The 72,089-nt window shown below is 43.5% G+C and overlaps 1 protein-coding gene across 1 annotated transcript; it reads right to left on the bottom strand.

Moving 5' to 3' along the window:
• Positions 1-25,859: 25,859 nt before the first annotated feature.
• Positions 25,860-70,265, bottom strand: LOC146798613 (transmembrane emp24 domain-containing protein 10-like). Its single transcript, XM_085625921.1, has 5 exons — positions 69,714-70,265; positions 48,102-48,222; positions 32,170-32,243; positions 30,117-30,243; positions 25,860-27,524 (listed from the first exon to the last, which is right to left on the bottom strand). Exons 1-5 carry the CDS (start codon positions 69,885-69,887, stop codon positions 27,403-27,405), a joined length of 618 nt encoding a protein of 205 aa, XP_085482047.1. The 5' UTR covers positions 69,888-70,265; the 3' UTR covers positions 25,860-27,402.
• Between the last annotated feature and the right edge of the window lie 1,824 nt (positions 70,266-72,089).

Raw genomic sequence — 72,089 nt, 5'->3', positions numbered from 1 at the left:
ACATGCATAGTTTTTATTTTTTTAGATAACTCAGTCTAAGTATGTTGTAGGGTGTGGCCTCTACATCCCGGAAGCTGGCAGAAACATTTGGGTCCAGCATGTGCCCCAGCCACCATAAAACAAGAGTAATGAAGAGAGAAGCAGGGGCCTGTAGTAAGAACGCCAACCTCAAGTCATCAGACCTTGTAATATTTGAAGCATGGCATATGCCCAACTTTTTTTTAAAAAACTGCAGACTAAACTATTGTTTTCAGAAAACAGCTGTGTGAAACTTTTCTGTCGGGGTTAAAAAATCTCAAGAAATTATATTGGGATACTCAGAAAACCTTAACGGCATTTTCAAATTTGAGTGAACAACATGCAGAACTGCGGCACATGATCAAGGAGCAGTCCTAGGATGAAGACTTGATGCAGCAGAACTCTTAATCAACTCACTCACTGTTTTACCCTTTTCCCTTATTCAGATATGAGAGCCAGGTGTTGAGGTAGATCCTGCACCCCCCTGGCACCCAAGTTATGGAACTCACTGCCACGCGAATCTAGACTTCTGGGAAAAAAAAGCAGCATTCCGAAAGTTTATTAAAACTTGGTGGTTCAATCAGTATTATTAACCTACCTCTAGCCTGTTTTCAGTATTGGTCTCTTAGCACTGGGAATCCTTCAGGTATATGCACTCTATAAATCACTTAAATAAATAAATCAATAAATAAAATTGTTGTATTCTCTGTTATGCTTCAGCTTACTTACTGTACTTTACTGTAACCTAATGATCTAGAATATTGATGGTTGCTTAGTAATGACATGTTGTGACATTCTTGCTGGAGCTGTTGGCAGAGGCAGTCCTGTCTCTGCTGTCCATGTAGCTAATAAACAGCCAACTTATAACTACCTGCATCTGGTTCCAACAAAATTATGGCGACGATTTAGCTACATGGAAGAACCCACGCAGCCACCTGGACCTTATTTCACTAAGAATAAGATCCTTCAATCAAAACCTTTTCATAAATAATGATGAAGATCTGATGCTGTCTACTTGTGGAAGGTATTTGGTTTGCGCTGCGCTATTGTGACTTGTATTGTCACATTCTCTAAATAATTTTTAATTGACTTTGCTGTTTTGTCTCAGCATTTTTTTTTCAAAACGTTCTCCAGCCCGTTATTTATTTATGTCAATTCATTGTGGCATCCACTAACTGCTCAATTTTATTTGGCCACTACGTTTTTCCTGGTTACTCTACTGCTGCTCTGCTAGAGTCAAGCCAACCCGTTTGGTTGCATGCTGAAGTGCTTACAGACCTACGGACAGTCATGGTGTTCCTGTGGTCATGAGGATTATTTGTTTTTAACATTTTTAAACAAAGAAGCTGCTATATCGACTGCTAATTGCGATATTTCTGTACCGAATCTCTCCGCATTTTATTAACCAATCGACCGCAAACCGACTTTGTTAATTTTTAAACTTGCAGCGCGCTCATCATTTGTCTCGAGCGGCATAATTCTTCAAGCTTCCATGTTCGCGCTCCTCTTCTTGTCGGGAGCAGCGGCGTGTGACGTTGTCACGTACAAGGGTGCATCCTCATTGGCTCTGGGAGAAACCATAGCAACGCGTGTCGGTGACACGCACACCTTTCAGTAATTATCGGCTAAATATCGTTCAACATTGCTTAACCTCGAGAGGCAAATTGCGTGTTTCTCAATCTTGGTGACACGCACACCAATTCTACAAGTAAAACTGTACGTAATTCAATTTCGGTGACGCGCAAACCCTTTTAAAATTAAAGAGACCTTCTTCATCTCCAAAAAGACATTTGCATATTTCTGGATCTCGGTGACTCGCACTCCATTCCCTTCCAGTTTTAGTGCGTTTAGCTTGACCACGGTGATACGCACACCATTAGATTGGAGCATAGTGCATTCATCTTTGTCTCGGTGATATGCACACCATGTAAGAGGAGGAAGAGAGTATACATTTGTGGTGAAATTTTAAAAAAAAATTATCTTGAGCTAACAGAAGTGGATTGTTATAACCAGTGATATATATATATACTTTATCATCTGCAACGTAATTTTTTCTTCTCCTTTCACTGTTCAAAGAAAAATATTTTTACAAGTTACTGGTTAGTTAAACTTATTAGCTATAGCTCAGCACTATATACTTGTTCCACTTCTTTTATTGGAATTCCACCATTGCGCTCTCAATTTTTCCAACCTTGGCAGAATTGTGCACTATGCAATCTGTCAATCCGCCACCCTCATTTCTTGAATCACCGGGTGACACCCCCAGTTAGATGGGAAATCTGGTATGATGCATTCCAAACATATTTAGGCGCTATAGGTGCGTTACGTTTCAGTGCCCAGAGGAGGAAATGTCTTCTTTTGCATTCCTTAGGATTTGAAGGAAGGTCTATTCATAAGCATCTACCACCTCTATCACAAGAAGAACTGCACGGAATCCACGAATATCAAGAGACTGTCATTAAATTAAAGACTAGGTTTGATAAGCAACCAAGTCTCATGGTTTTGAGGCATAAGTTCTTTAAAAGAAAACAATCGGAAGGTGAGGATGTTGATGCTTACGTCTCTGTTTTGCGCAGACTAGCAGCCGAATGCAAGTTTGAAAACTTTACAGATCAATTGATCAGAGATCAGTTTGTGTGTCAGTGCAAGGACAAAAATATTCGCCAAAAATTGCTAACACTAGGTGATCCGTCACTTGATGAGATTATAAAAATTGCAAAAAGTATTGAGATCTCCATGGTTTCTCTTAAGGAATTCGATGACAAACCACAAGATGCAATTAATGTTGTGGACACTAATGGTAACAACAGCACCAAACAGCGTGGCAAGTCCTCACAATCAGGTCATCAAACAACTAAATCCAACTCTGATAGTAATAATATGGTTAAATCTGTTCCAAAAAATATGTGTATAAGATGTGGTAATCCTCCACACACCAAAGGTTCACGTTGTCCTGCTAACAATGTTATCTGTAATTACTGTAAAAAGATGGGTCATTTTGCGAAAGTCTGTTAAAAAAAAAAGTATGTGAGCAAACCAGCGTGGAATCGGAGGGTGAATCAGAATTAGAAGTCATCTCTGTTATAAGATGTGAAAATGAATCAGAGGCTGTCGAATCTATTCTCCCTTCTAAGGTTGTAACTGGAAATCCCTCCTCATGTATTGATCCAATTGTTGATATCATGATTGGGAACCATACTGTTAAACTATTGGTTGACTCTGGAGCGAAGATCACTATGATCACACAAAAATTATTTGAAGAAACTTGGAATGCTTGTCAATCCTTACTTCCCCCTGCTCGTTCTCCGGTATCATATGAAGGACGTAGAATACATCTATTGGGTTATTTTGAAGATGAGTTAGAATTCAAAGGAAAAAGGATTGAAGGACTTAATATATTAGGTTGGTTTCATCAAGGCCTTTTTGGAATGATGCTCAAGCCTGGCCAGAAAGAGCAAGTATTAGTCGTTGGTTGCGAAGACATTAGTTTACAATGGAAAGAGAAGTATCCTGAAGTGTTCAGCAACAAGTTAGGAAAAATTTAAGGGTTCTGACATAAGATAATTGTTAAAGAGGGTGCTCTCCCTATCAAACACAAACTCAGAGGAGTTCCTTTCAGTGTGAGGGAAGATTTGGAAAAGGAGTTGAAAGAGCTGTGTAGCAAATGGAACATTGAACCCACAAACTCTTCCTTATGGCTTTCTCCATTGGTTGTAGCGAGAAAAAGGGGAGGAGATCTTCGCATTTGTGTGGATTTGAGGTCCCTAAATAAGGAGATTTCGGTTGACTCCCATCCGCTACCCAAAATTAGTGACTTATTTTCCTCCACAAAAGGAGCGTGCTATTTCTCTAAATTATATCTGGCGAGTGCGTACCATCAGGTAGAACTTGATGATGAGTCACGGCATCTTACTGCATTCGTTTCACCTCTGGGAACCTTTCACTATTGTCGCATGCCTTTCGGACTTGCGTCTGCGGTGGCTGTTTTCCAGAGGATAATGAGTAGTATATTAAAGGGTGTCAATGGTGTCCTTGTATTCCAAGATGATGTGCTTATTTTTGGAAAGGATATTACTTCCCATGACATTGCTCTAAGAAAAGTCTTGACCATTTTCAAGAAATGTGGTGTGGTCTTAAAGGAAGGAAAATGTAAGTTTTTGTGCACTAAAGTGGAGTATTTGGGACATGTGATATCCAGAGAAGGGGTAAGTCCACGTCCAGGCCTAATTCAAGCTATAGAGGAATCACCAGACCCTATAGATAAAGCGGGAGTTAAGTCTTTGTTGGGGTTGTGTGAGTATTATTCTCAATTCATTCCTAATTTTGCCACAGTTGACCGTCCCATCAGTAATCTACTTAAAAAGGGAGTTAAATTTGATTGGTGTCAGGATTGTGTGGTTGCCATTAAATCAGTGAAGTCTGCTTTATGTGATGGACCTATACTCAAACCGTTTGACCCGAGTTTGCCTTGCTGTGTGACTGTGGACGCAAGTCAGGTAGGAATTGGTGCAACCTTGACGCAAATTGACAACAACAGTGAGAGTACGGTATGTTTTGTCGAGGGTATTGAGAACTCCTGAACTGCAGTATTCCGTCATTGAAAGGGAATTGCTTGCGTGTACGTGGGCTATCGAGAAGTTTAGACCTTATATTTGGGGAAAATGGTTTAAATTGTTGACAGACCATAAGCCCTTAGTAAACATTCTGGGCGGAAGTGTGAGTAAGTGTTGTTCACCTCGGATCATGCGTATGGTTACCAAACTATTACAGTACCAGTTCTCAATCCAGCATATTGCTGGAGGAAAGAATGGGAGAGCAGATTTTTTTATCCCGTTTTCCTGTTAAGTCAGGTGAAATTGATGATGTTAATCTTGAGGAATTTTCAAGTGAGGATTGTGATGATTGTTTAGTGGCAGTGCTTGACATACCCGTTCGAAGTTTGGGTTCTGAGCATGATTGGAAACGAGCTCTGGAGTCTGACTGTGTGTTGTCTAAAGTAGCCCATTTTGTTAAGAGTGGGTGGCCAAGGAAAAAGGTACTCTCTGTTCCTTTGCAACCTTTTTGGAAAGTTGAAAATGAACTTTCCATTGAAGATGGACTGCTCCTTAGGGGAGATAAATTTGCACCACCTGTTCTATTTCGGAAAACTATTATAGAGAGAGCTCATGAAGGTCACGTGGGTACCACGCTCACTAAACGTCGTATCAGAGATGTTTACTGGTGGCCAGGGATGGATTCTGAGATTGATTCCATGGTAGCTGGCTGTTGTGTTTGTGGGGCTTCTGACAAAAGTTTGAAGGTGTCTGTCCCACCTCTGATGCCAATTGAATGTCCTAAAAATCCATGGTCAAAACTCGGGATTGATGAGATGGGTCCATATGAGGTCCTTCCAGGGGGGGGTTATTTTAGTTTTAATGGATTACACATCAAAGTGGCCGGAAATTAAGTTGGTGAAAGATGTCAATACACATGCCCTCATAGACTTTCTCAAGAGTGTGTGGTTGAGAGAGGGTTTTCCAGAAACCTTAATTTCAGATAATGGCAAACAGTTCGTTAGTGCAGAGTTTGAGTCATTCCTAATAGATTCTGGTGTTAAGCACCATAAAAGTTTGCTCTATCACCCACAAAGTAATGGCCTGGTTGAGAGGATGAATAGGGTGGTGGGTGAATGTATTAGGTGGGCAAGAGCTGGTGGTCATGATGTTTGTAAAGCACTAAATGCCATGATATGGTTTTACAGAACTACGCCACATTCGATTACGAAGATTTCACCTTTTGAAATATTGAGAGGGCGTAAACCAAACACCAGTTTCAGACCGGCTTGGATGAGCAGATGGGTAAGATCTGAGTCTGATGTTGCACACTTGCTATCCCTGGTTAGTGGGAATGTGTCTGAATCACAATCCAAACCAAAAATGTGGTTTGATGCTCGTAAAGGTGTTAAAATGATCCAACTAGAAGTGGGTGACACTGTTAAGATTAAAAGTGGTGTACACTCTAAGAAAGGTGACAGCAAATTTAGTCATCAACATTTTGGGAAATGCTGTTATGGTTGATGGGGGGCATTGGTGGAACCTCAACAGAATAGTTAAAGTTTGGGATTGTACCACTGCTTCTCTTTCAAGAAGGAGTTCATCTCCTTGTGTTAATCATCTTCCTTCAATAAAAAGCTCTAGAAACATTGTTAAACCTGCCAGGTACAGGTCATAAGTTGTTTGTGTTTTTTAAAGGAAGTGATTTTTTATTTTTTTATTTTTTGTGAGAAGATGTGTTGTATTCTCTGTTATGCTTCAGCTTACTTACTGTGCTTTACTGTAACCTAATGATCTAGAATGTTGATGGTTGCTTAGTAATGACATGTTGTGACATTCTTGCTGGAGCTGTTGGCAGAGGCAGTCCTGTCTCTGCTGTCCATGTAGCTAATAAACCCCCAACTTCTAACTACCTGCATCTGGTTCCTTACTACAAAAATAAATACGACAGCAGCTCGAACAAGCGATAACTTGAGCCCTGCGAAGTGGCTGTAAGGTGAGGTCTGCTCCTCTGAAAAGAAATAACTGAAAGATGCCCCGAGCAGGGCTCCAGTTTCTGGTGTTGATGAAGAGGACAACAGTGGAGCCAAATTCATGCTTCTATACAGATATTCACATAGCGTTGGATGGGCAGGCACTGGACAGGAAGTTGGCACACGTCATTTCCAGGCCTAAGGGATCACTGACAAAGAAATGCTAAAGAGTTGTACTGTCGTTGCAATTATATAGAACTTCACAAGGCTGCTGAGGCAAAGATGCGACCTGGCAGAAAGCTACGATGCAGACTGTGCGTGCTTTGAAGGGGTGGGTGTGTACTGTGACGTATTTGGGGAGTGTTTGTTTCATGGCTGATGATCAATTGTGCTCTTGTTATGTTACAGGTCGATGCACCTTGCTGTGCAGTGGAGCATGAAGAGAGAGAATGTTTGAGATTACAAGGCGTTGGTTGGTAAGGGTCGGGGAGAGAGAATGCAAGTTGGGCCTTGTGGGGAGTATTGTGGTGCTGTGTGTGATTGACAGTGGTTGCTCCTAGCAAGTTGCTTCAAGCGCTGAATTGTACTTATGCATGGCACAGTGCAAAGAAGAGTGAGAGGTAGTTGGTTATTTGGTCGTGCCTACCCTCCTGGTGTGAGATTTGGTTCCTGTTGCAATGTGGGTAGGGTTCCAAAACATCTGGAATCCACACCCTTATTGTGACCCATTATGGTCTGTCTCTTGATTGGTTCGATGGCATTCTACAAAAACGTTAAATAGAGAAGCGCGATAACGCCTCATCATGGGTAGTAAGCGCTATACATCTACAATATAATATGCCAACGTTTTAGAAGAACGTGGGAGATTTAAAAAAAAATCAACAACAAAAAAATCGTGAGAATATATTTCCCCCACTGACTTCTATTGAAGCAAGGGAAATTGCAGGCGGGAGAACGCTAAAATAAAGCCGCAAGCCCCCCACGGCCACCTTTCAAAAATCGGAAGTCTCCCGTCCGAATAGTGTCTATTAGCATGAATGATTTGCAGTTTTACTGGCATGTAGGTTGGGGTCCGTAGAGTTCACTCTTGTTATAAGGGTGCGCTAAGACTTAAGTCACCAGATGGCGCTGCAGGGCAGAAAAAAACATGGAAGCAATGGAAACATACATTACCTTCTCACAAAGAACCTACCCTGAAGGAACCATATACCTCAGGCCATAGCTTGGAATCTTCAACTCGGAAAGGCAAATGCAGTACATTTCTAGTGGTCACATTTGACGAACCAAAACCGCACATGAAAATGTATTAGAGACTACTCTGAAAACACATATACACAAAACGTTGATTAGATCATGTGATGCTGCCTGCATATCTACAAATACATTCACTAAAAAAACTAAAGGTTACAGGGATGTTATAGTTAGGAAATATAATTTTTTTAAACCTTAGAAATTCACTTAAAAAAACCAAAGGTTGCAGGGACATTATAGTTAGTCTCAGATTTTACACACAGAAAACCATAGAAATTCAGCAGTTATAGTTACCTGAGCTAACTATAACTTACGTCCCTGAAATGCACTGCTTATGACCTCACATATTACATCACTCATGACATGGCCAGTGACATCGCTGATAACATCATCCAGGGAGTGTTTTCTAAAAGTTTCTGAGACACAGATCTACACTAAGCTACTGCATAAGTTAAATTATTATTTTTTCTGTACTACTAATAAGGGATAGTAACATGTCATCTGAGTGGCTGTATGACTGTCAATATCAGTGTGTGAGTGGCTGTGTGAGTAGGTATGTGAGTGCCTGTATGGATGTGCCAATGGGTGTGTGAGTGGCTGATTAGGTATCTCAGTGGGTGTGTGAGTGGCACTATGAGTCTGTGAATGGGTATGTGAGTGATTTTCCGGGTCTATGAGTGGCTGCGTGAGTAGTTCTATGGGTGTGTGACTGCCTCTAAGAGTCTCTGAGTGGCTGTATGGGTGTATGAGTGGCTGTATGGGTTTGTGAGTGGTTTCTGGATCTTTCTCACTGTGTTCAAGTGTCTGCATGGGTCTGTGAGTGGGTGTGAGTGACTGTATGGGTTTATGAGATGGTGTGTGAGGGATTTTGTGGGTGTGTGACTGCCTGTATAGGTCTGTGAGTAGTTGTATGGGTGTGTGAGTGGGTATCCTAGTGGTGGTGTAGGTCTGTAAATGGGTGTGTTAGTGGTTCTATGGGTGTGTGAGTGGTTGTATGGATCTGCAAGTGGGTGTGTGAGTGGTACTGTGGGTGTGTGAGTGGTTATATGGTTGTGAGAGTGGTTCGGTGAATGATGTCATGAGGGAGGTCATCAGTGACGTCATTTGAAATGTCATGAGTGATGTCATGAGTGATGTAATATGTGAGGTCATAAGCAGTGCATTATGGAGGCGTAAGTTATAGTTAGCTCAGGTAACTATAACTGCTGAATTTCATTGGCTTTGTGTGTCGAAAATCTGAGAAACTATAACGTCCATGTAACCTTTGTTTTTTAGTGAATTTCTAAGGTTTAAAAAAAAAATTAAAAAATTCCTCACTGTAACATATTTTATTATACTAGGTCTGGCTTTTGGTAGACTATGTAGGACTTCCTAAAGATTTTTGAAGCGATATAGCCATTCTAAGATGGCCGCCATCCTTTGTCCTACCGTATAGCAGACAATGGTGGGACGTCAGATGAATAGATTTACTTCATTCTTGGTAATCCATTCTAAAATGTGTTTAGCATTAGAATGTGATTAGTGCCCAATATTAAATAAAACTCTTTTGAAAGTTAAAAATACACTATGGATATGTCCCGTAATTAGTGCCCACCCCTCTATTAACAAATTGCGGGTGGGACCTATAAAAGAGACATCATAGAGAATGACCGCGTACTCCACAGAGACCTAGGCGTTGACATGTTGGACGACCATCTCCGCAAACTCAACCGGACATTCTACAACGGATTGGATCAAAAAGATAACCCACTGATCAGGAAACTTGCAGACATTTCTACAAACCCATTTGACCGCTACTCGAGGCCCATCGAAGCGCTAACCTTGTGAAACTGAAACAGCAACACAGCATCCAAAAACTCATCACTGCCTGAGGGCAAATCGCCCCGGCAGGTACCAAAAACTCATCACTGTCAGAAGGCAACCGCCGCGGCAGCAATCAAAAGCTCATCACCGCCAGAAGACATTTGGCAGACGAATACAAGACTCTGCGATAAAACTTGCTGACACTTCTGCAAACCAAATTGACCGCAACCTGCGGCCTATCACAGCGCTGACCTTGTGATCAAACCTCAACTGTGACAAAGCGTCACACATCAATAAGACAACCTAAACAGCGACTAAAAAACTCAAAGTGATTGTGGAGTAATGAGGCTATCGCCTCGGTATCCAAAAACTCACCACTGTCAGATGGAATCTGACAGACGAAAACAAGACACGCGGATGACCGCGTACAACCTGACCTGGAAGAAGTTCTCGATAGAGCAGGGAGGCTGTCCGTTTCTTTCAAGGTGAGCACATTGCCCCATACCTAAGCATACTATTTGAAAATGCTGGGTTAGATTAAAAGGCAGAGGTTATTTCTGCGGTTTTATATCGTGGTTCAGTATTTAGATAGTGGCTCTTAGCCATGCTGGACCCCATGTAGAGCTGATTTTAAAGTGATTTTAAAATAATTTCTGTAATCGTTTTTGAGAATATCAGCCCCGTAAGTCTATCAATACCAAACACTACACCCGGTGTAAACCCTTGTAAGTGTTGTCTCAAAATATCGAGAACACTCAGGGGAATCTATGTAGACCCCTCGGTTTTACTATAGCTAAAACGCATATAGTTTTTATTTCAGATAATTTTTCTTACAAAACCGGATAGACCAGAAACACAACGCAATGCCCATATGCTGAGGAATAAGAAGGTAAAAATAGAGACAAGATTTGGCCTACAACTTTTAAATAGAATGGCCTTGGGTGACATGTTTAACGCTACCCCCTTCTTCTTCACAGTGCCGACAACGATTTAAAAATGTCGCCATCTTGCAAATATGCTGATGTTAAACAGCGCAGCTACCCATATATATGATTTATAAAGGGTAAGCTCTTATGTAGTATATAAAGTCTATGAAAACGTAAACATTAGGAATATGATAATTATGCAGTTTTATTTTTGAATTTAGCCCTTATCTACAAAGGCCCCTTCATAATTTTAAGCATTGGTGGCTCTATCAGAATTTTCTAGAAGCATCATAGCATTATCCAGGTATGCTTTCCCCTATTAGGTTGCTTTTTAATTCATTCTTTGCTTACATTCTAAAATTATGTAATTCTATTTTTTTTATTTATAAGCTTCAAAACAATGTTGGATGAGTTTTTTGCCCTCTGAGTACAAGCTATTGAAAGATTTTTGAGACAACTAGAACTTTGGGTCTCTTATTTACGAAACTAGGTAGGTTGATTTAAATACCCTTTCTTGATTTATGCGATGGATTGTGTTAGCATATTTTTGTGAATAAATATTAACTTTTTCTCAAAATGATTTCTCTAAAATGTATGTTTAATTAAATTCAAATTCAACGAAAAGCTTTACAGTATTGATGTATTTTTCTGCTTTAAAACAACAGAAGTGTCTTAATAGATGTCTTTCGTTATTTAGATGAAAAGAAATTTGTCCTGAAGAAGGTAAAGAAAGTACTGTTTACGGAAACGCCGTCCAAATTTCTCTATGAGAACATGTTTTTAATGTATTGAGAAATGTATTTTTCTCTTATTGGGATTCTTTTTATCAAAACAAATAAATATATCTTCACCAATACATTGACAACACTTTTCTGTTTGTTTCTAATGTATTTTTAATAGATTGTGGCATTATAGTTTGTTGTATGTTTGTATTTATACATAGCACATGATCCATACTGAGGCTAGCTTTTATATACGGAGATTTTTTAGCCCAATAGATAAGTTCCTCGAAAAGGGATTTTTTGTTTTGTTCTATAGTGTTCACCCCGTCCCTTTTCTCAGCATCAGGGTAGCTCCCTTTATTTCGAAACGACTTTCTAAAGAGTCCATCACCAACATATTTTTTCCTCTGAATGCAACACTCTTCGTAGACTATGGTGCAATAAAAAAACACAAAAATCAATGGCGCCACAAACATCCACTGCACGCTGTCACTAACCCAGGTTTCCAAGCAGACAAGTAACCAGTCTCTATCTGCACTGGTCTGCCTGCATCAGTGGGTACTCAGGGCCATACCGCCAAACTATTACCAGCCAAAGCCCACTCTAGCATATGGTGAGCTGCCCGCTTCCTGTTCCCCCAGTACCGCTAATACACTTCACTTGCAACCTAGCCTTCAGGATCTCAGAGGATGCCCAGTGATGCCCCTCAGAATCATACCCATCCTCTCTCTCACCCAACAGGGGAAGGCACTGTAGAGACCAGCCCAAGTCTAGCAGAGGCCCTGCAGCACACAGTCAGCTCTCTCACAAGTTGCAGGAAATCAGAACCAGTATTTGCATCATTTGCCCTCCGTTTAATGAGAAACATGGGCAGGATTTCGTTTTTAAACAGTGGTGTGTTTTTTTTCTTTTGCATTGCACTTGTATTCACCCCAGTGGAAAGGTAGAACATAAAATGAGGACACCACAGCAAAGCATGCAATGAAAAAGTGTAGGATCCAGTGAGCCTTGCTCATCACCTATGGAACTGCTGTCAAAAAGCACTTCTAGAGGTTGTCTTAAATAGGAAATAAAAGTAACTAACAGTCATATCTGATAGGTCATCAAATGTTTAACAAAAATCCTTGTGGCAAAGTTGAGTGAAGCACAAAAAAGTAACAAGCATTGGCAAAGTCAACTGGTTTGGCTTTAATATGCTAATGCAGGCAAACTGCATTTATGCACGCTTGTGTTTCCGTGCGTTACAATGCTTGTTTTGTTTTAGGCAGATGGATTGGGTTCTCTTTCGCAGGTGTCCGTGAGTAGACATATGTAAATGTGTGTTGCTCACATGGGTACTGGCTAAAACTGTAAAAAAGACTGCTACAGTGACTAAAGATGCCAATTGAATGTCCTAAAAATCCATGGTCAAAACTCGGGATTGATGTGATGGGTCCATATGAGGTCCTTCCAGGGGGGGGTTATTTTAGTTTTAATGGATTACACATCAAAGTGGCCGGAAATTAAGTTGGTGAAAGATGTCAATACACATGCCCTCATAGACTTTCTCAAGAGTGTGTGGTTGAGAGAGGGTTTTCCAGAAACCTTAATTTCAGATAATGGCAAACAGTTCGTTAGTGCAGAGTTTGAGTCATTCCTAATAGATTCTGGTGTTAACGCTACCCCCTTCTTCTTCACAGTGCCGACAACGATTTAAAAATGTCGCCATCTTGCAAATATGCTGATGTTAAACAGCGCAGCTACCCATATATATGATTTATAAAGGGTAAGCTCTTATGTAGTATATAAAGTCTATGAAAACGTAAACATTAGGAATATGATAATTATGCAGTTTTATTTTTGAATTTAGCCCTTATCTACAAAGGCCCCTTCATAATTTTAAGCATTGGTGGCTCTATCAGAATTTTCTAGAAGCCTCATAGCATTATCCAGGTATGCTTTCCCCTATTAGGTTGCTTTTTAATTCATTCTTTGCTTACATTCTAAAATTATGTAATTCTATTTTTTTTATTTATAAGCTTCAAAACAATGTTGGATGAGTTTTTTGCCCTCTGACTACAAGCTATTGAAAGATTTTTGAGACAACTAGAACTTTGGGTCTCTTATTTACGAAACTAGGTAGGTTGATTTAAATACCCTTTCTTGATTTATGCGATGGATCGTGTTAGCATATTTTTGTGGATAAATATTAACTTTTTCTCAAAATGATTTCTCTAAAATGTATGTTTAATTAAATTCAAATTCAACGAAAAGCTTTACAGTATTGATGTATTTTTCTGCTTTAAAACAACAGAAGTGTCTTAATAGATGTCTTTCGTTATTTAGATGAAAAGAAATTTGTCCTGAAGAAGGTAAAGAAAGTACTGTTTACGGAAACGCCGTCCAAATTTCTCTATGAGAACATGTTTTTAATGTATTGAGAAATGTATTTTTCTCTTATTGGGATTCTTTTTATCAAAACAAATAAATATATCTTCACCAATACATTGACAACACTTTTCTGTCTGTTTCTAATGTATTTTTAATAGATTGTGGCATTATAGTTTGTTTGTATTTATACATAGCACATGATCCATACTGAGGCTAGCTTTTATATACGGAGATTTTTTAGCCCAATAGATAAGTTCCTCGAAAAGGGATTTTTTGTTTTGTTCTATAGTGTTCACCCCGTCCCTTTTCTCAGCATCAGGGTAGCTCCCTTTATTTCGAAACGACTTTCTAAAGAGTCCATCACCAACATATTTTTTCCTCTGAATGCAACACTCTTCGTAGACTATGGTGCAATAAAAAAACACAAAAATCAATGGCGCCACAAACATCCACTGCACGCTGTCACTAACCCAGGTTTCCAAGCAGACAAGTAACCAGTCTCTATCTGCACTGGTCTGCCTGCATCAGTGGGTACTCAGGGCCATACCGCCAAACTATTACCAGCCAAAGCCCACTCTAGCATATGGTGAGCTGCCCGCTTCCTGTTCCTCCAGTACCGCTAATACACTTCACTTGCAACCTAGCCTTCAGGATCTCAGAGGATGCCCAGTGATGCCCCTCAGAATCATACCCATCCTCTCTCTCACCCAACAGGGGAAGGCACTGTAGAGACCAGCCCAAGTCTAGCAGAGGCCCTGCAGCACACAGTCAGCTCTCTCACAAGTTGCAGGAAATCAGAACCAGTATTTGCATCATTTGCCCTCCGTTTAATGAGAAACATGGGCAGGATTTCGTTTTTAAACAGTGGTGTGTTTTTTTCTTTTGCATTGCACTTGTATTCACCCCAGTGGAAAGGTAGATCATAAAATGAGGACACCACAGCAAAGCATGCAATGAAAAAGTGTAGGATCCAGTGAGCCTTGCTCATCACCTATGGAACTGCTGTCAAAAAGCACTTCTAGAGGTTGTCTTAAATAGGAAATAAAAGTAACTAACAGTCATATCTGATAGGTCATCAAATGTTTAACAAAAATCCTTGTGGCAAAGTTGAGTGAAGCACAAAAAAGTAACAAGCATTGGCAAAGTCAACTGGTTTGGCTTTAATATGCTAATGCAGGCAAACTGCATTTATGCACGCTTGTGTTTCCGTGCGTTACAATGCTTGTTTTGTTTTAGGCAGATGGATTGGGTTCTCTTTCGCAGGTGTCCGTGAGTAGACATATGTAAATGTGTGTTGCTCACATGGGTACTGGCTAAAACTGTAAAAAAGTCTGCTACAGTGACTAAAGAAAACAGATTAATTTTGGGATTAATCTGTCTCGATAGGTGCTCATGCCCATCCCTTGGAAACCCCAGAAAGAATTTTCAGGCTGTACTCAATCAGGATTTATAAAGCGCTGCAAATCACCCGTGAGGATCTCAAGAAGCTGCAGTTGCTAGCTGCTTCGTGGTGCTCGGTTTGTTAGAACAGCCAGGTCTTGAGACCTTTCTTGAATTCCCGGAGTGATGAGGCAATCCTGAGGTGCAGGGGAAGGTTGTTCCAAACTTTGGCTGCCAGGTGTGAGAAGGAGCATCCTCTGCTGTTGCCTCGGCCAATCCGGGGTGTGTGCAAGGAATAGGGAGGCAGATCGTAGGTGTCTTGTCAGTTGGTGGAAGGGCATGCGTTTGTTGATGTATGCTGGTCCTTTGTTGTGCGGGGCTTTGTATGCGGGGCTTAACATCTTGAAATTGCATCTCTTCTGAATCAGGAGCCAGTGAAGCTTCTTGAAGTGTGGTGTGTTGAAGGTCAGTCTGGGGAGGTCGAGGATGAGTCTTGTTGCCGAGTTCTGTATTTTCTTTAGACTCTTCAGGAGACATGCGGTGATGACTACGTAGAGTCTTTTCCCATAGTCCAGGCTGCTGGTGATAAGGGCCTGAATTACAGTCCTTCTTGTGTTGACTGGGAGCCACCTGAAGATCTTGCGGAGCAAGTGAAGGGTGTTGGCGCAGGCAGATGAGACTGCGTTTACCTGTTTCTTCACATATGGCTTGCTGTCCAAGATGATGCAAAGGTTGAGGGCATGGTCTGTCCAGGTGGGGGAAGGGCCGACTTCAGCAGGTCACCATGCATCATTCCATGGCGAGGTGCTGTTCCCAAAGATGAGGACCTCCGTCTTGTCTGAAGGGAGCTTGAGACAGTTGTCCTTCATCCTGCTGGTGATGGACATCATACATCTGTAGAGGTTGGCTCTGGGGGTGGAGGGGTCTTCTGACAGCAGGAGAACGAGCTGTGTGTCGGTGTAGGAGATGATGTTGACTCTGTGTGATCTGACTGTGTTGGCCAGAGGGGTCATTTATGTGTTGAAGAGTGTGAGGCTGAGAGACAAGCCTAGGGGCAAGCTGCAGATGATCTTCCTGCGTTCCAAGGTGAGTGGTGTGAGATGGTTTCTCTGGGTTCTTCCGGTGAGGTATGAGGCAATCCATTTGAGGGTGTCTCCCTGTATTTCAATGTAGTGTAGTCTATTGATCAAGATGTGATGGGAGATGGTATTGAAGGCAGCTGACAGGTCCAGGAGGATGCGGGCTGCTGTTACTGCGCAGTTCAGGAGGGCCCTGATGTCGTTGATAGCTGCGATCAGGACAGTCTCGGTGCTGTGGTTGGCTCGGAATCCGGATTGAGAGGGGTCCAGGAGGATGTTGTGTTACAGGCGTTAGGTGAGTTGTTGGTTGATTGCCTTGTCGAGAACCTTCACAGGAAAGGGGAACAGGGAGGTTAGCTGGTAGTTCTTTGGTTCTGCTGGGTCAGCGGATGGTTTCTTTAGGAGGAGCATCACTTCAGCATGTTTCCATTCCTCAGGGAAAGAGGCCGAGGTGTTGGAGGTATTCATAACTTTCATGAGCTTGTTGGCAATTTTCTTGCTCCCGAGGTTAAAGATGTAGTGGGGACAGGGGACTGTGGGTGCACCAGAGTGCATGGAGTTCATGATGGAGATTGTGGCTTGAGGTGCGAGAAGGTTCTAATGGCTGAGCAGGTGTTCGGGGTTTGTGTTTGTGGGTGTGAGCAGGCTGATGCTGTCGGAAGCAGGGGATTGAAGTTGTCGTAGATGACTGAGATCTTGTCATGGAAGATGTCTGTCAGGGTGGCACGCAGTTCTTGGAGGGGGTGAGGTCATTCTCTGTGGCTGCGGGGTTGGTAATCTTCTTCATGATGGTGAAGAGCTCCTTTCTGCGGTTTGTGCTGGTTTCTATGCAGTCTGCTAGAGCGTTCTTTGTTTCCTTCAGGAGGCGGTGGTGCTGGCTGAGTGCAGTCTTGAGGGTGGTATGGCCTCCTGTCGCTTTGCTCGTTTACAACTACCTTTCTAGTTGCCAGTAGTTGCATTTGGTGAAATTCAGCTCTTCGTTGAACCAGCTGGCTCTTCTGACAGGTCCTTTAGATTTGGCTGGCTTGGCGGGGGCAACTGTGTTGGCGCATTGTGATCCACTGGGAGACGTTCTTTGCTGCCTGCTCTGGATTGGATGCTGTATCTGGGAGGTGGGTGTTGACAGCATTGTTCCACCGGTCTTTATGATATATTTTTCCAGTTTCTGCATATGGAGCTGGGGGGCATGGTGCCAGTGTTGGTAGGTCGTGAGATGGTGAAGTGGAAGCTGTAGGGCCCGGTCTAGGTGACCTGTGGGACGTGGCTGTACTTGGCATCGAGCATGTGTCCTACAATGTGGGTAGGGCCGGTGACGAGTTGCTTTCCAGTAGTCGACTGAGTTGGTGTCACTCAGGTCACTGAGGTGGAAGTGATTACCTAGGAAGATGTAGTGCTCGGAGTCAATGGCGATTGGGGTGATGGGGAAGGGGATGGTATTGCAGAAGCTGGGGCATTGTCCTGGTGGTCTGTAGGTGAGGGTGACTGATGGTGCTTTTTCTGTCTGCGTGAAGTTGGAAGTTGACATGCTCCATTATCGGGGTCGAATCATTTGAGGAGGTCGTGCAGTAGATGGTGTACATGTAGATGATAGCAATTCCACCTCAGTGTTTGTTGGTTCAGCCGTGGTGAGTTATCTTGTAGCCTTCAGGGGGTGGCAATTGCAATATCCGGCGCAGAGGCAGGGTTCAGCCAGGTCTCTGTGATGAAGATAACGTCCGGGGCGAGATTGTGTCCCAGACCTCCGTGGCGTGTTTGGCAAGCACTCACGCAGTCAGTAGAATACACTGGAGTTGTGCCGTGGAGGTCTTGCTCGGTGTGTAGACGTACCGGGCACTTGAGCCTAGACTTGGTTCATTTATAACAATTTTGATAATACACCAAATACGAAGTTACACGTTTTTTAAAAATGTATTAATACACGTATACGCAAGGCCACTGTTAGGGGGCATCAAGTGTATGTATGTTTAGCAGTTGATTTTAACGCTAGACTGACCCAGTATCTTAAATCACACAAGGATAATATTTCAGAGGGTGTTGATCACAGAGGCAAGGAAATAGAGGCTTATATTTCAACCCATGACCTGAAAATTAATATGGATGTGGGTGCTATCAGTAAACAAGGGCTGCCTACCTGTAGAGGCAGCATATCAGCAATTGATTATATTTTTATTTCCAGCAGTTTAACTAATCTATTACATCATGCAGCTACTATTCCCTCAAATTGTGGTGATCACAACCCCATTGAAGCAGCATTGCCTGTACCACTGAGGATCAAACACAACATTGATGATGGGATTAGTAAATTGCAATCATCCTCAGACAGTTTTTGATTGATATACAAACTCCATAACCTTGTCTCATTCCTGGAAACTATAGTAAGAGATCATCAGGGGCTGACTATGCGTTGAGTCAATAGTTTGTTCTTTCGTTGCCCTTTGTGCCTGCATTAAAAAGCTTTTAGACCCACACATACAGTATTTAGGGGGTTCAATCAAGATTGCTTGGTAGCCAGTCGACTGCTGCGCAGGGTCCTTACTGTTAACCCTACTGACCCACTCGCAGTAGTTGCTCCATGTAAGCAGTACAAATCAGTCACTACAAAGAGACGACTGAGGCCATCACTCAGAACTGGAACACATTTCCTCAAGCAGCATCTATGAAGGACTGCAAGTTCTTCTGGTCTGCTGTAACTGGTATGAGAACTATAAACCATACTGCAACTCCAAATAGTGGTCACATTTCCAGTGAAGCGTGGGAGGCTCACTTTTCTAAAATATATTTTTTCACAGCAATGACCAGCCAGGTATGATTGGTGGCAGGTATCAAGGCATACGGGTTACTTTATCTTACGTTGTTGACTCTATTCAACCGAGCGTTAGTGGAAAGGCACCAGAGCCGGACAGAGCCCCCACAGATCGGATAAAGTGCAACCCTGAGCCCCGCTATTGACTAACGTCTTCAACAACCTTGCATACACCCCGGTACAGAGTACATGGACTACCTTAACCACTGTCCCAATATTTATGGTCTCACCCAAGTTGCTATCGCCCCAATCTCACTCATAGATATACATGTCAAATTACTAGATAGAGTTATATATAATAGGATTTAGGAATGGGCATCAGAAAATGCAATTTTACATAGCTGTCAGTATAGATTAACAAAATTGATCAATGTCTGAATTTAAATTTAATTATCGGCAAGTTCAGAATAGCTAAACAAACTCCACTGTAACTTGCCTTTACGGACTTAACTTCGGCATTTGATTGTTTGAACCACTCGAAGCTTTGTAGACTTCTCCTCTCTATGGGGATGGACAAAGCACTTGTCCATTTTTTTATAGCCTCTCTTCATGAGAACATGAGAGTCAAAATATGGTTTGGGCCTATTGGTGAAGTCTCCGATGAGATTAAAATCTTCTGAGGGGAGAGGCAAGGCTGTGTTTTGGCACCCTTACTTTTTATACTCTATATTAACAAGACCATCCTTTATTTAACTACCTTTACCCCTGATGTCCCTAAGGTGAATGGTGCCTCACTGCCTACCTTGCTATTTGCGGATGGCTCGCATTTCAAAAGCTCTGCCTTCAGCTGGTGTCCTTATTCACCCAATTCATGGCTGATCTCAATCTTCAACCAAACTTTTCGAAGTGATATATTGAGGCTTGCGGCCCTTTCCACCCTTGCAGTTGGTGTCAACTGCTTAGAAAGAACTAGCACCTTTTCTTATCTTGTGGTCATCTTTGATTCAGCTGAATCTTGGGTGCCTACCATCACACACCGCAGGCTGAAGTTTTCTAGGGCAGTTGGCTCCATTTTTACTCTAACTCTACCCCCTGGGTAGAGGCACTCTCACCACTTTTGCAGATTTATGCGACCCAGTGAATTCTTGTCGCAATGTATGAGGCTGAGATATGGGGTATAGCTAATTGCAAAGCCATTCAGGTGGAGGACAATCACTTTTGTAGAAAGGTCCTTCCAGCCCCTTTATCCTCCTCCCATTTTATTTGCCACGAGGAGCTGGGCATGACCTATATGGTCAACTTCATCAGAGATTGCCCCCTACTCCTGTGGCCATCTATCTGGAGAACTGAGGAGGCGGCCCTCAATAGGGACATTATTAAGGATGGTTTAGCATGCATTAAGGGTCTTAGCATACCATAGCTAGTGTATGTAACGAAAGCATTCCAGAAGATTGGGGTGTCTCATGCCTTTACGCAGCCTTTCTCCAGCGGGAGTTTAAATAAAAAAAGGATTGTGAAAACGCTAATACTTAATCATGCTCTATCACAAAGACTTTCTGTGGAAATGCTAATGCCCTCTGTCGCAGGCTATTTGCACTTGAGCCTTGACAGTGCGCAGACTCAATATTTGATTAGTGCACGTAGGTTTAGGGAAAGAGATCTATTATTTTATTTTAGGGCAGACAATGTTAAGTACTTACTCTGTTTTCTACTGGGTAATTAGAAAAAAAACTTGGTATTCGCCCAGGTCCTTGTGATGGCAGATCCGGGGAAACAATGTTACATTTTCTTTTTTTCTGTTAATTTTACAAAAAATATAGCAAGCAATTTTTTATTCCATTTATGAGGTCTCAGAAATTAAGGCAGTGTAGTTCAGCCCTTCACTTCCTACAGCAACTGACATTCCAGGTTCTATGTTGACTCTTTTCTGATATCCACTGTGCAGTCGCGAAGAATGATGCACTTTGAGTAACTTATTAATTTATTTATGGCTTGATATGTTTTTATTTGCACTTGATACATTGCATCATACTGTGTTTTCATTTTATATGATTTAATATTTTATAGTATTTTAAATTGTATCTCAACGTGCATTTTCTTATATCTCGTTTTCAACCTGAATTGTGCACTTTCATGGAAGCATCTTGCACCTGAATAAAGTATTTTCTGATTCTGACAAAATAAAACAAATAGGATTTATTTCTGTATAAAATGTAAATGTGAGATGAAGAATAAAATGTGCGAGGATTGTGTGTACGTATGTGTTATAAAATAGCCCATGTGCTTTTTTCGATGATAACATTCCATCTGAGGCGAAAAAGCCAGTAGCATGACACAAGAGAGAAATACTCCTCTGGGCAGAGCCAAAGCATGCAGTGCATATTTAAAACAATTTCTAACAGTTTTAAGAAAAAGTACCAACGCAAAAAGATAGCAATGATAGCAAAAGAAAACTCTCAAACTATATTCACCCTCCCCAATTCCCTGAAATGCGACTAACTTGCATTTTCCCTCCCTTCCTCTAAATGGGAGGCAATGGACCACGAGCAGGCCTGTCCCAAGCCAACAAAGCCTCCCTCCCATCCTCTGGACAAAAGAAAAACTTATTTGGCCCAGATATAGATGTGCTCAGCATTACACAACATGTAACCAAGAAGGACAACTTTGATAACAGTGACTGGTAGAAAATGATCATGAACAGTGTTGATAACAATTGAGAATGAATTGAAATTGAATTGAAATTATATATATATAAAGCGCAGCTCATGCCCGGAGGCGTGTTGGCGCTATAAACGATCTAAGAACAGTAGAACCACTAGTACAGATAGCAATCAGGTTAGTTCATTCAGATGGTTTGTGTGGACGGCCAAGTTTTCAAACCTTTCCTGAAACTATTCGATGAGGGTCAGTTTTTAAAGTAATGGGTAATGTATTCCACAGCATTGCTGCTGATCAGAAAAGGCTCCTGCCTCCCCGGGTGGCCTTCTTGAAGGGGGTGGTTGCCGAGAGCAGAGTGTTCAAATCCTGCGCTGGGTGAATCATCACATTGGAGTTTGAATCTGCCAAGTGATGCGCCAGAATGAGCTACTCCTATGTTCTTCTTTCGGAATAGGCTCCGTGATAGTAGGATATAGGACAAATCAAAACAGAGGAAAAAGGGAGAAAATTAAAAGATGTATCATCCATTAACTGTTCATCACAATAAGTGCATGGACACAGCAAGCAATCAACTTAGATAAGCTACAACACTGACACAATTGGCCTGGGGAGAGACTGTATATTCTGCAATAATACAGTAGAGATAAAATTTACCTATGTGTGAAGGCAAACAAACCAGAAGGACCATCTTGATTGATTTGTTCATGTGCCAGGTCTGAGGGGGTCGAAGAGTCCAGGAATGATAGCAGGTGTACTGGATCATTGACGATAATTGTTTTCTTCTTTACGATGCTGCAAAACATTGTGGGGCTGCAAAGGGAATAGAGAGTTCTCTCAACGATTAGCGGAGTGCTGAAAAGCCTTTCCTAATGGATACTGTTTCCTTGGAGTAGTCCTGAGCGATGTTTATCCTGGAGTCATTCAGTTGTATGTGTTGGACATTCCTCATGTGTGAGAGGATCAATTCAATATGACAATGAAGTAGAAGTCTGACTATCATTGCCCTGGGTTGTTAGCGCGGTCAGCAGGTTTTTGTGGTTTGCCCATTGGAACTCTAGGAGCCCACTTTATTTCAAAGTCCCTCTCAAATTAAATCCCAAGGGTCCGTGGTATCCAGGATTCCAGGAATTCAGCACATGAGTTTGCGTCCCCTTCTACATTTTCAGGGAATCCAAAGATCCGCAGGATGCCTCTGCAATTGCAGCCCTAAAGTTCAGATCTCTTGTGAACATCTTTACCTTGTTAATTGTCGCATCTGCCCATTTCTCTCCCGAGGTAGATAAGTCTTCAAAAAAACAAAAGATTCTGGATTTCGCTTCAGGTATTCTGCCCGCTAAGCCCTTAAGATCGCTGCTCAGAGCTTGCATGTCCTGGTGCATGGCATCAGTGTTTGCTTTTTTGTCTTGAACTAGATCACACAGGGCTCCGAGTCTCTCTCGGATAATGTCCAAGCTTGCGCTGGAGTCATTTTTACCAGAGTCTGTTAAAGGTGATTCTGCTTTGGCCCTTTTTAGGTTAGCCTTAGAGTCCTTGGCATACCTGTTGACCTTGGAGTCCTTACCCCTGTGGTCTGCCATTTTAGGAACACGGAGGGTTGTGTATATATATTTCAGTAGACAAGACTTTAAAAGGGTGCACCAGGTGTGGGCTGCAGCATAACGGCCCAAGCACTATTCATCCAGTGGACTTGGGGTGCAGGGGGGACTGTCTCAACAGAAGAGTAGCAGTATGTAGTATGTGTCGATGAGCGTACTGTACTGATAAGGATGGATCAGAATCCTACTGTATAGTAGCAGGCGACTAAAGCAGGAGAGCAAAGATACGAATGATAGCAGTCCCCCAGGGCCTATTTGTCCTTAATAGAAGAGCCTTCGTGTACCAAAGCAGCTGGGCGAATGGAGTGGATCCCTATGGCAAATGCTGGTAAGCGCAAGTCTCTAATGCGCCGTCGCACCGCGACGTTAGTGCTGTAGCGGCAGTACAGAGTACTGATGAAATACGGACTGGGTTCGGCAACGGCAGCTCGTGTAGCAGGAGTGGTGGCGTAGGTGTGCTGAGATAGTGTAATGGTCCCCCACAGAGTAGGTATTTCAAGGTAGGGGCCCGACAAGTCCCTACCGCTGTTCAAGCCGTTGCGCCTTCCCAGCGATCGCACTGCGTACTGCGTTGCCTATGCTGCCCCCCATTTTTAAGTCCCTCACAGCGTTGCTGATGTCCGAAAAATCCGGTGAAATCCTTGGAGCTCTGGGGGCATTTCAGGTTATAAGAGCATAGTTGTGAAGTGCTTACTCTCTCCGAGCACAGAGTGTGCTTGTTGGTTGGTAAAGGTGCACTAGACCTGCAATTATGAGAATCAGATGCAGAGCAGTTGGATCAGAATGCCATCACGCTCAGACCACCCCACCCTGTTGTTGAGTGACCACAGAGGAGGGGACTGCTCGTTACCCTAGCTACACCTCTGGGTGAGCACCAGGGCTCTGCACAAGGCAAGAACAGTTTCCTCATATCGTATTTTGGGAATAAGGTGCACTGTGGGTTCGTTTGCAGTAGGGCAAACATTAACTGCTGCCAAAGTGGGTAGCGTTGCCCCTGGGAAATTTTACCCCATTGGTCAGGGAAGAGCCAGGAGTCACCCCCACCCACTAGCTGGTACCAGGCATAAATGTGGCACTGCAAGGCACCATTCTTAGAACACTCTCTGGAAGAACAAAGGTCTGCTGTTTGAGACCTGAGAGGGGGCTGAATGGCTGACCTGCTTCCACTTGTACCCAGGACAAAGAATTTGACTCAAACGCTCAGTTGACCACCTGTGTGGCTAGAGTAACACAACAAGCTGCAAGAGGCCTTTTTTTTCCTCAAGTGCTCAGCTGGCCAGTGGTAGCTGGACTGGATCCTGCTGCTGGCCTCTGCCCGACACCCTCAGAGTCAACAAGAGCCTTCCCTGAAGCTTTTGAAGTAAGTGTATTCCTATGGTCTCTTGGGCACCAGAATAAAGTCAAGAAACTTTTGAAAACCTTTTCCCCAGAGCTCCAGCAGGACCAGCTGGAAAAGTATTCAACAAGCAGTTCCACAACTGGCAGCCCCTGCAGGGAGGGTATTTTTTCTCAAAAATCACATTTTGTATTGTGTATGTCTTTCACCTTTTAACTGCTATGGTACTTCTTAACGTTTACACATTTTCTTTCATTTTAGCCTTTCTGCTGTGTGCCGTAGCTGTCAGGGGTTGAGCTCAGGTTTAAATCATTGAAACTTTTGACTGCACCTACCAAGTATGTAACTTTTTTTTCTTTAGTTTTATATGGCGCAAACTAGACCCAAAGGTATCATAGAACTTTACATAGGCACCAGTTGAGTTACAGATGGACATATTCATTTTTGTTGGTTAGGAACAGGGAGATTAAGTGATTTGCTCAGGATCACAAGATGTTGAGCGTCCCTGCGGAAACTCGAACCCGGTTCCCAAGCTCCCAGGTCCACCACTCTAGCCGTTACGCTAAACTACCATCCACCCCAACTAATAATTCACTGTCTTACAGTGGCCAATATCTTGGGGCATCCCTTTGCACAGTTTAGAAACTTCAGAGACTCCATGAGGCCACTGGACAACAGTCACTTAACCTAATATCTGGAGTCCCAGTTCTCCTGCACTTCTAGATTTAAAATGTTGTCCTGAGGTTAGATGTACCACTTTAATAGCAATGTACATTGGCATTGAGCCATTTATGGCTCTGGACCACTATTCCTTTAGAAAAGTCCGAAGGCCCACAACCATACCATAGCTCTTTAATTTCGCACTGGCTAAAACTCCCCAGTCCAAACATCTAAAGTACGGAACTCAATTCCTGTTGGAATATAAATAATCCACAAACATCTGGATTTTCAGTGAACAATAATCTGAATGCAGAATTAGGTCTCTTCACATTTTTCAACGACACCTCATGCTTACATGAAGCGACAATGGTACACCATGTTCAGAGCATGTATCCAACCTTCACCCAATATCTTGTCTAAATTCAATCAACACTGTGATAAGATATGTACTCCATGGCACCAAGGAATCATAGAATGTGGTGTACTTACAGGACCTCATCACAGGTTTGAAACGTTTTACAAAAAATACAGTACAGTTTAAAGATGGATGGAAATTATGTGTTTAGGAGGACAGTGTAAAATTATTTTCTTAAGAGAACTGGCTCATTGACATAAGTGGTGGGGATCTCCCATAAATGTGGAGATGTTCAGTGTTTGCAAGTAATAACTGTGAAAATTAGTGGTAATATATTCGTCGGGTAATTTTCTTAACTATACTAGTTATCAAACTTCTGCGTTGTGCATCTTCCAAAGTGCCCAGCCCACCACAGACACCGCCAAATTAGCGGTAACAGATCCAGGCAGCCCACAAACTTTTTATTAAAAAGACTGCTTTATTAACTGTAACACAGCAAAATCAAACATGTAACCACTGCCAAAGTGAAGGTATTATCTAGTTTATGTTGAAGGCAATACCACAGTGTATCCAATCCCAAATTTTCTTCAAACTTTACATCATATCCCAAGCACTCATCCCTTACAAAAAACACCTGCCCACCCTCTAGCTCTCAGCTACCCCCCACACCTCAGCGAGTTTGTCAATCTGCTTACTCGGGTCTCCTATTTTCCACCACTTACCTTCACTCCCATACCAGAACTTGTCAATCATCTCAAATAGAAAGCAATTACTCCCTCTTGCCCGGGTACGATAAATATTTAAGGAGGTGTGGATCTTAATTTGAAAATGAAAACCTGTGTTGCTTTTCTCTCTGATGGGATATCCTTGCACACTTTCCAGTGATGCCTTTCAAAAACATTTGAGGCTACAACTGCACAATAAAAGCGTTTCCAGCAAATACAAGAACTGCTACAGGCTACAAACAGTACCAGTATGTTTTCCATGTCTTTGTGACAAGTAACAGTTGTCATCAGCAGTAAGGCAAGTGCTCCAGAAACTAAAACTCCTCTTGTAATGGAAGTTCAGTGAGTTTTCAATTAATCAAAAAGTAGATGGTCTTTAAAAATCAGTTCTGAACGTAGATTTTGCACCTCTGTCCTGAACACGGTTTAATACAATTTAAAAAAGCTTTATAATAAAAATAAAAATAAAAAATCAATCAATGGTCAATTTCCATTGCAGTTTCCTTAAAAGTTTCATGATTTAAGCACTTAAAAGGCATCTGGTTTCGGAGTACCTTTCCAGCCTGATAAGCAAGCTACTATAAAACAGTCATGGCAACCTGCAGAACTGTTTGTTTGGTTGGCTAATTAGTGAACAATGCTCGCCAACGCCCACTATTCATGAGAAAACCTTGGAAGCGTTTCAAAATTGAATCATGCCTGCTACTACTAATCATAATTTTCTTATCCCTCTCGGAAGGCGTGTTAAAAAAGTATTCCATACGGGTTAAGATGTACTATGAAACAGAGAAGACGAAACAAAGAAATTCAGACTGGCAAAAGATAAGAAGAGGTCTAGGCATATACCGTGCTCTTTTTTTGGGAAACACCACCTTTTAGAGTAGTCCAAGAGAAATTGTTGTATTCCATTTAACAAGATAAGCTGTAACTGGTGCTCAATGTTGAGCAAAGGGCTGGTGCTGATAGAGGTCGTCTTCATGCTAGTAAGATGTTTTCCCATTTGTAACACCGGAATAGACCATTGTTTGTTTTTATTCTACCTCCACCAATGAACACAAGTCCCCCACATTCATACCCTAATGCCCACAGTATGATTATTAAAATATAAATATGCCCCAAAAAGAAGCAGAAGCAGCTGATGGAAAGTAGTAGTTGCGGACCCACATGTTCAATAAGTTGCCCAGAATAGTCTTCTTGCTTTTGAAGTTGACCAGACTTTGGAGTGTGAAAGCAGACAAGAGACTCCAGTGTAGAGGGCTCCAAACTCCTTTGTACTTTACTCAATTAGTTTCTTGGCCTTGAAGAAGAGGCGGAGGTAGAAGACTTGCCATGTGGCCAGGCCCACAAGACACAGCATGGAGAACACACTGAAGTAGAGGACACGGAGACTTGTGGAGTCTGCAATGAGGGAACAGGAGCAAAACTGAGTTCCAAAAGGAAAAGTGAGAACATCAGACAACAGCAATGCTTAAATGGCATGTTAATGCATTATATTGGGCACCAGCAACTGAGGTATTACAGCAGTGCAACTACTCCTAGCAGTGTTTATGTAGTCAAAGCTTCAGACCTAACAGATGTTCCTTGACAATGCTAGACCACCATCAGGAGGACAAAATTCTGCTATTTGTTGACACAGAACCACAACAGTGTAAGCTAATTCACAGCTGATCTCAGTCAGCTCTATAGGTCAAAGCAGTTATGCATGGTCACTGCTATAAAACAATATCAGCATTTGATTAATTGAGTAGTGACCGCTCAGAAAAAGGAAGGCGGCGGTGTCAGCCATGTTCTTTTGAGACATCAACATCCTTTTGAGAGAGCTTCTTCCAACAATAACCGCGAAGGCTCCACCAGAGTGACGGTTGTCTTAGCCTTTTCAATGCAAGATGAACCAGCAGCACCTTGTCTGTGCCAAAGAGCTAAGCAGCACCTGGTTCCTTTGGAAGCAACAGGACCCAGCAGCATTATCTTCTGGCCAACTGTGCCATCAGAGCTTTAAAGTTCTAAGAGCCCATCCTCAGTGGCTGAGGTTGAGCTACAAAATAAAAAACTTGTAGGAGCGTTGGATAGCAGTATAGGGAACTGGCCGTGGATGGTTTATCCCAGCAATGCCATCCAAGTGCTTTAGACCCTAACAGTGTAGGTTTCCTTTAGAAGTGTGCAGGGATACAGAACACCTGGAGGTTCAGCTGACTCAGCAGCAAACTGCTCAAGCACTGTGTGCTTCCTCCTAGCGCTAGAAAATATTAACTGTGAGCTTCCACTACCCTGCGGCCACCTAGGGTTACAAAACTGAGAGACTTTTCTACCAGCACTTTCATCATATATATACAGTTTGAGCAGGGCTAGCTTTGTCAACAGTGTCTTATCAGCGTTATGGGGCCCCAGAAGTGTGAGCTTCCTTATAACTGATCAATCACAGAGCTGGGAATGCCAGCAGGGCAAGCTTCCCCTAGCAATGCACGTTTCAGCTACCTCCTTTATTAGGGCCATTAGTGCTAATCAATCAATCATAGCATTTGTAGAGCGCGCTACTTACCCGTGAGGGTCTCAAGGCGCTGGGGGGTGGTGGATGCTGCTACTGCTCGAGGTCTTGAGGAGTCGTCTGAAGGACAGCAGGTCTTGGGTCTGCCGTAGGTGGATGGGGAGGGTGTTCCAGGTCTTGGCGGCGAGGTGGGAGAACGATCTGCCACCGGAGGTCGCTCTTTGGATGCGGGGGACTGTGGCCAGGGCGAGGTCGGCAGAGCGGAGCTGGCGGGTGGGGGTGTAGAAGCTGAGTCGACTGTTGAGGTACGCTGGTCCAGTGTTGTGGAGTGCCTTGTGTGCGTGGGTGAGGAGCTTGAAGGTTATCCTCTTGTTGACAGGGAGCCAGTGCAGGTCTCTAAGGTGGTGTGTGATGGGGCTGCGGTGAGGGATGTCGAGGATCAGGTGTGCAGAGGCGTTCTGGATAGGTGCAGAGGCGTTCTGGATGCGTTGAAGCCGTTTCAGGAATTTGGCCGAGGCTCCTGCGTAGAGAGTGTTTCCGTAGTCCAGCTTGCTGCTGACGAGGGCCTGGGTGACCGTTCTTGTTTCGGTGGGGATCAACCTGTAGATAATCCCCCGTCAGTGCTATAGGATCACAGTGTAATCTTTCTCCAAGCAGTGCCTTTCTTGTGCTACAGGAGCCAGACATGAAAATTTCCTCTGGCAATGCCTAATCTAACCATGCACAAAATGGGTTACAAAGCTCCAGCTGCAAACGCATTAGTGGCATATCAGAAATCTAGGACTTTAGGCAAATTAGGGCAAGGCCTGAGCGAAAACGTAATCAAGCCGAAGTAATTGGGATGTTTTTGGTAATTTCACGTAACAGAATTTATGCGAAATTACTGAGATTATGCCACATCACATAATAGAGGGAGAAATTTAAACACGCAATGTAACGTTCACTTAATTTTTTAATGCAATTAGTGTTTCAGGTAGATAATTTACTAAAGCGGACTGTTCAGGTATTTTGTGAGTGCAAAACTACAAATTTAAATGCACGCGGAGAGTTTTCAAAGTGAGCAACCAGAAGTAAACTCGAAATTAGATTTTTGAGTTTAACTTTTACCACAACTGACCATGTCACTTTCTGAGCAAGAGATGCATTTCGCGTAATTTTGTAATAATATTGCATAATAACGCTGCACGAAATTGGGCGAGTTACGCCCATCTCTAATTAGGGCTGTCTTATTTATTAATTAAGCCTAAAACAATGCGTTTTTCTCTAACAGCATGCAGCCACCCCATAGCAAATGGGATGTAGGAAGAAAAAACTGAGGTAGTTAGATGCAACTAATCAAAGCCAGGGAAAGACATTCCACGTGTATACAAGAAAACTGCACACAACTCCCTTCCGCCCATTTTCATACTGCCATCCATGGAACCACTCCTGCCTCATGAAAGTAAAGTCTGTCACATAGAACCCACTCCGCATCTTGCAATGAAGAAACAGTGATTGGCACTTACCATTGGTATCTCTCATCTCCTCTTCACGCTGCTTCATGTAAACAAAATCCTTCACAATGGATTCCGACATGTCCTCCAGGCGCCTCAGCTCCACCTCAAGGGGCTTCAGTTTTTCTGCCTTCGCTAACTGCAAAGGAGGAAAACAGAGGTAGTCAAGTTGAGGGAGTGTAGCCGTTAGTATTAATAGATATATCGAACAAGCTCAGTTATTAATGACCCTGCGGTCTCCCTCAATTCGTACAGCATTGCTCTTCCAAACTTATAAGCCACATCCACCCTTTATTACTATGGTTATTGGATGTATTCTTGTAGTGGTGCCAAAGACGAGGCCAGTAGCCACAGAGAGTGTGGCCTCTTCTGAAAGAAAACGGCTGCAAGGGTTGCATAAAGGGTAGTTTCATTTCAAATAAAACCATTATAAAAATACCAGCCCAAGACAGACGTGAGGAATTTCCCAAATTGTTGGATTTCGATATGCCTGCTCTAAAATACAATTACATTACTTAATCACAGGGCATCCTTTTTTCAGAAGACAGTCTTTTATGTTATAATTAAGGCTCCCTGTTTTCCATTTCTAATGATTTTTACAGATAAATACAGACAGAAAACATTCATGTTCTTGTCTGTATTTATTTTTTAAATGTCGATAAAAACGGAAATTGGGTTGCTTTTTGAGTAATTCTAAATACTGTCTGCCATGACTGCCAGGCCAATAGCTGTGTGAATTGATAGGTAAGGGGATTAAGAAAAGAGAGGATTTTTTGTAAAGATCCTTTAACACCAGTAGATATGCACATGGTTGATACTGAAATTTGCATATTTTGATAAAAGTGCATTGATTCATCTTCTGCGGGTGTTTACAGTATTGAAACATGGCAGGGATTCAAGAATGAGTGCATATTTATTGGTTAAATAAATGTGGTAATATACTAATTTCTGCTTAATTATTCGTCAAAACCCAAAATAAATATGGATAAATAAAGATAAAATAAACAAAAAATAAATATGGATGATTACAGGCGGAAATGTCAAAAGAATAAATATCCTAAAACCATGAGCCCTAGTTATGCATGAAAAATTTGACAAATATCAAAGAACATCGATTGTCTGAAAAACATATATCCATATTTCAAAACATTGTGCCTCAAAGTTCCAGGTTAATTTTAGGAAAGCCTTTGTAATTTGCTCCATATATTCTGAAGACACGACCACTTGCAAATGGAGATCCATAATTATTCTGTTTGACCCTCCAAATTAATTTTCATACAGTTGACACATAAGTTGAATAGCGCAGTGGTACACATTTATTTCCTCTGCCTCTCCTAAAGAGCAATTTTAATCACTGCTTTTTGTCAGTTTACCAGGTGACTAACTTTCATGAAGTCTCTTGGGATTAGGCTGCACCGTCCATGCGTTTCAATGCGTGCTGGTCTTTTATGAGCCTCGCAACATCAAACTAACCAGATATAATAGGGCAGTCTTGAAATCAGAGTTTTGAATCAAGTGGCGATGATAAACCAAAGCCTTTTTGTTTTTTAGGATGGACGTTTAGAACCCGACTCCAACAGGACAAAGAGAGAGGACCACCTCCTTTAAGTGAAAAGTGCTCATTGTGCCACCGTTCTGCAGCCACTGTCCTGGTGGGTCTAAGGTGATGGTCAGAATTTAGAATTGGTCCAAGGATTGGACCGGTCTCTTTTAACTCCTTGCTCGCATCTACCAACGCTTTCCCCAGAAGCAACTGGAAACAGATATCACACTAGGAATCCCCTTCATTAGACAGTGGTAAGCCTTGTATCTAAGGCATTGAGGCTTGTCTAGTTCAATACACTGCCAAGCCTCAAAATAAAGCCCTTGTGCAACGAGAAGTGCCATTAAAAGATCGAAGTTATGTGACAGAGAATAATAGCAATAGAGTGCATCAGAGCTTCTTGAAGTCTCATCTACCCAACTACATGGCAGCCCAAAGGCCAAGGATGTGAATTTCAACTTCGGCACATTCATGACAAGCATGCACCCACCTATCCCCATATGACATGACACCTTTGTGTACCTCAATATAGTTCTTTGCCTCCACCCCATGCTTGATGTCCAGCGTGATCAACTGGTCAGAGAGATGCAGCTGTCCTGGAATTCAGAAGACAAGAATTAAATATTTAAGCAAGTGCAGCAGCAAAACAGTGTCCAACAGTATTGATTGATTACTATGCTTTATTCGGTTTGTACAAGTACAACCATATAACAACATACATCAATACAGTTAGAAATCATATTTAAGTAAGCTAAATAATGAAACGTTTAAAATTACATCACTATCCATGCCGATATTGTTAAATCAATAAGGTATATCACTTTTGGGTACAGAGTTAAATTTGGTCACTGTATACATTTTAGCAGTAATTGTTAAGGAGGAAGTTAGTTCACTTTAGACATTTTAGCAGCAATTTGTTTGTGATAAGGGTTTGTGCAAACGCCAGTGCAAAAATAAATACACATACAAACAATATAACTCAACAGTAAATCACGAATAGTCATAGAATGTAACGGCCAACGGGTGAACGGGGATAACGAAGGGAAGAAATCATATAATTATTGATTTCCTGTGCCAAATACATTTTAGAATGTAGGTGGCCACACGATAGCACACATTCGGGGAAGCCAAATCAAACAACAATTGTATTGCGGCTCTTGTATTGTACATATTATGTTCTAAAAACAGTTGCTTCAAATAAAACTTTCTAAAACCAGTATAAAAATTACAAAAAAGTAAAAAGTGGCAGATGCTCTGTTTAGATTTCCCATCGCATGGGCACAGACATAACCCGGGTTTTTTTACGGTAGGGAAAGCCACCAAATGGTGGACTATTCCCAGCCTCAGGCGTGCTAGAACAAAGCGATGAGAATTAATGCTAACGAATGTAAGATAGGATGGGAGTCTTGTGCTAAGGTTGTACTCCAAGTATAATTTGAACGTACTTTGCATTGCATACTCCTTCATTCTGGTCCCTTTTGCATGATCCAAATAGGTGGTTTTGAGGTCACGCTTTGTTAAAACCGATTCTGTTAAAATATCTTTAAAAATATCCTGACTGTGAGAAAGTGGCTCTGTATATACTGTTCCCTAATGGGTACAGGGTGTACAGAGTCCACAGTCCCCCAGAGGCTGATAGAGGTCAAAGTTAGGTATGACCTTACTCTCAAAAGTGGTAGCTTGGTCGAGCAGTAAGGCAGTACCAGAGGACAGTGTAAAGCATTTATTGTACACACTCAGTCAGCAAATGGTTTCACACACTCAATAACTGAACTCTAGGCCAATGATTTGTATATATAAAATATATGCTTGTTTTATTTTTAGAACCACAAAGGGGGTAAAAATATACTTTCTCAGAATGAGAGGTTGAATATAAATACTTTTGTTTCAAGCAATAAATTTGTGTAAACAGTCACAGTTGGTTGCAATAAACAATCCTATTTCCTAAACATAACAATGCATTGAGCTCAATGGTAAATTCAGGTTATTTGTAATAAATTACTTTTCAGATTACTTTTGGAATTCCAGGTCTGGATCCTAGAACCAGCCTGGGGTCAGTATTCAGAATCAAGTGATGAAAGTCGACTTACTAACTGTAATGATTTTTAAATAATATTTAGCTATTTCAAAAGTTAGCACTTAGAAAATATTTCACAGAAAACATTCAATGGATCTCTATGGCAAGAAATTCAAATTGCAGGTAGAGTACTTTATCGTTACTTTAGTAATCCAGGACTGGGTGCCTAGACCCAGGACTGGGGTCCTTATCAAAAACAGGTAAGTAATTTCGTTTGCAGAAATGGTACGATTTTAAAAGAATATTTCAAATTTGCAAAAATAGACACTTAGAAGAAATTTCACAGAAAAGCAGACAATGGTTTCCTATGGGAGAAAAATGAGTTAGAGGTAAGTATAGTTGTGAGTACTTTTCAGGATCAGGGCTGGGCACCAAGATCCAGCACTGGGAGCTCACCCAGGAACAGGTGAGTAAATTCGTTTTTGTCACTTGGCTGATTTTTGGTGAATTTTTACAGTTTTGAAAAGTTCACACTTAGAAGATTTTTGAAGAAAAAGCCAGTCAATGTTACCCTATGAGGAAAATGAAGTTAGCGGTTTAAGGGTAAGTACTCGACTGGCAGAGTTGAAATTCCGGGCATAGACTCAGGGGTCCCCCAGTGTCAGGTAGGTACAGTTGGTTCACCCTCAGCGGTTTCAGGACGGCCGGGTGCAGAGTGAGTTAGGCCCAATGTTATCCTATGAGGGATAGGGGGGCCTTAGTTGGTGGCTGCTGTCTGGCAAGCCACGCGTCTGTGGGAGCTGGGCTCCTGGTCACTTACTCAGGGCAAGTGGGGAAGTAAGTTAGTGTAGAGAGTGCACTGCCAGGGCCACTCGGGCGGCTGGGTGCAGGGTGCTTTTGAGCCTTCGGGCGCTCAATGGAAATCAATGGGAATGTTCCGGTTTGGAAAAAGGCTGCAGGCTCGGGGACGAGGATGTTTCCGGTGCCACCACCACTTCGAGGGGTAAGTTGGGTAGTTGTAGGTTAGGTGGGTACCCCGGGATTGGGCACAGGGGGCCGCAGGGCGCCGGGTGCAGGGGTGCCTTTTGACGTCGGGAATCTTACCCTCTGGTTGATCGCGGCTGGGGTGGCACTCGGTTCTGAGGCTGCAGGCTTCGTCCAGGATGTCGAGGGGGGTCCTTGGGTGCCGGACTCGGGGTCACAGTCGCCGTGGGGTCGTCCTCAGGGTCTTTGTCCACTCCGGCACTGGCCAGGCTTGGCTGGTGCAGAGTGTGTTGGGTCCGCGGTTCCGGGCTGCTGCCAGGAGTTAGGAATAGGTTTCTCGAGTAGAGCCTCTACTCATGGGAGTCCCAGGGAATCAGAGGTCAAAGGTAGCCAGGTCCTCCGGGGTTTTTGAGGTTGCTGGCCACAAGAGATGCCGCGCTGGAGCAGGAGCAGGTTCGAGGGTCGACAGGCCGGTAGGGCTGGGGCCAAAGCAGTTGGTGTCTTCCTCTTTTTAGCAGCTGCAGGGCAGGTTTTTTTTCTTCTTGCTCTTCTTGTAGGTTTCTATCTGGAATCTGGGGAAGGAAGGTTCAGGGGGCCCCTAAATACTAGATTTAGGGGCGTTACAGGTAGGTGAAGGCCAGGGACCAATGGGTCCTTGTCCTGGGGTGGGTACACCCCCTATCCTGCCTCTCTCCTGTGGGAGGAGGGCAGTAGCCTAATCCTGATAGGGTAGGGCCTCCCATCTTCAAGATGGCGAGAGCCCGGAGATGTGCTTCACCTCGCCTCCCCCACCTGAGGGGTGGGGTGGGCAGGCTGGCACATCCCCTGTCCTTGTATGGGGTTTCCGGCCAAGCTTCCTGCCAGAGTGGGGGGTTGCAGTGGCCTGGGGAAACTCCAACTGGCGGCATGCCTTTGAAGCTTCCCTTTGCTCATCCTGGGGGAGGAGATTTCTCACCTCACCCAGGATGTGCATTGTTGCAGGCCCGGGAGAGCAGGGGCTCTCCCACCCAGGGGTCCAGCAACGTGTCTGCTGTGTGGCAGCCTGGGCAGCCTCAGAGCAGACGTGGATTGTAGGTTAGCTGTAAGGGGGCATCTCTAAGATGCCCTCTGGGGTGCTTAGTACATTAAATCCCACACTGGCATCAGTGTGGGTTTAATGTGCTGAGAAGTTTGATACCAAACTTCCCAGTCTTCAGTGTTGCCATTATGGTGCTGTGGAGTTCGTGTTTGACGAGCTCTCAGCACCATGTACTTGTAAAAGGCAGCACTGTACTTACAGTGCCCAGGAATGGACCTGGGTACTGTAGGGGCACAGGGCTCCTGCTCCTGTGCCCACACCATAGGCATAAGGCACCCAGCCAGAGGGGTGGCTGACATATGCCTTGGCAGTATAGGTAATGGGCATGGCACACAGAGATGTGTGCCATGTCGACTCTTTGTTTTGTCCTGCACCCAGACACTCAGCCTGCAAAGGCAGTGTGTGTGTGTAAGGGTACAGGGCCTCTAAGGGTGGCACAAGGAGTGCTGCAGCCCTTAGAGGCCTTCCCTGGTCACAAGGCCCTGGGTACCTAGGGTACCATTTACCAGGGGCTGACATGTGGCCAGGGTTTGCCAATTGGGAGTTTGTGTGTTTTAAGGAAGGAACATAGGCCCTGGGCACCTGATTGGCAGGAGCCCAGGGCACAACAAGGAAAAGTGCATCAGCTATTAGGCAAAAAAAAGGGGGGGTTACTGCAACAGAAACCCACTTTCTCACACAAGCCCCCCCCAGCCCAAAGGCCAGGAGACTGCTGCCAAAGCTGGGAGAGTCTACCTAGTCTTTCAGGCGAGGAAGAGTTGGGGAAGTGGTTTGAAAGTTGCAGGGCCTACTCTGCCTTACATCCTTCTGCCTAGGTCAATCCCTTTGGGGAGCTGGCCTGTCTTATTAGTTTCAGGACCTAACTCCCAAGGCTCCTCTCCTTGTCTTTTACTGTCCTGGTCCCATCTTTCTATTTTGGGTTTAGAGGTGTATACCTCGGTAGTTTCTAACTTAGCCAGGGCTAGGCCCAGCTTACCCACAGAGGCTACCCACAGCTTGAGCAACCCCACCATGACCAATAAGGTCAGGGGGCCTGACTTGCTATTTGGCAGGGGGTTAGGCCACCATGCCAAGGATAGGGCTGCCATGAAGGCTAACACCCAGCAGAGGCTGCTGACAGCTGTCAGTGCCCAGTACCATACCTTTAGCTCCTGACTGGCAAGTGAGGGGGCTATTTTATAGTTCTCTTTGGGTCCTGGCTGTTGGTCTGTTTGAGGATAGGGGGTCCCTACTCTTGGTAGGGAACACCCCTCCTCTACCCCTTGTTCTGCCACCTGAGGAGCCACTAATTCAGGCTGGACAGTTGCCTGACTAGTCAGGTCTTGCTGTTGGCTAGGGGGGGCTTTACCAGTGCCATTGTGGGAGTTTTCCCTTACTGGGATAGCATCTCCCTGGCTCTCTGGAACTGTGGCTAACAGTTGCCCACCTTTCCTACCCTGTTTCTTCTCATTCTTTTGGGACTCAGCTGCACTGACTGCAGGTTGAGCCCCCACAGGTTCTTTGGGCGAGGCCTGGCATTGGGCCAGCACCTCTCTTTGGCTCAGTTCCACATCTAAGTGATCATTCCCCAAGAGACAATCAAGGGGGAGGTTTTTACTGACTATCACTTTCCTCCATCTAAGGGACCCAGCTGTGGCTAGGGGCACTATAGCCACAGGCCTAACAGTGACTCCCCCTGGGACAGTTCTTACCCTTCTTGTTTCCCCTGAGACATATTGGTGTGGGAATACCAACCTGTCATGTACCACAGTGTGACTGGCACAGGTATCTCTCAGGGCAGTGGCTGGGATTCCATTCACCAGTAGGTGGTGGAAGTGTCTACTTCCTTCTGGGATCTCCAGCTTGCTTCTTGGGCCCATTCCCCAGTTGAAAGCTAGGAGGACTTCCTCATCTGAGGACCCTCCCTCCCAAGCTACACTGGCAACCCCTGGGGCTACACTAGTCACCCCTGGAGCTGTACTAGGAACCTTATTTTTAGGACAGCTAGAGTCCTGGGTGTGGTGTCCAGCCTTCTGACAGTTGAAGCACCATATTCTGTTGGGATCCCAATTCTTACCTTGGTACCCTGGTTTAGTTTGTGAGGTGTCTTTGGGCCCACCCTCCTGGTCAGGTTTTTGGGGGGCTACCTGGGACTCCTTTCTTTTATCCACAAGGGGTTCACTCTCTTTCTTCTGGGGAGGTTTTGGGACCCCTTGGTTCTGGTCCCTCCCAGTGAACGTCCTAGTCACCCTAGTCTTGACCCAGTGGTCTGCTCTTTTTCCCAATTCTTGGGGGGATTTTAGACCTAGGTCTACCAAATGCTGATGCAACTTTTCATTTGTGCAGTTACTCAAAATATGTTCCTTCATGAATAAATTGTACAATCCAGTAAAATCCTGCACACCATGTCCAGCTAACCAACCATCCAGCGTCTTCACTGAGAAATCTACAAAATCAATCCAGGACTGGGTCTGGGTTTTGTGAGCCCCCCTGAATCTAATTCTATACTCCTCAGTGGTGAATCCAAATCCCTCAATCAGAGCTTTCTTCATGAGGTCATAGGATCCTGCTTCTGGCCCAGAGAGAGTCAGAAGCCTGTCCCTGCAGTTACCAGAGAACAGTTCCCACAGGAGTGCCCCCCAGAGAGGTTTCTTTACTTTCCTGATATCACAAGCCCTCTCAAAGGCTGTGAACCATTTGGTGATATCATCACCTTCCTCAAATTTAGGGACAATCCCTTTGGGGATTTTAAGGTCAGAAGTTTCCTCCCTATCCTTGTTTTTATTATTGCTGCCACCATTGATGGGTGCTAAACCCATCTCTCTCCTTTCCTTTTCTAGAGCCAGGAGCCTGGACTCTAGATCTATTCTTTTGGCCAGCCTCATAAGGCTGTCCTCTTCACTGGGGGGACCCCCAGTGTTGTCTCTGGGACCAGAGCCACCTGTGTGGTCTCTAGGTGCCCAGATGCTATGTCTTGAGTTGGAGGGTATGGGTGCCATCTCCTCCCTAGGGAATAGTATGGGGAGGTTGCTGTCCTCCTCTCCTGTTTCCCTTTCCTCATCTGACTGGCCATCACCATGTTCAGATGGGTGGTCTTTAGCATACTCAGCCAGGAGCTCCTGGAGCCCTTGTTTGGTTGGATGCTGACCCATTTGTAAATTTTTGAGTTTACATAAGGACCTCAATTCCTTGAAAGACAAGTGTAAGTAAGGTGTGAGGTCGAGCTCCTCCACCAGGTCCATGTTATTATTATCACTAATAGCTGGGTTTGTTTGAGACATTCTAACCTGACAGTTCTAACCCTCTACCCTGACTATAGTGACTTTTATTTTTCTAAAATTCTAATGGGACTTAAGCAAGGCCCTAGCAAGACTTTTAGTAATTTTGGAAAAACCAATCAGAATTCTAAAGGCAATTTTTAAGAGTTCTGTCGTGTGATCAGATGGTAACCAAGTAGTCCAACAAATGCAAGTTTGTATCCCACCGCTGATCCACCAATGTGAGAAAGTGGCTCTGTATATACTGTTCCCTAATGGGTACAGGGTGTACAGAGTCCACAGTCCCCCAGAGGCTGATAGAGGTCAAAGTTAGGTATGACCTTACTCTCAAAAGTGGTAGCTTGGTCGAGCAGTAAGGCAGTACCAGAGGACAGTGTAAAGCATTTATTGTACACACTCAGTCAGCAAATGGTTTCACACACTCAATAACTGAACTCTAGGCCAATGATTTGTATATATAAAATATATGCTTGTTTTATTTTTAGAACCACAAAGGGGGTAAAAATATACTTTCTCAGAATGAGAGGTTGAATATAAATACTTTTGTTTCAAGCAATAAATTTGTGTAAACAGTCACAGTTGGTTGCAATAAACAATCCTATTTCCTAAACATAACAATGCATTGAGCTCAATGGTAAATTCAGGTTATTTGTAATAAATTACTTTTCAGATTACTTTTGGAATTCCAGGTCTGGATCCTAGAACCAGCCTGGGGTCAGTATTCAGAATCAAGTGATGAAAGTCGACTTACTAACTGTAATGATTTTTAAATAATATTTAGCTATTTCAAAAGTTAGCACTTAGAAAATATTTCACAGAAAACATTCAATGGATCTCTATGGCAAGAAATTCAAATTGCAGGTAGAGTACTTTATCGTTACTTTAGTAATCCAGGACTGGGTGCCTAGACCCAGGACTGGGGTCCTTATCAAAAACAGGTAAGTAATTTCGTTTGCAGAAATGGTACGATTTTAAAAGAATATTTCAAATTTGCAAAAATAGACACTTAGAAGAAATTTCACAGAAAAGCAGACAATGGTTTCCTATGGGAGAAAAATGAGTTAGAGGTAAGTATAGTTGTGAGTACTTTTCAGGATCAGGGCTGGGCACCAAGATCCAGCACTGGGAGCTCACCCAGGAACAGGTGAGTAAATTCGTTTTTGTCACTTGGCTGATTTTTGGTGAATTTTTACAGTTTTGAAAAGTTCACACTTAGAAGATTTTTGAAGAAAAAGCCAGTCAATGTTACCCTATGAGGAAAATGAAGTTAGCGGTTTAAGGGTAAGTACTCGACTGGCAGAGTTGAAATTCCGGGCATAGACTCAGGGGTCCCCCAGTGTCAGGTAGGTACAGTTGGTTCACCCTCAGCGGTTTCAGGACGGCCGGGTGCAGAGTGAGTTAGGCCCAATGTTATCCTATGAGGGATAGGGGGGCCTTAGTTGGTGGCTGCTGTCTGGCAAGCCACGCGTCTGTGGGAGCTGGGCTCCTGGTCACTTACTCAGGGCAAGTGGGGAAGTAAGTTAGTGTAGAGAGTGCACTGCCAGGGCCACTCGGGCGGCTGGGTGCAGGGTGCTTTTGAGCCTTCGGGCGCTCAATGGAAATCAATGGGAATGTTCCGGTTTGGAAAAAGGCTGCAGGCTCGGGGACGAGGATGTTTCCGGTGCCACCACCACTTCGAGGGGTAAGTTGGGTAGTTGTAGGTTAGGTGGGTACCCCGGGATTGGGCACAGGGGGCCGCAGGGCGCCGGGTGCAGGGGTGCCTTTTGACGTCGGGAATCTTACCCTCTGGTTGATCGCGGCTGGGGTGGCACTCGGTTCTGAGGCTGCAGGCTTCGTCCAGGATGTCGAGGGGGGTCCTTGGGTGCCGGACTCGGGGTCACAGTCGCCGTGGGGTCGTCCTCAGGGTCTTTGTCCACTCCGGCACTGGCCAGGCTTGGCTGGTGCAGAGTGTGTTGGGTCCGCGGTTCCGGGCTGCTGCCAGGAGTTAGGAATAGGTTTCTCGAGTAGAGCCTCTACTCATGGGAGTCCCAGGGAATCAGAGGTCAAAGGTAGCCAGGTCCTCCGGGGTTTTTGAGGTTGCTGGCCACAAGAGATGCCGCGCTGGAGCAGGAGCAGGTTCGAGGGTCGACAGGCCGGTAGGGCTGGGGCCAAAGCAGTTGGTGTCTTCCTCTTTTTAGCAGCTGCAGGGCAGGTTTTTTTTCTTCTTGCTCTTCTTGTAGGTTTCTATCTGGAATCTGGGGAAGGAAGGTTCAGGGGGCCCCTAAATACTAGATTTAGGGGCGTTACAGGTAGGTGAAGGCCAGGGACCAATGGGTCCTTGTCCTGGGGTGGGTACACCCCCTATCCTGCCTCTCTCCTGTGGGAGGAGGGCAGTAGCCTAATCCTGATAGGGTAGGGCCTCCCATCTTCAAGATGGCGAGAGCCCGGAGATGTGCTTCACCTCGCCTCCCCCACCTGAGGGGTGGGGTGGGCAGGCTGGCACATCCCCTGTCCTTGTATGGGGTTTCCGGCCAAGCTTCCTGCCAGAGTGGGGGGTTGCAGTGGCCTGGGGAAACTCCAACTGGCGGCATGCCTTTGAAGCTTCCCTTTGCTCATCCTGGGGGAGGAGATTTCTCACCTCACCCAGGATGTGCATTGTTGCAGGCCCGGGAGAGCAGGGGCTCTCCCACCCAGGGGTCCAGCAACGTGTCTGCTGTGTGGCAGCCTGGGCAGCCTCAGAGCAGACGTGGATTGTAGGTTAGCTGTAAGGGGGCATCTCTAAGATGCCCTCTGGGGTGCTTAGTACATTAAATCCCACACTGGCATCAGTGTGGGTTTAATGTGCTGAGAAGTTTGATACCAAACTTCCCAGTCTTCAGTGTTGCCATTATGGTGCTGTGGAGTTCGTGTTTGACGAGCTCTCAGCACCATGTACTTGTAAAAGGCAGCACTGTACTTACAGTGCCCAGGAATGGACCTGGGTACTGTAGGGGCACAGGGCTCCTGCTCCTGTGCCCACACCATAGGCATAAGGCACCCAGCCAGAGGGGTGGCTGACATATGCCTTGGCAGTATAGGTAATGGGCATGGCACACAGAGATGTGTGCCATGTCGACTCTTTGTTTTGTCCTGCACCCAGACACTCAGCCTGCAAAGGCAGTGTGTGTGTGTAAGGGTACAGGGCCTCTAAGGGTGGCACAAGGAGTGCTGCAGCCCTTAGAGGCCTTCCCTGGTCACAAGGCCCTGGGTACCTAGGGTACCATTTACCAGGGGCTGACATGTGGCCAGGGTTTGCCAATTGGGAGTTTGTGTGTTTTAAGGAAGGAACATAGGCCCTGGGCACCTGATTGGCAGGAGCCCAGGGCACAACAAGGAAAAGTGCATCAGCTATTAGGCAAAAAAAAGGGGGGGTTACTGCAACAGAAACCCACTTTCTCACACTGACCAAAGAGAGTCTTATACCAGGAGTGAATGTGTTTTAGCCAGGGGATTTTCGAATGTCGATCAAGTTTGATACAGTCCAAAATTACTTCCTGGGTAAACCTGGTTTCTTCTTTGGCCCATATGGACCGCCATAGGGACAGGGGACGCAATGCAATCAGGTCTGTGACATAATTTATGCCTAGCTCTCTGTGGGTAATCTCATTTGAGGCAGAGACGGGGAGGCATAATAGTCATTTCAGGTACTTATTTTCCTCTTGCTGGATGGACAGGGCAATCTGAGGATTATATCCCCATATCCCTGCTCCATACAGGGCAGAGGACATGCACCTTGAGGTATAGATGGAAATCATCTCTCGGATTCTACGACCCCCCAGTTTAGAGGCGAATCTGAAGATGCAATTTGTATTTCTGGTCATCTTCAGACCAACACAGGATTGCTCCTTTACCCATCTCCCATCTCCTGAAAAGGTAATACCTAAGTAGCAAAAATGTTGGACAGCCTCAAGTTTATCCCCATCTAAAAAGAATGACTTGTTTTTCTTTATTTTCTTGCCACAAGTCATGGTCATAGTCTTACCCTTGTTAATTTTAAGCTTTCTGCCCTGAATAAAAATTTGAAACTTCTCAATTAACTTTTGCAGCCCATTCGCGGTCCTGGAAATCAGGACCGCATCGTCCGCGTATAAAAGGACGGGTATTTGCTTTCCATTGATGATGGGGGCATCAGCATAAGATTCTTGTAAAAATTGATCAACCTGATTTATAAAAAGGGAGAATAAAAGGGGGGCAAGCACGCACCCTTGTCGGATCCCTCTACCAATTTTAAAAAGGGGGGTGCATTCACCGTCTGTTCCGAATCTAACCTTACTTGAAAGACTACTATACATTCTAGCCAAGAGGTGGATGATTTCAGGTGGTGCGCCCATGGCAAGTAGTACTGGCCAGAGCAGTGCGTGTTCCACTAGATCAAATGCGGAACTTAGATCGGCAAAGCACATAAACAAATTCCCCTCCTTGGCTTTAGTGTACTTGCCGATAATAAGTTCAAGGTTCACGCACTGTTCCATGGTTCCATGGTTCCTAGACCCCTTCGAAACCCAAACTGAATAGGCGAAAGAACATTATTGTCTTCGGCCCAGGACTCTAATCTCACCAGAAGTATATGACTCAAAATCTTTAATGACGAGTCTAAAAGTGAAATTGGGCGATAGTTTCGTGCTTCGGCCCTAGAACCCTTTTTAAAGAGTGGCACTAAAATGGATTGACCCCATGAGGTTGGTAACTTATCCTCGATTGCAGCATTAAAATAACGGGTTAAAATGGGGGCCCATAGAACAATCTCAGATTTGAAAAAGTCCACGGGGACCCCGTCCAGACCCGGGGCTTTCCCCCCCTTACTCTTTTCAATTGCCTCAATCACCTCACTTAATGTCACCGAAAACAGTAATTTCTCCCATTTAAAACAGGTTGGTGTATCAGTTAAAACATTAGAATTAAAAACAGAAGAAAAATCAGAGATAAAATCAGAATTAAAAATCCCAGTGAAGTGTGCTATCCAGGCCTGACAACTAACATGCGAGGTTAGTTCAGGGATGTTGTCGTTCTTCAAGAACGGACTATTTACAATGTCCCAAAAAAGTTTATGATCTTTGGTATCTGCAGCCAGATCTAATTTTTCCCATGCCTCGTCCTGCAATTCCTTCTTCCTGGTGGAGAGTGCAATTTTGTAATTATGGCGCTCTTCCCTGATCTTACAAACGTCTCTTGGTGTGGCATCAAGTGAAATTTTTAACGTTTTTAATGACTGAGCACAATGGTCATCAAACCACACCGCCTTGACTTTCCTTGATTTCCGAGGTTTATATGTCAGGGATTTCTCAATGGTTTTTGTAATAGTTAGGAATTTGGATAACAGGATTCGTGGGCATGGTTCCGGCGATAAGCAATACTCGACCTCTCCACAACAATTTATGATCGCGTTGGCAACAAGTTTAGTGGGGTCAACTTTTGTCCATTTCACCCTCTTTCTGCAGCAATATCCTGAATTGGTTGACCAAAGGTATTCCTTTTTATTCCCCAACCCAATAGTTCAACAGTTACACTGTTGTGATCACTGACCGTTTGTTCAATCACCCAAACATTGATATAAGCTACGGAGCAAGATATCATAATATGATCAATAAATGATTGGCTGTTCCTCCCATGGAATGTCGGACATCTAGCATTGTTTGTGTTCTTATTGCATTCTAGGAGGTCCAAGTCATATTTAGCCAATAGGTTATTCAGAGCGCTACCATAGTTGTTATGCGGGAAATGATTATATACACATGTTGTTTCCCTTCCCGAGTACTCCTCCCTATGGCCACATGCCCCCTTGAGTGCATAGGTACATGATTTAATGTTAAAATCTCCTACCCATAGGATGGCAGCAGGTTTGGGTGTACTCAATAAAATCGCATCAATGGCCCGCTCTATGTCAGAAATAAACTTTCCCTGTTTGTGCCCCGCAATGTTATTATAAAAGTTCACTATTATTAAGTCTCTGTATCCGCTATGGGCCATACGCAGAACAGAAGCATGTTTACCTAGAACTACATGATCACTAACACAAAACTCAGTCAGTGCGGTGGATATCAGGGTCACAAGTCCACCCTTGGCTCGACCAGCTTGGGATGCCACAGCCTGCACGTTAAAGGAGGTATAGCCCTCAACGTGTACTTCAGCCCTATCCCAAGTTTCTTGCAGGCAGATAATATCGTAACCCTGTTTAATAAAGTCAGCCCATATGGGGGTGTTTACCTTAGAGGCTAGCCCAGCTATATTCCACGTAATAGCCCTCAGGTTCTCTTCTAAGGCTACTTGGGATGGGTTGGTAACTATTATGACTGATGATATTATTGGGTTTCCCAGGCGATTTTCAGCGGTACATATGGTGGCATCTATCACAGTTGGATCATTAGAACTTCTTACAGTGGTGTCTATTGAAGATTCCTCAACTGTATTAACAGCCATCAGCCTAGGATCCTCAGTTACAGATGGTTCTTCGACAAGGGTATCCCCGAGTCAGTCATTTTCATCTAAAGAATTGAATATCTGAAATCTATTCGATGTTGGGACTGCATATTGACTATAAATGTTAGTTCCCGGCCCAGGGACGTTATGGTTATTAAGGTAGTTAGGGTTTGGCATTCTGAATAAATTCAGTGGTTGCTGTGGAGCATACTGGTTATTTGGGTCATAAAAGGTCAAAGGGTACCCAACTGATTGCGCTGATGCCTGCTGTACTAGTGGATAAGGCGTGTTAATTGCTCTGGGGTGTTTAAAATTCTGCACGGGAATCTTAAATCCCACCAGGTTTCTGTAAAAGTAGTCCAATGGGAGCAAGGTGGTATTGTAATCATTGTCTGAGGGGATGGGCGCGTTCAAGATGGAATCTCTTGCCCATTCGGTGGTTTTGTAATTAATGATTACGCAGTCCCCACTAATTTCCTTTTTACTGGGGCCCAGCCACCCTACCCTTTGGGTTGAGAGGATCTGGCTTGCCCCACTTAAGGGGAATCCACAATTATGAGTAAGCCAGTACAAAATTTTGTTTTTAAGTGTTTCGCTGTTTTCGTATTGGGAGGGTTTAAGTTTTGGGACATTGGCAAGAATTGCCACGTATGGTCTACTTTCTGGCGGGAGATTAATCACTGCAGGGATGATATTATTATAGTGGCTGCGTGCTGGTGGATTCCCGCTTACTGAAGTATGGCCCGTTGGCACTCCTCCTCTTACCCTAGAAAAAGAGGAAGAGGAAGAGGAAGGCCCACTTGTGATGTTACCTAAGGTATAGGTATATAAATTAGTGGGCTTGCCGAGAGCTGCCGTGGGGGTCACATTTCTAGCAGAAGGAAACTGTGATTTAGTTGTGTTTGTGGCAGTCATAGTAACCTTATTCACAGTAGGTACATGCAAAAGGGTTGGAGTAACTTGTGGACCCAGATGTTCAAGAATATCTAATTTAGCTAAACCCAATTTCTCCAGATTTTCCACTTTTTTACATATCTGCTCAAGTTTGTCATTTAGGGGGGCAATAAGGAGCTTCATAGCATCCATAATGTGACCCATTATAGACTCCCCATTGCCTCTAAGACCCAGATTTGAGCTTGACTGTGGTGGTTCTCTTCCATTGGTCTGTTCAAATAATGGCAGAGTTACCTTCTTTCTTCTACCCCTTTGTTTAGCACACCCCCTACTTGGGGCCAGTAATTTTCTATTATGCGTGCGTCTAGGTCTGCGGTGAACAGAGCCGTGATCGGTCGTACTATCGACACAGCTATTATTAAGTGAATCAATTGTGGGGATAGGATCATCATTATCGCAGGAAATCAGGATTGTGCTGGTCTCGGGCGCCTTACTAGGCTCCGGTTCCTCTGATGGTGTCGCAATAATCTGCAAATTAGGACTTAGGGACAACCGGCTATCCCTATCTTGAAACACTGCAGGAAGTGAGGAAGGATCTTCCACATGGGTTGGCACGGCCCCAGGGAGACCTGTGTAAGATTGCATTAATATAGAATCATTTGATAGTGATGTCACATTTATATTATGTTCATTACAATCAGCAGGTTGTAATATCTGCTGAATTAGACAGGTGCTAGGTGGTAACGACAATCGTCTCTCGGTATTTTCGATGGCGTTCGCTACCACCACAATTGTTTGTTGGAGCATGCGATCAATTGCAGTTAGCGTTGGTAGCGGTGTTTTAGTTTGGGCAGTATTCCTTGTAACTGAGCGTGTATGGATAGGCGTTTTTTTAACCGTGTTCTTAGCGGTAGGCTTGGACTCCATGGGGGCCATTTATAGTATACTTATCGATGGGTGGCTGATCGGCCGGGGGTAGTGCCCAGCCCAGACTCCTCAGGCCTCTGAGGGCCACAGAGGGCCCGCCCTTTGCCCGGGCTTAGCCCCGCGCGCGGTCCCGCGACGCGGGAAGGCCAGCCCCTTTAACGGCGCCTCTGGGCGCCAAGCCTCGACACGACTTCCGGTCCAGTCGCGGAGGCTTCTGGGGACTGTAGTCTCTACTCTCCCGCTCTGCGGCAGTCCCGGTGTTGGAGGGCTGCGGCGGGGGGAGGAGACAAAAGGTGCGATGATGGACGCTCGAATCCCTGGGCAAACGAGACTGAAGGCAGGTCAGGATCCCCAGACGGCTGGCAAGCGTGCAGGTGGGCACACGCACGGGACACTGCAAGCTTTGGCGCAACAGTATTGACTAAACAGAAGCTACATTAAGAGAATGATGTGCTAGTATAATTGGCAGCAAATATAATCTCCACTTAACGATCAAGAATCTCTTTTTCATCATGTATACAAAATATTTATGGAAGAAGCAAAGAAAAATTGGATAGTTTTCTGCCTTCGGCCCAGGCATCGCAAGATACTTAAAACACCCAAAGACTGAAGTCGTAAGAAACCAGTACTAACACTGGAGTGGCCTGAGCTCTCTTCGCGCAAATGAAACCAAGCGATCGAAAAGAAAAGTCACAAAAATTGATAATCTGAGACGCCAGGCTATAAGAAATTGGGTTACTGATTGAGAGGGTGAAAGAGGGCTCAACTCAAATTTAACCTGAGTAGACCTACATGGTGTTTGATGTCTTTAACGCAAAAGGGAGACAGCGACATGAATGCTTGGACACTCCATAGTACCTACCTGTAGGTTCATGCCGTTCAAAGCACACCTGGTAAGTATCGAAGTCCTCTGTGGTGAAAGCAAACTTTCCTTTCTTGGCATCTTCCTTGGAGTAGAGAATATGTCCGGACGAATCAGTCACCTTGGAGAAAAGTAAAAACATCCACAGGTAATGAAAGATGACTACGATCAGGATGAAAGACAAAGAAACAAAATAACTTAATGATGCTAGCCATCAATATGTTTAAAAGAACAATCCAAAGACTTTAGGAGACAAGGGTTTTCACCAACACTACCATATGTTTAAAAGAATGACCCAAGTACTTTAAGAAACAAGGGTTTTTACCAACACTACCACGCCTCCATACTGACGTTATTCAATTCTACGCCAAAGTCTATCTTTAAAAGACAAATCAGATGTTTATTTAGAACATAACGTAAACTGATCCAAAAGAAAAAGAAACAACAGCAGTGCTAGTTCAAATGCCATTTGAATGAAATAGGCAATGTTTATTACTTAATCGGATAAGCAGTTCCTCTCCATTTACTAATGTAAAGACATTTTCAGTGTTAAAGTGTTTGTTACCACACTGCTTGGCTAAATATAGGGGGAATCTGATGGCTCCTGTTCTCAGTAAAACCCCAGGGGACAACATCCTCACATGCCGCTGCACCCGTATGACTATGAGTTATGCTTCACCTCCCCTAGTAACAAGGGTAATCAGTCCCACCCAGAACAGACCAACAATACTAACTGGAGTACAAACCAAAATCAGAATAAAGGAGGGGTCAAGGGAGTACCAAATACAGAAAAATGCAGACAAAAAAACCCCAAGATTAACTGTTATAATCTGTACTTGGTATGCCCCACCACCTCCCTTCCACTTAAGTAGTACTGGCAAGGCATAGTTAAATATGGCCACTACAAATATGTCTCAACCACTCCCTTTCCTCAATGAAGTGGGGGAGCCCCTTTTACAGTGGAAACAATGGTTTGTACTCATGGAGTCATACTTAATCGCAATTGGTGGGGAGAGATTCTCGTCCCTGCATAAACTACATACCCTACTTCATAATTTAGGGATTGTAGACCGCAAACCCTACAATAACATTTCAGCATCTGCAGAAGCGGATGAAGATAGTGACGATGATGACAATGTGTACTTAGTCCCGGTTAACAGACTAGAAAAGCATTTTGGTAAAACCATTAATGTTGTGTTAGAAAGACACAAGTTCTTTTCTAGGGTGTGGCGCCACGGCCAGGGCGACTGACTCCGGAATCTGGGGATCACGGTTAGATCCCCGGCGGCAGATTAGCCCAGCACCATGTGACTCTGGGCAATAGCTTGCTTAATCTTCCCGACAGCCCCCAGCGCCTAGAGACCCTTACGGGTGACTGTTCGCGCTTTACAAATGTGGACTATAGGGTACAGGGCAAGAATGAGAAAGTTAAAACGTATGTTGCGGCTTTGAAGGGTCTGGCAAACACATGTGAGTTTGAAGCCTTACAAGATTCTCTTATTAGAGATCAGTTGGTCAGATGCACCAATAACACTAAAATAGAGGAGAGGTTCTTAGTGGCCAACCCAGATCTCAAACAGGCCATTGAGATAGCAGTTGGAATTGAGCACACTGCAGATTGTATGGTAGCAATTGAGGGAGGATGGGGACAAAGACGCAGATGTTAATGCAATAAGTAAACAAGAGGTCAGCAAAGAGAGCAAGAGTAAAGTACCCAACGTTCTTCCCGCAGGCACCAAGCTTAAATGTTACAGATGCGGGAGCCCCAGTCATCTTGCTAACTATGTAGGGTGCCAAGCCAGATCAGTCACATGTCACAAATGCGGGAGAAGGGGTCACTTGGCCAGGGTCTGTAGAGATCAACGTTCCAAAGCCGTACTGTCCATTGAACAAGAACCTCCCCAAGAAACCAAACATGTGTTTTAACTGCAAAACTCTGATAGAACTACTGATTTCCCATCTTGTACTATCACTTTGGATAAGAGAGAAGTGACCGTCTTTGCAGATTCTTGCTCACCCTATACTTTGGAGGAAGCCGAGATGTTTACTAAACTGTTTCTCTCGTGGCAACAAGACATGCAGCCTCCCGACATTCATCCAGGGGGTTACAATGGTGACCCCATACCCTTGAAAGGTATGACTACCATGAACATAGGGTTCAAAGGAAGGAGTACTGTTGGTAAAATCTACATCACACAGAAGGGATCCAACTTGGTATCAAGTTAGACCCTAATAGTCCTGACCAAGTTCTGTTAGTAGATCCGTCAGTAGTGAGCACAGAGGTTTGTAATGATTTCCCTAAAGTCTTTACTGATAAGCTAGGGCTACTAAAAAAAACTACTAACACTCCATCAAGCTTAAGACCAATGCTAGACTAGTGGCTCACAAAGTCAGGCCCATACCACACATGATGCAAACACCCATCCAAGTCGAGTTAGACAGACTTTTGTCACAAGGGGTGATTGAACTCATAGAAAGCTCACAGTGGTTGGCCCCCATCGTTCTTACCACCAAGGCGTCCAGAAAGGAGATTTTATTATGTGTTGACTTGAGGGATTTAAATGGAAACATCTGGGTGGACAGGCATCCCTTGCCCCACATACATGAGGTTCTTACCCTTATCAAAGGTGCAAGTTGTTTCAGTGTGCTAGACCTCTTAACCGCCTACCACCAGGTCGAGCTGCACCTTGACTCCCGCCACTTAACCTCGTTCATAACTCCTCTTGGGGGGTTCCATAACATTTGCATTTTGGTTTCAGCAGCCGCTGTCTTTTAGAGGGTCATGCAACATGTACTGAAGGATCTCCTATGTACCCTATGCTTTCAGGACGATATTCTCATCTACTATACATAAATCTAGTATTGCCTTCTTAGATTTAAACATATTGCACGAAGATGGGAAATTGTACACTTCATTACATAGGAAACTTACGGAACGTAACACGCTACTTGCCTATGATAGTCACCACCCACGTGCGTTAAGAGATGGCTTACCCCACGGACAGTTTTTGCGACTACGTCGCAATTGTACTAAGAAAGAAGATTACATGAGGGAGGCGAATGTGTTACGAGAAAAATTGTTAACTAGGGGATATCCAAAGAAGTTGGTAAAAAATTCCCTAAAAAGAGCTTGGTTCTGCCCTAGAGAAACACAACTCACTCCAAAAGAAAAATCTAGAGTAATCAAACTAATCTGTGTTACAACCTTTAGTATACACACGAATCAGATTCGGAAACTAATTACAAAAAATTGGTATATCATCAAAAGTATAGATTTCAGCATAGATGCCCCGATGTTTGCCTTCAAAAGAGGCAAGAATATAAAAGATCATCTCATCAGATCATCAACAAGTTAAAGCGCGGATAGGACAACATCGGAGTAGGATTAGAAATTTGGTCCCTAACGCTCCTTTAGTAAACCATTTCTCAGAGAAAGGGCACACAGCAAATGATATCCGCTGTCAAGTGATAGACAAAGTGGCTGCTTCTATTAGAGGCGGAGATCTATCACAGATACTTCAGAGATTAGAGTGCCGCTGGATCGAACGCACTAACTCGATTGCACAAGGGTTAAATTCTGCTGAGGATTGGTGTGGGTTTGTTACTACCCTTGCTTGAATGAGTTTTTTAATTGTTATGGCCTTGTATATTCTGTCCCATTCAGCCAAATGTATTATTTTGGAGGTTGTCCAGCCCATATAATACTCTGATTTATTCATCAATATCTGGCAAAATACAAACAAACAGAATTTGTAGTTTAAACTACTTATGCCGATAAAAGACGGTACATCTGTGTCTATGCATTAAGTAATACTGCTAACAAAATGTTGATTCTGGTGTAATACTGAGAACTAATGTTATATGTGTTTAGTTTACACTAATATGTATTTATTTAGGAAATGGAATGATTAGTTATTGAATTTATAAGTGGTCATCTTCCAATGGTTTTGACGAAATGATTTGTATTCGAAGGAACGTATGATACTTCTTTGCACTCAATATGGTTAATATATTATGGGGAACTTTCTCTATTTTCATTCATTGTATACTCCAATTCCTTGTTTCACTAAGCTGACCCCGTGCCGGCTTAAATAATATCGCAGTGTCATCACCCAATTCCTTGTTTCACAAAGCCGACCCTGTGCTTGCCGAAATAATACCACAGTGCCCCGTATAATAGAAAAGCATACACTGCAGAAACCTAATCTCGAAATTATTCCAATTTTATTGGCAACCAATTGCCCGCACATCTGTGTGATGACACCTAAATGAGAAGTGTTAAGTTTTCTAGTAATATAAATGCTCGGTCAGTATATTTACCGTGAAAGGGGTTTCATTTACTATTTAGTGGGATTGTACCACACAGCTCGAACATCAGTTTTCCGTTATATTAGTGGGCAATATACCGACGCACTCTAAGCTTTGAATCTACAAGTGGGTATTGTCTGTGAGCTTTGTTCATTGCATGTTTTATTTCTTTGCTTCACAAGGCCATCTACGTGTCTACATAAGTAACATTACAGTGTCGCCGCACAATAGAAAGGCAAACATTGTGGATACTTAATCACGTTGGTATTGCAATTTTATTGACAACTATTTGCCTGCAAAAACTCTTGCGTGTTCCTTAATAAGACGCGTCAAGTTACCAAGCAATACAAATATTCGTTCGGCCTCTCTATCATGAAAGGGGCGTTTTTGATCGGTTTGTCGTTATCCTAATCAACTTTTAAGCCTGACCTCTATTTACCACCTATTGTGACTGTACGTGCCTACATAGGCAACATTATAGTGTCGCCGCAGAAAGGCAAACATTGTGAAATTTAATCACGATGGTATTGTAACTTTATTGACAACCATTTGCCCGCGAAATATTCTTGCACGCTCCCTAAAAAAGACGCGTCAAGTTACCTAGCAACACAAACACTTGTTCGGTTTTTCTATCGTGAAAGGAGCGTCTTGATTGGTTTGTCGTTATCCAACCATCTTTAAAGTCTGACCTCTATTCACCATTCACTGTGATTGTACCATACGGTTTGAACATTGTTCATCCGTTGCAGCGCTAGGCGGTATACCGACATATTCCAACATCTTTGAGAGAGGTAAGAATGCTTTCCTTTAACCCTGTGTACTAGCTGGGAGGGATATAAGGATAACCTTTTCTGAGGCTTCCTTTTCTTTTTAATTTGATTACAGTGTATCCACACTTTCGTTACCAGCGACACCCAGTACGCGGTTCGATTACTGTGGCTATATCCTTCAGCCTTACCGCTACGAAATTGATTTATGCGCTAAGAATTAACTATTGGATGACAAGCTTGAGACAACTATCGATTGGGCAACTGTCTCCTCCCGATTTGTCCCTCACAGGGGTAAGTGACAAGTATTTGCATTAGGAATATCTGGTACTCCTATGCTTTACCGTGATTAATAATCTACATTTACCCGGCTGGGTACTGTGTGAGTTATTTTGTTTCACTTCCAGCACGGTGACACTATTCTGACACGTCCGGTAGCACCATTGCCGTTCAGGTAGAAAGGCTTAACAACAGTGATTCATTATCGTCTTCTCTAGTTAATATCGTACATTGATGATATATATTTCTTATTTAATTTTTAGGTGTCCCTACATTAGATTGTCCTGAAGAGACCCTTTATTTCAGATAGGGTCGAAACGTCGTTGACGAGATCTAAAAGGCGAATCGCTATTCGACACTTATGATGAATAAGTGTTGATAAGTTACACTCCATTATTCTCCGTGATCGCCTATAGAATGAATAATTGAAACCTTTTATGTTGCACTTTAATGTCACTTTTTTAGTTAGGTTTATTTACTTTTTTTCACTGGGACACTTCTAAGAATTGTTTATTATAACTGTCATTTTGTTTGGAATGTATATTGTGAAATTGTTTTCAGATAAAACTTTTTCATTGTAAATATAAAGAACAATGTTTTTTACTAAGTTTCTAATCTGTGTGGTTAACTTCTCTTACTAACGTCACGTTTAACCCCCCTTTTTTTTGTTTTTTTGTTATTGCCATTTGGTCTTGTATATTATAGAATTGGTTATTAATCCATATGAGCCATTGTTTCCTTCCGAAAATTGCGTTGGCTATAGGCCTACCCAGGCCAGCTTCTTTGTATGAAACTTGGTGTAATCATTGGACTTAGGGGCATTAGATCAATCTCATTTCTTTGCCCCATACTAAGAGCGGTGACCAAATGTTACGCCCATCATCGTTCCAATGTCCCAGGTCCATATGGGCCATACCCAGAGCGGCCCTCGGCCAGTTCTCATAAAGCAGAGGCAGTGGATCCTTCCATAACCTACAGATCTCCCTCCGGGGAATAAGGATCAAATACATTAGCAGACCTTTTTGTGATGTTGATCATAAGGTCGTCAAGTTATTATCCACTCCGAATATTACCACAGATGAATTCAGATTAAAATTGACCTTAAAAATAGCAACAAGTGCACATTCCACATTTTGCCAAAAACCTTTCAAAGTGCCACATTCAAAAAAGATATGTAGGTCATCAGCCAAAGCCGAATCACATCTAGGGCATTTTGGAGAGGAAAGGCGGGCAAACTTTGCTATTTTCTTGGGGGTATAATATAACCTATTGATCACAAAGAAATGGTTATTTTTTAGTGAGACAGGTTTAACCACCTTATATAACAACTGGAAAGAAAGTTCAAACAATTCTGCAGCATTGTTCTCTAAAGCCGACATATTCCAGACTACATTTTGTGGGGGGAGGACTCGGTCTTCAGCTTCCTGCAGCTTCTTATACCAGATCCCAACTTCCTTTTTTATAAGATGAATGTTCTGGCATTGAAGCTCTATTTCCCAGTTCCCACCTATGAGAGCTTTCTCTGCAATACACCAAGAGGCAAGTTGTAGATATTTAAATCTAGAGAAAGATTCTCCAATTTTTAGCCTTAATACCTCCCAAGGATGGATCCCATCTGTGGAAACAAGATCGGACCAAATCCGAATACCGGCTTTCTTAATGGGTAGTGCTAGACTGTCCTCTAAGCAAACAGGTAACCCAGGTGAGTCCCAGATGGGAGCAAAATCATAGTAGCCTATCCCCCATATTGTCCTGATCCTATACCACAAGTTCAAAGCTGCCTTTAAAACCTTCAAACTGACCCTTTTGAAAAATCTGGGTGCTCCAAACTTATAAAGGAAGTCCTCTCCCCCCCCTCAAGAGTAACCATTTCATTTAAAATCTTCCCCCAATTGGAACCCCCCCGCAGTGCAAAGTAATGCCCGAATATTTTTAAACTGAAAAGCAGAAGAATACCATAGTATATCAGGTAGTGCCAGGCCCACTTCCTGAAGCTTACGCCTTAATTTTTTCCAGGAAAGCCGGGCCGTTTTATTTGTATTTTGTATTTTGCTTATATCTCTACGCGGAAACTCTAAGGGGATGGTGCCAAAAAGATAGTTCAATTTTGGCAGGATAAACATTTCTACCAAATTTACCCTATCATATATTGTAAGAGGCAAATTTGCCCATCTTAAAAAAAGACGATCAATCTCCTTAGCAACCCTCTTTAAATTAATCTTAGGGATGTCGTCTAAATTATTGACAATTGTTATTCCTAAATATCTGAATTCCGTGCTAATTTTACCCGGCCAATTGTCAATGTTCCAAATCATTACATCGGTCTTAGAAGAATTTGCAAGGTATCCTGAATACGAGCTAAATTCTTCGAGGAGGACTTCTACTCTAGGAAGGACCTCAGCAGGATTATCTGTGTACAACAACAGGTCGTCCGCATAAAGGGATAGCTTGCTACTGTAACTATGAACACAAAACGGGACAATTAGTTCATCTAGTCTGATCGCTTGGGCAAGAGGCTCTATATATAAATCAAAAAGTAATGGCGAGATGGGGCAACCCTGCCTAGTTCCCCTTGCAATGCTAAAGCCTGATTTCGGCCTACCATTCAGTAAAATCACCGCTGAGGCCCCCTGATAGCAATTAATCAATGTCCTTATCAAAGCTGGCCCCAGACCCATTATTTTTAGCACCTCCCACAGGAAGACCCAGCAGACACGGTTGAATGCCTTCGCTGCATCAAATGCTGCAACGGCCAAAGGCATCGACCGTGTCACAGCCAGGTCAATACTACCAATCAACTGCAGGGTCTGTTCTTGGATGAACCTCCCCGGGATGAATCCCTTTTGGTCCATATGAACCAACTGTGGCACTAACTTGACCAGTCTCCCTGCCAAAACGCTCAAAGATTTTATAATCAGCGTTGAGCAGGGAGACTGGCCTATATGAGTCAGCTTTAAGGGGGTCTTTTCCTGGCTTTAGTATAAGGACAATCGTAGCGTCCTTCCATGATTTAGGGACTCTACCTTCTGCACTATAGACGTAATTGAAAATTTCACATAATCTTAATACCAATTCGTCCTGTAGAATTTTATAAAAATTTACTCGGGGAGGGCATCAGTCCTGGCAGCCTTATTGATCTTAATCTTTTTGATATGAGTTATTTCGTTCTCTGTAATATAGGCATCCAAAGCAGCTTGGCTACCCTCAGTTAGGACAGGCAGTTCTTTAGATCGCAGTCAATTTTGGATGTTCTCTGCACTGGGGGAGATCTCTTCCCTATATAAATCCAAGAACAGAGAAAGAAGACGTTTTTGTATGTCTTCATGCTTACATGAAGTGTCTCCATTCTCGTTTATAACTAGTTCATTTATATTATTTTTGCCGCGATCTGCCCGTGTCTTCCAAGCGAGGAGAGCCCCCGCCTTTTCACCATACTCAAAGTGCTGCATGTTATAAGCAGACCACTGGGCTTTGATTTTTAATTCAAGTTTTCCCCTATAATCCTGACGAAGGTAGTCTAGATCTTTATTCATTCTCACCAATTCTTCAATTGATGGCTGAGGAGTACGGAGCCTCTCTTCCTCCAATATCCCTATCTGCTTTTCAAGCTTCCGAAACTCCAGAGACCCTGCCCTATTTTTGGAGCAGATCAGACTATGTAGATATCCTCGGAGATTTGCCTTGAAAGCATCCCAGACAAAATCTAACGAGGTCGAGCCGATGTTAAGGGCAAAAGAGTCTTTAGTGGAAAGTTTTAAGTGCAATAATTATATCGGGATCAGAGAGCATTACCCTCTTCAGGGTCCATCTTGTTCCAAGATTTTGTCTAGCCCTTAAATAAGAAAAAGATTTGGGGGCATGGTCAGAGAGAATACATGGCAAGATGGAAATATCCCCAACCTTCTCTAAACCCAACCTGTCAATTAAGACATAGTCGATTCTCGAAGAGTGGCCGTATTTTTTACTAAAGAAGGTAAAACCTGTTTTATCACCCTTTTTAGCCCTCCAGACATCTGCCAGCCCAAGATCCTGGATCATATTGATCATTGCGCGGCGGATGCGTTGGGCGCCAGCATGATGGCTATGATTAGACCTGTTTCGTACAGGGCTAAGAAGGACATTGAAATCCCCCCCGATGATTATTAGGATAGTTCTTCCTAATAATTTAGCCTGCAAATTACAAATGTATGATGGGTCTAGACTATTGTTACTTCGGCCCCTCCTATTTCAATCTGTGCTACGATTAATCTCCCCGAGTGATCCGAGGATACAGACTTGATAACGCTTTTTGCTCCTACCTTAATTAATATTGCCACACCTTTGTTATGCACTACCTGTTCTGAGGAGCAAAAAGACTCAATCCAATGGTATTTACCGAAGACAGTTTTACTCTCGATATTACTCAGTTGAGTCTCCTGTAGAAGACATATCTGTGCAGAAGACTTCTCAAGATACTTTAATACTAATCTTTGCCTGCGTGGGCACCTAAGCCCATTAATATTCCATGATAATATTAATTCTACTAGTCATTAAGGCAGTAAAATCTGTTGAATAGAAAAAAAACACCATACACTGTTCTATCGAAGGAATCGTTTCTAGCACTAATCTGAGATTGAGGACATTTTTGATTTTTTCCCAATGCTTCCCTACGCGTGCTCCCCTCTTGGCCCCCCCACCCCTCGCAACCCCATTATGTGCCCCTTAAACCCCTGGGAAACCCCCCCCTGATCCTCCGGGCATAGGCCCTATGGGCGAGGTCCCTTGAGGCTGACAAACAAAAATAAACATTTTATATTAACCCTAAACTTGGGCTCTCCCTAGAACCCCGCGGATAACCATTATAGCCGTTATGGTATTTACTGCACATACAAGAAAAAAAAATGTTTTTTAAACAATACAACCTACATGCCTCACCTCCCTAACCTATACCTCGCTCCCACCTCTGATTTTCTCGATCAGGGCATCTACCGCCTCAGTCTGTCGTATATTATACACATGATTATTCCACATTATTCGGAGGGATACCGGAAACCTTAATTGGACCTTAGCCCCTAGTGAAGTCAAAATCGTCATTCTTTTACTCAGCTCCCACTGTTTTGTGGCGGTAATATGAGATATATCGGACCTGATGGAGAACGAGAATGGACTGGAAAAAGCACTACATTGCACTGTGCCTAATTTCAGGGCTGAGAAAAGGATTCTCTCTTTTAAGAAGTATGTTAAAAAATTAACCAAGATCTTTCTTGGCTTAGAATTAGCAGTATTCCTTTTATATGGGTCCCGATGGATATGCTGAATGTCCAGTGCTAGATCAAGTTCCTGGAAATCCTATAAAATTGTATCCTTTAAGGAGGGAGATCACAAAGCTTTTAATATCCCCCCCTCCAAATCCTCAGGCACGTTTAGTAATCTTAAATTATTTTTTCGAGCATGATTTTCAAGACGCTCAATGTAATTCTTCAATTCCCTGTTTTGATTAGCTATCTTATCTACTTCCGCCGAAGAGCAGTGCAAGGCTTCTTTGATTATTGGAATTTCGAGTTCCAAGACTTCCGTTCTCCGGGTCACTTCTTCAATTTTATGAGCCAGTACTTCACAAGAGGACTGGATAGCGGTTTGGTTAGTTTCAGAGGTAGTAAACCGTTTCCCTATATCGTCTCTTAAGGCCATCAAAATGTCCGCCAGGGATCCAACCTCTATAGTGGAGGTTGCATCCTTTCCAGAAATACCTGGAATATCTACAAGGCCAGATAAGACTGGAGGACCCAAGAGAGTAGGGGCAACCACCGCTGCTGATGCCCTATCCAATAGAGCATCCGACCCATTAACTGGATTATCTAAAGTCTCTTGATTCTCAAGGGCCGAAAACCTATTAAGTACGTCTATAGCAGCATGGATAACCACTAGCTGCTCTACCCTTGTACCAGTCACCCCCGTTGCCCCTGTCTCAGATGCTAAAAGCACTGGTGGCACAGAGTTATCGACATGACCCAATGGGGTTTGCGATACAGTAGTTTGTACACTAGGGGAGGCCATGCTGGATTTTGTATTTGATCCTTTGTCAGAAGGGGTGGATATTACCTTATAAAAGGTCTTCAGGGAGGGAGTTACTCTGATTTTTGTGGATAAGACCTTCTTAGCCCTTCCCTTCCCTTTACCCCCCGTTGGTATTGAATCTGTTATGTCGTTCCCTTTGCGCTGTCCAGGTGTAGCTTTTACCTCCACAACTGGAGGAGAAACGCGTGTGGCAGTCTCAATATCCGCACTGTATTTTGTAGCCCTATTGTGGAGAGTGTACCTACACACTGTTGTCTTACAGTTTCGCTGCAAGCTGGAGGGGGCACTGCATGGAAAGCTACTGGCGTTGTCATCCATACAACCTAGAGCCCCCCCCCCCGCTGGTCTGCCCACACAGTCTTTCTTACAGCTCTTGGAGGCAACTTCAAATTCAGCCGAGCTTCAGGAGCATAAACTTCCCCACCAGGGGGAACCACCTCCAAGCCCGACTGTCCCAGCAATCCCAACTCAGTCCGATAACATCTCGGGACCCGAAAAGAGTCGTCCAGCACCCACCTCCGGTCGTACTCAGTCCTGGAAAAACGATCTCCTACCTCACCGCAGGTTCCTGACTCTCTCAAACCCGGCCGCTCACCGCCTCCCTCGCCGTAAACACCGGAGGTTACTCTGCCGTGCAGCGCCTGGAACTGGAGGCAAGGAATCCGCCTCCTCCACACCTGTGCCGCTCCAACGGCTCGCAGCGGGGAAAGCTCCAACAGAAGAGCGCCAGCCCTGTGATCGAGCACCATTCGCGGGTGAAACCAGGCACGAAAAAAAAGAAACGTGAGTAATCACAAAGGAAAAAAAGACTATTACGGGGGGAGGAGTGGCATTAACCTCACAGAAAAAATTACAATTTAAAGAACAGAATAGTAAACTTCCATAATGGCCCGGCTAACAACACTCGCAGGGTCCGTGGAAGCTCCCAAGGTACGCATCAGACGGGAGCTCGCCCGCGGCTGTTTAGCTCCCAGCCGCCATGTTTCCCCGTGGGGGACAAATGATTGACATGGTAAAAAAAATGAAGACATTGCTCTCCATCACATGCTTCTTTGAGTGGTTACTCTCGCACATCTCCACCTGCCAGAGACGCAAGGGTGGAGATAAAGAAGAGATGTGGATTCAGAGGATTATCCTAGAGACTTTACTTTCCTTGAAGAAGAATGTGGCAAAAGGCATTTCGGAGCAAGAGCCAATGTACTCTAACCTGTCTGTGTCAGAGTTATCCAAGGGTGTTTTTTCTTTTCTGCCCGAATAGCAATGGAAATATATTGCTAAAGAGTGATTATGAGAGTAGCTGAGGCATATCAGGGAGAATATGTATTTCCCTGTGGAAGAGTTGGGTGGTTCCTCCAGAGATACCATGTTACGTTAATTTAAGCACACTCTCACCATTGACCCCCGCCCTCCACTATCCCCCTAAGAGTTGGTTTGCCTATTCATCAATACATGATGGACGCTGTACAGAATTAATGGAAAGATCCGGATCATATTAACTTTCCAAGGTGGGCAAATCTTCAATGCCCAAAGAAAGCATTTTCAAAGATCCTGAGGACAAGAAGGTATATGCTGCCCGCAGGAAGGTCAATTCTGAATCACATTTGGTTTAGCGTTCTAGGGTGTATGTAGCCTACACAGCACAGTAACTGTTATCAGACTTTAAAGAATTTCTAAAAGCAGTCCAGAAGGGGCAAGAATGTGCGAGCTTGGGAATACAACCTTATGTGGTTTGCCAAGGTCAAGACTGACTCCACTAAGAGGCACCCTCCACGCGGCTGCAAGACTTGTCACAGGCCCCAAAAAGAACCACATCACCCCTGATCTAAAGGCACTAAACTGGCTCCCTTATGAGGCAAGAACATGCTTGCATGACACACAAAGCCCTGCACTTCAACACACCAAAGTATCTAGCCAATTAACTGGATTTATCAGGTGGTGGAAGAATTTTGGGAAGCACCAGCACCTTGCTGTTAAAACCTCAACAATTTTGGAAAAAGAAAACATACAACCGTACCTTCTCCGGACTAGCACCTAGGATCTGGAACGCCCTACCCCCAGAAATCAGAAAGAACCCTTCAATCACTTCCTCCAAAAAAGAAGTCAATATACTATTAATGAACAAAATTCTACCCTGATCCCAATTCTTGAGCTAGTTGGGTACTAATCAGACACAGCTCACCTACAAGTATTTGCGCATGACTAAGTGTGAATGGCTAACGCACTCTTAAATATTTCTGGATCTACGAGTACTGACAACGTTTATGTTTTCCTGTGAAATATTACATATGTTTTTAATATGGGATGGCACTGAGTTGGAGGCTAAAACATTTGTTGACAAACTCAATATAAACGACATCAACTTGAATTTTACATATGAGATTAGTGCTTCAAAAGTCACTTTTTTAGATGTTGAAATTTATATATACAATAAGAGTATTGAAACCAAAGTCCACCGAAAGCCCACGGCAGTTAACTAAGTACTGCACGCAACTAGTCTACATCACAAACATTTGGTACAGAGTATCCCATATGGGGAAATGATCCGGCTAAAGAGAATTTGTAGTACAAATGATGAACTACTAAAAGCCCAACACAATAGCCGGATAAGATTCCTCCAACGTGGGTATTCCAAAAAATGCATTGAAGCAGCTATTTCAAAGTGTGCCATGATAGACAGAGACACTCTTCTAAAAACACACATCAAAGAATCGTCTAGCCAAATATCCAACATAACACCCAGCCCCAAAAAAGATGAATTCCGGATGGTATTGGGTTTCAGCAAACAAAGCCATGAAATAAACAGGATTGTACAGAGAAGTTGGCCTTTGATAAGAAATGACCCTATCTTAGGCCCCACTCTACCTGCAAAACTGTCCATAACCAACAGAAGAGCGCCTAATATGCGTGACAAACTAGTACAGAACAATCCGGTTGCAAAACCTAAAGGAAACTGGCTTAGCCAGCGAAAGGGCTTTTTCAAATGCAGTAGTTGTAAAGCTTGCCAATGTGGTATAAATACATTGACATATAAGACTGCATTTAGTGATCAAGATCAAATTATCAACAAAGCCCTTTCCTGCAAAACAGAATTTGTAGTGTATATTCTCGAGTGCCCTTGCAAGCTCAGATACGTGGGAAGTACCAAGCTGCAGGGGCACAAAAGGATATTACAACACATTCGAGCAATATCTAATAAAGACCCTACGTATCCGGTGGCTCGTCATTTTGCTGAACATCACCAATCAGATCCTAAACTTCTCAAATATTTTATAATTGATTGTGTGCCATTCAACAAACGTGGTGGCAACAGAGAGAGAATTTTAAGACAATTGGAGACCCGCTTTATTTTAGAACTAGATTCTAAAAGTCCCAATGGCCTAAACGCAACTGAAGACATGTACACTTATTTGTAAATCAGTTACAATTAATCAAAATTATTTTCAGTACCCCAATACCACATGACTTTAGCGCCTTTCAGAAATCTTCCTACGACAAACCATTATTGGCTCACAACAGATACATCCTGTTGTTTTTTTGTCTATCTTAGTCTTGCCATATATAGATACAATGATGGAAGAATTTAACCAAGATAAGGTAGCAATTGCAAGCCTCACAGTCCAAAGAAGTCTCCTTTAAATAAGGATTTTAACCAAATATTTTTTATTATACACACACAATTTTTTATGGTCTTTTTTTAGGTGTCTTTTAAAAATCATAAAATTATTGTCAAAGGTTTTTTTCAATAATTCAGATGATTTGCACTTATTTGCACATAAGTTTTGCACTACATATCAACCACAATAATTGTTTACTAGGGGTTCTATATTAAGTCACAATGATACAACATATGGGCACTACTTATTATCATTAAACCAATACATGTAGGGATAAAATGACAGACATGATATTTAAATCAGAATTGCGAGTTCAGCAATATTTGCACTTCAATTTTTTTTAAAAATGTCTTGAATTTTTTATCTACTTTTATCTATCTATTTTTACCAAAACTGGAATTATAGTTTTTATAAGTATTTACATGTGTGATAAATGCTATTTATACATATTTATTTATTTATGTATTTATATATTTATTAGGATTTATCAAATGTGTGATTAAGATCTATCAACATTGAGATGCTCAACAAACATGTAATCAATTTCTGCATGTATATATATACTGTGTTGTATTTATGATCCCTAATTTGTGGACGTGGTATTTTACCGAGATGTAACAATACAAAACAAACCCCCAATGAAACATGTAATTAGACACTGTGAGCACTGTCACTTTAACTCAGACCGGAAGGTGGGAAACGAGCAAAGAGAAAAAAATGCATTTATACAATCAGGTGACTTCATGGCATGTCATGTGATCAAGGCTCCACGGAGTCGAAACGCATCATGGCTGGCATACCTTGAGTGAATAAACTAACTTTCGTATGCACTGAATTGTGGTCCGTGCTCCTTTCTGTTGACACACAGGCGCTTTCCAAGGCGTAGGCGAAGGAGTGCTTTGGATATATATATATATATATATATATATATATATATATATCCTGGTACACGGATTTGGCTCAAAGATCTGCCGCTTTAAGAATTCTATTTGAAGGACAACATTCAGGCTGCCATCATGGAGACAGAATGCCAACAATTCATTAAACTACTAACCAGATCTTTCCCTCAGATGCTTCAGAATATGCACAGACAAGATCTTCCGAATAAAGAACAACGCTCATGACTAGGCCAGATGCCAGGAGGTAGACAGCCGGGGTTAAAGGCAGTAGCAGAATCCATCACTTCCTGGATATTTGGTAGAAATCTATTTCCTACAAGTGGGTTCCTAATGTAATCAAGAGAGGATATTGAACAGAATTAATCTCTCCAGCATTAGATTCATGGATCATTCCTACTCCTGTTCCAAGCTCAGCGGTGAAGCAAGATGTAAAGGAAGAAGGGATTCAAGCTTTATGGTTGAAGAATTTCATCCTAGCAGTCCTTGAGAAGGAGACAAGGAAAGGTATGTACTCAATAGTATTTCTAGTACATATAGGTTTTCGAATGGTGACAGACAAAAACTGAACAAGTTGGTGAAAAAAGATAATATTCAATATGGAAACTGTGCAAAGCATAATTCCATTAGTTCAGAATAATCATTTTCTAGCAACTCTGGACCTAACTGATGCATATCTGCATGTGACAATAACAGAACCTGTCAGAAATATGTGATAGTTGTGTGAAGAACCAGTATTGGCAGTTCCAAATGCTTCCCTTTAAGTTGAGATCTTTCCCAAGGAGCTTCACAAAGATGGTAGCTTTCTTTCATCTGCAGTTGTGAACAATATTTCCACATCTGGACAAATGGTTGTTGCAGGCACCTTTACATCAGCAACTATTGCTGCAATGGAACAGACTAGAACTATTCTAGAACATGGATTTCTGTGAAACAGTTCCCAGTGCCATCTGCAACTAGAGAAGGATCTCTATTATATCCGAGCAAGATTCAAGACCTGTTTAGGGAGAGTGCCTCTTACCAAAGAAAGAGTAAATTGACTACTGACCCTGCTGAGGCTGCCTTTGCAGAAGGAAGATGTAACAGCCTGCAATTGTATAGAGGTACAGGGCCATATGGTGCCTGTGTGTTTAGGGTCCAGTGGGCGAGATTACATCTCATGCCATTACTATGGAACTTCCCCCAAACACCAGTCACCACCTTAATACAATCTGGAACCACTTATTTGAGTAATTAAGGATACATTGAAAAGCTTACTTGGTGGCTAGTGTCAGACAATCTTTCTAGTGGAATTCCCTTTTAGACAGCTCCACTGTGGGCACCAACGGCAGATGCCAGTTCCATTGGATGGAGTTTTACTCTAGGGTAGTTGGCATATCAGACGAGATAGGCTTGGACAGAGTCACTGAGGACATTGAATTGGCGGGAGTTAATGGCAATATTCAGAGTTCTACTCCATTTGAAGCATCATCTGCTCCTTTCCAATACGTTTCTTAGGACAGATAATTCAGTTGGAGTAGCCTATATCAACCGTCAATGCAGCACATACTCTCAATCCCTGAATGAGATAGCATGTTGCCTAGGCTGTGGGCTGAGGAACATCTCTCAATTGTGGCACTGCACATTAAGGGATCGGGCATTGTGGAGGTAGATCATTTTAGCAGGGTGTTTACTGCATCTCAGGATCTGACTTTGTCCAAGACAATCTTCCTTCAGACATGCTCGAAATCTGGCACCCTCTTAACAGATCTTTTTGCATCCACGGCAAACTCTCTTCTTCCAATTTTCTGCTCCTGATTCCCAGAACAGGGAGCTTTGGGTGTGGATGCTCTTCTTCTGAAACAGGCAAAGAAATTGCTGTTTGCCTTCCCACTGTTTCCACTGTTTTCAATTATTCTGAGGTTACTGTTGAAGGCAGACAAGAGAAGGCACAAGTGGTAATAGTGGTACCTATCTGGCCTCGAAGGATCTGGTTCCCGCTACTCAAGCAGATGGTGGTACTTCCCCCTTGTATCACTCCTCGCTCTCCTATTCAACTGAAGATCTCCAGCCCTCTTCTTTCTGTAAAATGCAACCCGTTGGTATGATGTTGAGAGGTTAACCATTATGAATCAGAGTTTACCTCCTCATTTGGTGGAACTGATTCAGTCCTCAAGAAAGCCATCTATTCTGAAGTCTTTTTCAAGACATTGAGCTATTTTTGACTTTTAATTTTCAATCCATCATCTATCCTCCAATTCATGCATTGTCTCTGCTATTCTGCAATTCTTAGGGGCCGATTCCGATTTGGGTCGGAAAGCTCTCCGACTGAGCCGGATCCGGAGTGTTTCCCGACCGAGCCGCACTCCTGCAGTCCGACCGAGCGAGTACGATGCGGCCGCATGCTGCCGGACTCAGTTCGGTCGGAGTCCCTTAGAAGTCAATGGGAGCCGGTCGTACGACACGTACATGGGCTCCCATTGACTGAATGGGTACGTCTCGCACAAGGGCGCACCCTACAGTGGGTTCGCGTCGTGCCATCCGTACCGTACATGCCTGTTTTGGGGAGACCCTTGGGTCTCCCCCTGTGTCCGTCGTAAGGCTGCGGGTGACGGGGGGTCCGACGCGGACCCCCAAAGGCAATTTCCCAGATGTTTTGCAAGCCGTAAACTTCGGCTCGATCCGGCTCTCCGACGCGTGCATCGTACTGGCTCGGTCGGAATTCGCCTCCATTGCACGGCACGGTTCGCTTACGGATGAGGCGTACGGTTCGGGACCCGGAAACGAGTCGGTCGGCAAATTTCGCGTTGCTCACATCGTACTCGCTCGCTCATACAGCTGTACGAGTCGGCCGATAAACACGCGTACGGCTCGTACTTTTTATGGCCGGATCGCGTTCGGAGCCCTTCCGAGCGAGATCAGAATCGGCCCCTTAGTAGTGGATTTCAACCAAAAATTTGCTTTATCTACTTTAAAGCTGCAATGATTTGCTAATATGGCCTTTCGTGATACAGATTCTTCTATTCTTAAGCCTGAGCCATTAGTATCAAGAATGGCTTTGAGTTTTGCCATTTCATGCCATGTATGTCGTTCTTCTGCACCTCCAGAGGATCTTAATTGGTATTGAGGTCTTTACAATCTTTTCCTTCTGAACCTTTGGAGACTGCCGTTCTTAAATGTCTTTCTTACAAGGTTCGTTTCTTGGTGGGAATCACTTCTGCACCAAAATTGGATTAACTTTGTGCTATTCTTTGTCGTCCTCTTTTTTCAAGATTTTGGATGATGCTGTTATCCTGAGGCCTTAATTTTCTTTTCTTCCTGAAGTTCTTTCTAAATGTCATTCTTCTCCATAGATTATTCTTTCATACTTCTCCTGAAGAAGAGAAATTGCTAAACATCCAATAAACTCAACAATTTCTCTTCAACAATTTCTCTTCTTCATGATAAAGTGTTAAAAAATTGTTGAGTTTATAGGATGTTAAGCGAATTATACCTTCTTATCTTGACTGATCCAGTAGTGTCTGGAAAAACAGACTTTTGTTACTTTTGGCCTTTCTGGACCAGGTTAAAAAAAAGGCTTTAAATGAAAATTAGGCCGGTGATTAAAAGGGATAATCAGATCGGCTTATTTAAATCATGGAGAGACAATGTCTGGCAATGTCCACAGCCACTCCCCTTGCTCTGTGGCGGCATCTAGGGCCGAGGTGCAGGGAATTTCACTGGAAAAAATCTGCTGAGCTAGGACCTGGGCCTCCGACCGCAAATTTCTAAACCTTTAAAGTCTTCAGAATGTACAAGGGTACAAAAGAACTTTCATAACTTTCATGTGGGAGTCTTGCAGCCAGGTATGATGTTGTTATTTTCATTAAACAGCAATTAAATACACTGGGTGTTGCATTATATTGCTCAGTATATGTGTTTTAGGTCATTTCAGAGGCCTTTCTTTGGTGTGGAAACCCTCACTTAGTTATGGCTTCAACAAGGACAAGGGACATAGCAGTAATGGCCCAATTAATTATTGGTAATCTTCATTATTCTTATTCCAACTTGTCCTTGTCCCAGACATTACGACCGGGTCACCCTCGCAGGTCCAGGAATTTGACAGAGCTTCGGATTACACTTAGTGCTATGGGAAGCAAACCTATTTATAGCATCCAACTGATTAGCATTTCCTGTTTTGTTCCTGTCCCGTAAATTGTGACAATCCTCATTTAGTAAGGATGGGGATGAGCTCAGGGCTTTAAGTGGACCGGGTCTTGTCTGTGCTCAGCACCGGCAGTTCTAAAAAGCATGTGCTGAATGGAGTCCCTATCGGCCTCTCTATTTTTGCCCTCACACTCGGGTGAGAAATAAATCTTAATTCTGCAGCGCTCACCCTTTACTGCCTTTGATGTAACTTCAAGGAGACTCCATGTAGTTCTTTCAGTGTCATCATTTCAAAACTGACGCATTTTCAATATTATATACCAAGAAGCCATAGTTGTTTCTTATTTATTTTACGCTACTAACAACCATTGGCAAAGCCAATAGTCCTGGCTTGTTGTAGGTGTAATTTACTTGTATAATATATCTGGATGCAATGACAGAAGCAGCAAAATACCAGTTGGCGACACTATGCTTAGTACAGATTTTTAGCTTAGGGGCAGATTTACAAGAACTGACGCATCTCTGCATATTAGCAGAGATGCGTCAGTTAATTTGCGAAACGCAAAAAAACCCTTGCGCCACCATGGATGCCTCGTATTTACAATGCGGCGCACCGTGGCACAAGGATTGACAGATGCGCGACGCATCTATCGGCGTAAAGGCAACGCATTGCTAGAGTAGTGCAATGCTTCGGAATGCCTATTTCTATTATGCTGCGTCACTACTTACGCCTGCTTCAAGCAGGCGTAAAGTTTTGACGTAATGGAGTCGGTAAAAGTGACTCCGTGAAATCTTGTAGGTGTCACTGCGTCACTTTTACAAGACTTTCTTGCGTCGGTATAATGTGAAGCAGGGCTTTACTACGTAAAGCATCTTCACAGATGCGACACATTTACAACGTGACACAATGTGGCGCATTGTTTACAACGCAACGGTGCCGTAAAAGTATCGCAAGGGGATTGTAAATCTGCCCCTCACTTTTTAAGCCACCCTAATTAAATTGGCTACACCGCTTTGTGAGACCCCCCGGTTTTTTTCATCCCACTTAAAGCCCTGGACGAGATGACAGTTACCCCTTTTGGTCTGGAGCACTGGGTAAAGATTTGTTAACTAATGTCACTACCAAAGATCTGAGGTCACAGATACTAAGACTGCTAAAGTCAGGTACGGATTGTTGCTCCCACTGAGGGTCTCAGACTATAAATCTCAACGACAGAATATCACTCTAGATATTAAGCAATTGGTCTTAAAGTCAGTCTACTAATCTCACTAACCATAACGCTTAATATTACTTGTTTGAATCGGGACTACATGTCCCAGAAAGCCCGGCTAAAACATGGAGTGCATTAACTAATTCTAAAGGGATACTTGAGAATTCACAGTATTGCTCACATGGTTAGCTACTGATCTCACCGGACAACAAAGTTATCTCACTGGCAGACTACGGAACTAATTTCACTAACAGCGTAGTACAACTCTTGGTGGGAGGCTATTAGCGTCACTGGTAACTTAGTGGCGTAAAAAAGACCCAACGGACAGCTTTATTCCTCGTCCCGCGGGTCTCACCTTGAGGTCGGTCCGCACTCCCTCCTGCTCTTGTGCTTGGTACTGTCCAGTCACTAGCAAGCCCCGGTGAATTTCATCCTTCAAGCACCGGCGGCCCTGCGGGGCCAGGTTGAAGGAAATGCCGGTGCAGAACGGAAGAAGCACAGGCAGCAACAAAATCGCCACTTGAGCCATGGCGGGTTGCGGTCAACCTTGCAGGGAGTTTTCTTTCACCTGGCCACTCTCCACCGCCACCTGCTAATCGGACACGAACGTGGCATTGTTTCTATGGCTTCCGTAGCTTCACCGATCTTGCGTTTCAAGCCTCATTTTGCGACGCATGCTAACTCATCCCAATGAATGGCACAGAAAAATTCGCGAGCGAGGCATGAAACGCAGCGAGCCTCTGTGTCTATGATGATTGGTTACCTTGCCTACCAAACCTACGGAGCTCTGCGAACGAAGTCGTACTGGTTAATTAAATTGTATTGTACTCGAGCTAGAACTGTAGGTCATAGTCTCAAGATGGTGCGCGGGCTGAGAAGCGTAACTAAGGGAACCTCTCAGAAGCGTGACGTTTATAGCGAAACGCATGACGTAACATGACTCACTGACTGGAGTCCGCGGTTACAATTACAACACTTATAAATAGAACTCTTCCTTGCAGGCAGAGTAACAATTCAATTCAATTCAAATAGCTTTATTTCGACAGTTTGTCATAAAAGCACAACCATACAACACATAACACATATATAAATAACACATAATACATTACAATTACAGATTAAAAAAACCTATTAAATTCCATGTACTGTCGGATATCTAAAAACTTTAAGAACATTTAAAAAATAAGGAGAAGGAGAAGAGGCAGCAGCATAAACATGTCCTATTTAAAAGATACATCTTATGATAGGATAGCAGCAACATTTTTGTTTAAAGTGCGAGTGCGAATAACCCAGGTCCAGCCCAGAAATTTGGCCATTGCTATGGCTGTACTAGGGCTACAATCAGACCCTAAAATTCTCAACGCAACGCCGCATCTCCGGACACCCAACAGGTTACAAATCGGCCTCAACCATCTCCTCCGTGGGGCAGCATATAATGGACAAACAAAGAAAATATGGGAAATGGTCTCTGCCATTGTCACGCAATAATGGCATTTATCATCAGTTCTAGAGGCCCATTTACACGTAAAGGACTTTATAGGCAAACTACCTGCCCTAAACTGAAAATAAAGTTTTCGATCAAAGGGCCTCTCGATCAAATCCCAGTAAGCCTCACATACAGGCCATGATTTAAAATCCAAAAAACGACCTGTTAGGCTAGTTGCAATACTGGAGTGACCTATAGATGTATAAACCATTTCCCAATATTTCTGTTTCAATTGTACCTTTGACGGAAAAACTGCCGTCTCAGGATTATTCCAGAGTATCTCTAGATCCAATTTGATAAGGAGGGACCTAACCTCCTTTAGCCAACAGTCCCGCAAGATCACATCCTTGAAACCCATAGCGTACTGCACAAGTTCTGGGGTGACCCAAAGACGCCTCCAATAAAGGATTGGTCGTAGCTTTGCTGTGTCCACAATGTTCTTCCCCCCTAGGTCTAGATGGAGCGGGAGCATGGGAGTGCTTTGCGGGACACTTGCAAGGTTACGTAGAAATTTATTTTCTAGTCTTGCTAGTTTTTTTAAGTCGTTAAATCCCCAGAGCTCAGCTCCATAGAGGGCCGAGCTCACTGCTTTGGCGTTATAGATTTCTAGGGCAGGTGTAACTGGTTTGGTAAAGGAGGATTTATATTTCTTGGTCAGACACCCTATGTGTTGATGTAGTTTTAGAGCTGTTATGTCCAAGTGGTGTTTCCAACCCAAATCCTTTTGGAGAGAGATACCAAGGTACGTGAACGCACTCACCTGTTCTAGGGGCTCATTATTTAATAAAATACTGCCTCTAAACGATTTGTGCTGATTAAAAGCCATAAACTTGGTTTTCGAGATGTTTATTTCTAGCCCTCTTAGGGAACAAAAATCCACAAATGCATTAATGGCCTTCTGGAGGCCACGCGGGGTCCTGGAGATGAGCAGAGTATCGTCCGCAAACATGAGGACAGGGACATGGTTGCCAGCCAGAAGGGGAGCATCGGTGGAGACCGCTGAAAGATACTCAACTACCCCGTTGATATACAAAGAAAACAGGGTAGGAGCCAACACACACCCCTGTCGGACGCCCCGCTCAACAGGGAAAGAGTCGGTAACCTCTCCCTGTGCCCCCCACCTGACTTTTGCAAAGTTGCCCTCATGTAAGCGGACGAGAAGTGTTAATAACTCTGGAGCCATCCCCATATCACCGAGGACACCCCATAATTTCCTCCGAGGGACCAAATCAAACGCTGATTTGA

The sequence above is a fragment of the Triturus cristatus genome, chromosome 9 (genome assembly GCF_964204655.1).
Source record: "Triturus cristatus chromosome 9, aTriCri1.1, whole genome shotgun sequence".
In the NCBI taxonomy this organism is placed as follows: Eukaryota; Metazoa; Chordata; class Amphibia; order Caudata; family Salamandridae; genus Triturus; species Triturus cristatus.
Note: the sequence above shows the minus strand (reverse complement) of the source record. Positions and strands in the feature narration are given on the sequence as shown.

Excerpts from the sequence above, each read along its gene's own strand:
- LOC146798613 (XM_085625921.1), bottom strand. The coding sequence starts at position 69,887 with ATGGCTCAAGTGGCGATTTTGTTGCTGCCTGTGCTTCTTCCGTTCTGC. Across the intron at positions 48,223-69,713 it reads GAGTGCGGACCGACCTCAAG|GTGACTGATTCGTCCGGACA; the intron begins GTGAGACCCGCG and ends CTTTTCTCCAAG. Across the intron at positions 27,525-30,116 it reads GGAGATGAGAGATACCAATG|ACTCCACAAGTCTCCGTGTC; the intron begins GTAAGTGCCAAT and ends CCCTCATTGCAG.